The sequence below is a fragment of the Haemaphysalis longicornis genome, unplaced genomic scaffold (assembly GCF_048455015.1).
Source record: "Haemaphysalis longicornis isolate Haplotype H1 unplaced genomic scaffold, Haemaphysalis longicornis Haplotype H1 scaffold_4, whole genome shotgun sequence".
Classification (NCBI taxonomy): Eukaryota; Metazoa; Arthropoda; class Arachnida; order Ixodida; family Ixodidae; genus Haemaphysalis; species Haemaphysalis longicornis.
This window is the reverse complement of record NW_027526361.1, coordinates 160,979,400-161,051,082: the sequence shown is the minus strand read 5'-3', so window position 1 is coordinate 161,051,082 and position 71,683 is coordinate 160,979,400. Positions and strand designations below refer to the sequence as shown.

General features: G+C 49.7%; 3 protein-coding genes across 3 annotated transcripts; all 3 read left to right on the top strand.

Annotated features, from left to right (window-relative positions):
- Positions 1-34,335: 34,335 nt before the first annotated feature.
- Positions 34,336-35,742, top strand: LOC144180077 (uncharacterized). Its single transcript, XM_077708485.1, has 3 exons — positions 34,336-34,776; positions 34,841-34,985; positions 35,096-35,742. The coding sequence occupies exons 1-3, from the start codon at positions 34,336-34,338 to the stop codon at positions 35,740-35,742; spliced, it is 1,233 nt and encodes a 410-aa protein (XP_077564611.1).
- Positions 35,743-35,778: 36 nt separating this feature from the next.
- LOC144180076 (uncharacterized) lies at positions 35,779-36,336 on the top strand. The gene has a single exon (XM_077708484.1). It carries the CDS (start codon positions 35,779-35,781, stop codon positions 36,334-36,336), a length of 558 nt encoding a protein of 185 aa, XP_077564610.1.
- A 21,238-nt stretch (positions 36,337-57,574) lies between these two features.
- Positions 57,575-60,597, top strand: LOC144180647 (uncharacterized). The gene is given in 3 exon segments (XM_077708954.1): positions 57,575-57,732; positions 57,905-58,742; positions 58,745-60,597. Coding segments are annotated over 3 exon segments (2,844 nt in total). The 5' UTR covers positions 57,575-57,579.
- The last annotated feature ends 11,086 nt before the right edge of the window (positions 60,598-71,683 follow it).

Here is a 71,683-nt window from a genome sequence, read left to right as displayed (position 1 = left end):
GTTATTGAGCAATCACCTCTATTTCACCTTTAGGCCTCGGGAAAAATACACATGGAATATAGAACAAGTCAAATTGCCATTTGAAAAACATTATGCGATGACACACGAGAAAATTTCCTCGGGCCCCTTTTCTCACTGCGTTTAATTAACAATATCCCTCCTGCTCAGTACTTCTACTCCTCTTGACCTCCAATGAGACCTTACCTACCAACAGATTGCAGCCTGCAGGTCTGCTCGTGGAGAGGGACCTTGCAACCGATTTCACTCCAAATGACGCAGTCGCTCGACGTACCTTTAGAATATTCATTACCAGGAAGACGTGCGCAACGTGTCTCCCTTCGCAGGATGATTTCACTCTCACGGAACTTCAAAAGGATGCCAGAGGTTTGAACCCTAATGCTGCGGCAGGCACTGACTGTACCATGACCTACATGGTGCAACTGCATTTTTCTTTTCCCATTTCCGTTTTTGCATGTTGTATTTATTGGTGCCTTACACCTCGGCCACTTCCCACGGCACTGGAAATAATCCAGGGCTATCTTTCTCCTCAATCCTGGCCGTCCTCTGCAAGAACCGAAATCGTACAGAACAACTAACACCAGCTCTATCTTTCGAAAGGTCTTGGAGAGTATCCAAAATTCACGTCTTTATTTGATTATCCACTGCTCAGGACTGTTACACCTTTATTAATAAGGATTTACTAAATGCCAAAGCATTAACTTCCGCTTTATATGCTCGATGATTGCGATTGCAGCATAGTAAAGATGAGGGTAGTCGCTAGACTTGCGTCGTCTACTCTCTCTCTCGACTTTGAAGGGTGTTTGATTCCATCTGGAATCCTGCTTTGGTTTAGTTATTACAAACTTGTAAGTGCCTTTCGAACCTTTACTATCTCATGCCATCGTTTGTTGAGGCCGTAAAATGCATTACATGGCATTATCTGGAGAGCTACAGGACACTAAAGCAAATCGAAACCCTCCGAGACCTCAACTAAGTCCTTTCGTGTAAAATGTCTCTTGGTATGATTTATTCTACTTATAAATGCCTGGTGACATGTATATACAGGCGTACGCTGATACAGGCCCGTGCGAGCAGACAATTGCAAAATATTTCAGAGGAGGCGCTGAAGAGAGCGCATGAATGGTGTCAGGGCACCAACCTGGTACTGCGACCCCAAAATGTGCCTCTCTATCCGTACCGCGGGAGGCCCACAGAAGTCATTTGCAAACCTGCTGATAGACTACACAGGGTAAGTATTAAACACGTAGCCGAAGTAAAATAATTGGATTTCAGTTTTGACCGTCACCTGACGTTTATTTGAAAGAACACAAGGGGAAAATGATGGTGGCCCTAACAAAATTTGCCTTAATGCACACATAGGTTACAACCAGAAACTGTATCATCACGTTGTACTTCTTGTGGAAATATATGCCACTCCTGCGTACTGATATACAGACCAAGACGACGGCCTGAACGCACGTGTGCTTTCGCTATTGAAATCTTTCTTTGCGGTCAGAGCAGCATACACAAGCACCCGCACTGCTGCCCTCGAGGTGATTGTGGTCCTGCGGCTCAGCATTGAGCTGTACATCCAAACTCATTCATTCGTTCTCCTTCACCGTAAGCAAACAATTACGTTTCACTCATTCTCATTAAACCCGTAGAAAATTGACCATCTCATAGACCCGTCTAAAACTAACCCGTCTAAGAGTAACCCGTCTAAAATTGACCATCTCAATTGACCATCTCGTCCATTCATTTGGCGCGAAGGACTAGCATCCCCTTCCAACGTTTCAATATCCAAGAAGCTTCCCACATGATGTTATGACCGGAACTGCATGTTTACACGGACGGCTCCCGCATTTACCCGTCTGGCGGTGCGGCTTTTGTTGGTTTCAGTGCGACGCAGTATACGCTATTCATCCAAGCAAATTTTCTTGGTGATTTCAGCAGCAAAATAACAGCATTAAGAGGGCAGGCACATTCCTATCCAGGGGGACTGGTCATTGCGGCAAAGATAATGGTTCTGTAAGGCACTTCGAGCGCAAAAGTACCCAACAGCATAGAAATCACGTAGTGACGTGACCACGCTTTCATAAAAAAAGGAGACCGGCATAGCGCCTCCTTCAGTTCACTCTAGGCTACTTTGGGTAGACCCTGGACAGTAAAGACGCAAGAAGAACAGCCAGAAGGGGAACATAAACCAGTTGTCAATGTGGTTGTGCAGCAATAGAAGGTGTGGTTAAGTACATTTCACTTGTCTCTGGTTTCTCTTTGCAGAGCCACGTGTGAGAATTCAAGTGACGTCGCATGGCTACTCGTTGTGGGTGTCGTTTACACCTTCGCAGTCCAACCCTCTTCACAGCATTTATTGAAGCCACAGTTTTGGGGATCTTCATGACCTGTGCACTATATCAAAGTTGATCACGACATTCCCGGCAAACTTCAAAACTATAGGTGTGAACGCGCAGGGGCTTGTACGCTGAAAAGGATATGTTAAGAATAATGGGACTAAGCGAGTGGTTGATACTTTCTAGCTCTGGCCCTTAATTGGTGCTGTCTGCTGGCAATGACTCAGTGTTACCCGCTTTAAGTGCTGTTATGTGCCACGTTGCGGTTGTGCTTGAATTTGTTTGGATGCTTCCGGGTAGACAAGCGCCTATTTGGATGCGTCGGTTGCAGGAGCCTGTTTGATGGAATGATGCGAATTTTCGCTCCTTGCGTGGTTCATAATCTTGTTTGCGATCAGTTAGGAACAGGGTGGCCTCTGGCGTTGATGTGTAGGGTATCTCTGGAAGGTGTGGGAGGTTGTGGCCAATGGCAGCAAAGATTTGTCCCCGCATTTGATGTAGAAACTTGTCGGACATGAATGTCCGAGTGTGTTTGTGTGTAGAGATGATGAAATTTTGTGTATGCGGGTAGACCGGTAATGAGACCTAGACTTTTGTTGTGGATTTCGGGTAACATTTAGGTTTATAAAAATAAGCATGTACATTAGTCGTGGAATCAGGGTATCTAAGGCCGGACTGGCGGGTCGTGAAGTGTTTGATAATACGAATAATCTTTTTTATTTTTTGATAAGTTAGTAGCCGATGTAGCAGCCCGGCTGTTTTGATCGATGTCGGATTCTAGTGCGCGAATGAGCTGATTATTAGGCTTCAATGAGAAGAGTTCATACATTGCTAGTGTTCTGGAGTTAAGAATAATAAGTACCACAACATACTCCGATTTTCTTAGCGAGGCTGTGAAGATTTCACGTAACGGCGTCAAGCGCGTCCTTACCGTGATAAAAAGAAAGTTAGAAATTCTCTGGGCCTCCAAGTTTTGTATGTTCACTTGCAAAACAAGTGTAAACATTCTTCTGAACAGGATGACATCTGGCAAAGAAGAAAATTATGATTGTACTACTTCAGGTAGCTTGGATACGTGCATGTATACCTACTGAAAGTATGCTTTCAGTATATGCGTTGAAACAGCTATGTGCTCACGGCCAGACCCTTGTTTTCAAATAACGTAATCAAATTCTGAGGTTTCCAAAAAAACCGCCAAAACTTTTGTGGTGAGTACATCATGCCGTTTATTAGTGTGGTAGAAAATAATTTTATGGTTCTCGGTGCACTCTCCGCGAAGCACTCTGGCGTTTCTTGTTCATGTGGGTTTCTCTGGTGTAGAGAATGTTCAGACTACTGTGGACTATCCGCGGTGAATGTGTGATGTGTAAAGCCCCAGTACGTTTGAGAAATCAAGTCAGTTTGATGCACCTTGATGGAAATAAATATTTATTTGTCATTTGCATAATCTTGCACATTGGTCACATTTGCACCATTGCAGCTCTTTCGGGACCGGAAGATTTCGTTAAATTAGTTGTCGACTCCCTGCGTCTGCCAGATTCTACTGAACTTTTGTTGGCTGGACAGCCTGCTGAAGATGCTGAATACTTTCACAGTACAGTGTCATGAAGTGAAATCGCATCGGCAAAAAGGACCAGCACGAGACGAAAAATTGGCCGCGTATCTGCTCCTTTCGTTGTAAATGCCGTCAAAAGACTTTATCGGCTTTTGCGAAGTAAATGCCTCCCTTCGCTTTCCCGCTCACCTCTCATGTTGTTCCTCTTGCGTCGCGCTCCTCCCAAGGTAAATACGCCAAAGGTTTGCTTAAATCATTTTAAATTCCCGCGTTCCTCTGCTCCAAACCGGGTGTCTCGATGCGAACGCTGCCGTAGCGAAGACGCGCGTTAATCGAGGCGCCCTACTTCAACGTTTATAGAACCGCGTTTCCCTACTCCACGTGCGTTGCAAGCAGAACGTAGAGCCTATCTAATGGAACCATGCGTAACTGTTGCTGGTTGATTTCTTAAAATGGCGCCAGAAGCTATAGTGGCGCGGGCGACAGCAGGCGATGGCGGAGTGAATTCTTTTTCTGCAGTTTATGAAGTATTTAATTTCGCAAAAGTCAAGCATGTTTGATTTATTATAAAGGAACACTGTATGTAAATATCACTTCTGTATTGGCCTATTGCATATTTGCGTAATGTCTTGTTCTTTTTCCACAATGTTGACAAGTATGAACATTACACCGGACATAGACGGGTAGATTTAGCTGTGACTATATAAGACTATTGCGCAGGCATTGTTTTGCTTTGGCCGGGAGGCTGAATCGAGTCGCAGACAGACAGACGGACAGAAATGCAGACAGAACAAAATTTCTGGGTTTAAGTAGCCCAAGAAAGACTATCGTCTTTAAAAACGTACACAAAACGACGACAACAAAGAAGACGCAAGGCACGCGGCGCGAAGGCCATCGACACCGGCTACGGCGCCGAAGACTCGCGACCACGGCTCGAGCTTGCGCCGGCGACCAGCCAATGGGAAGCGGCCAGCGACAGCTGCCAGAGGCAAAGAAGAGAGCCGGGAAGAGAACATCGAGAGAAGGGGATTGAGAAGCGTGGAGCGAGACCGGGATGCGCGGCGGTCGGGTGACCAGACGGAGGAAGACGAAGCATGTCGGCCGCCCACCGTTGTTCGGTGGTGCGGTCGGTATAATTTACGCTGTTCCTGCTAACTTGACCATCACCAAATTTTTCTCAGTTAGTCCTGCTACGTTCCCACTTCTTCTTGCGAAATTTCAAGCTAATTGGTCCAGACACTGACTCTCACCTCTTCACCTCTGGTCGGCACGGTCCCGCCGCGTTCTGCCATGGCTACCGCTACGGTGACGGACAACCTACCACCAACTGAACAGCACCTGAAGGATGTACGTAAGCGCAAGTTCAGTGATCAGATTTCCGATGGCTCCCGCAGCCCTTCTAAAACGCCGCATTTAGCGTCGATCGCATCGGAGGACAACGGTGATGGTGGCGCATGGACGACTGTTTTTCACCGCCGCAACAAGCCGCCGCGCCATACAGCAGAAGCTTGCACTCGTATGTCAAAAGAGAAATGTGTGGTGCTGCTTCGTCCTGCGGCATCAACATACTGCGGCGAGAGATCGCCTGCCAGCGACGCCATCTACAATCTCTTCAGAAGCAACTTCAGAAGCAACTTGACCTAGCCCTTGCTGACGAGAAGATGGAGAACGAAGACCAAACGAGCCAGTCGTTACAGGAATGCTCACCCTCTCGAACACAGACGCCACACTGTGCCGCATCCTCGGGATTTCCGTGCATTGACCTTCCCACGCTGGTGAGATCGATATTACGGGAACTTATACCGTATCTGAAGGCAAAAGAAGTTACTGCTATTGAAACAGAGCAAAGCTCCAAGTTACATAGCGGGGAGATCAACCATGTCCAACAGCAAGAAACCGTTGCTACTGCAATGGAACTGTCGTGGAATCCGCGCGGCCGCACCCGAAATAAATGAGCGCATCAAGAGCATGGATACCAAACCATTGGCGGTTTTGCTCCAAGAAACACAGGGAACCGGCCCTAGTTTTTACGGCTACAGAGCGTACACGGCACCCAGTATTACACGTTCATCCCGGTCAGACCCATCACAAACTGTCGTCGAAGGCCAAACAATCATTTACGTTTTAAAGACAAGAGCCCACTGCCAGATACCAACTTCCGCTTTTGGTACAGACACCCAAGAGGTGGTGGCTGTTCGGTTCCGTGTTGGGCGCCGAAACTTCACGGTTGCCTTCACATACGTGCGCCCCCGCACTGCTCAACATGGTTCCACTAGGGTCAACTTCTCCTGGATACGGCGCCTTCGCGCGTTTTACCCTCATGACGCAGCGGTATTCGCTGGAGATTTCAATGCAGAACACAAGGCTTCGGGGTATCAAATTTCGCGCAGTCGAGGATTGCAACTTCTGGAAGAGGCTGACGAGGCAGAGCTACACCTTGTAAACGACCTTAGTCAGGCAACTCGACGAAGACAGAACCCTGCACAGCGTGATACTGTTCCAGACTTGACATGGGCAACAGCCAATGCTGTGGCCACCTGGTCTCGCGAGCCGACACCGTGGAGCAGCGACCATTACCCCATCTGCATCCAGCTCTCCGGTATAGACAAGAAGTGTCGGAAACAGGTGCTCTACACGAACTGGCAGCGTTTCAGAGACCTACTTATCCAGCCGACGGAACACGACGGACCAGACAAACCCTGCCCAGAATTAATAGATCGCATTCTGGGGGCGGCGAAAGCCGCTACCAGCATTCCAGAGGTTGAAGGAGACTCCCCACCACCGGATCGTCACCTGGTTAACCTTTGGAAGCACAGGGATGAACTGGAGGAGATGTACATTGCCGGTGGCCGCACGTACTACGACTTGGTGAAAATACGGCAACAAACTGCGAAGATTCACCGTCATGCAAAACTACTCGCTCGCCAGCGCTGGGAAGAGTATTGTGAAACGTTTTCACGCCATACAGGAGCAGGAAAGCTTTGGTCAACGTTCCGGTCTCTTTGTGGACGCGGTAAGCTCCAAGGAACGGTGCAGGCGGTGATGCTCCGCACCGGGATGGATCAGGAGCACTTCGAAAGGGAATCGGCTTCTATCTTTTTCCCGCAACCAGTAACCCTGCCTCCTCCGGATATATATGCCCCTCTCGAGGTGGACGAATCACAGCCTATCGTGTCTTTGTTCACTATTGCCGAACTTACGGCGGCTTTGGAGCAAATCAATGTTCGTAGTGCATCTGGAAAGGATGGCGTCACGTGGACAATGCTTCGGAACCTTCCCGCGCCTTTACGGGGAGAGCTTCTTGAGAAGATAAACGAAATCTGGATCAGCGGACAGGTGCCGGCAGCTCTAAAACATGCTGTAATAGCTCCCATTCCAAAACCAGGGAAAGACCCGTCAGATATGGCCAATCTTCGACCTATCTCACTTACGTCTACCCTCTGTAAGCTAATAGAACGGATGGCAGTGACCAGACTGAATCACCACCTCGAGGAGGAAGCTGAGTATTTCCACCCCTGCCAAACTGGGTTCCGGCAGAATCTGGGGACGCATGATTCCCTGTTTCTCCTGCGGCGTATTCTACGGAAAAGAAATCACAAGCGCCCGCACGTCATGGTTGCGTTGGATCTCCGCAAAGCTTATGACACAGTCACTCACGTAGCTGTTCGTGAAGCACTGGCGGACGCCTACCCGGGCAAGAGACTGAACAATTTTGTTCGGAGTTTCCTGGCTAACCGGACTTTTGAAATCCGCTCTGGACGCCACGACACTCTACACTTTGACAACCGTTCAGGAGTTCCACAGGGGGCCATCCTATCTCCAACTCTGTTCAATTTGGTCATGACTAAGCTTGTGCGAGGGGTTGCAGCTATCCCCGGCGTCCACGTCACGGCATATGCCGATGATGTCACTATATGGACCGAAGCTGCGGATCATTCCTCAACAGAAAGCGCTGTGCACAGTCTGCAACAAGCTCTTGATACGTTCACCAGTCTCCTTCCCGCTACAGGAATGGAGGTTTCCTTGGCAAAAAGCAACTTTATTATAATTAGAGGTAGACCAGAAGAGCGAGCCCTAGTTGCTCTCACCATGGGAGGTCAGACACTTCAGCGGGCCCCAGAACGGTGGATCAGAGTGCTGGGCGTTCCAATCCACGAGTCCGGAGGAGCTTCAGAATGGCTTCGACAGTTGAAGGCGCAATGGACTCCTCTACTAAGCTTAATCCGAAGAATTTCTAATACCTTCGGTGGAGCGTCCCAAAACATCGCCCGCCGACTAGTTCAAGCCATTCTGGTGAGCAAAGCCTGCTACGGGGCTCTGTGCTTCCGTCTCACGAAACGTGAGACGGAACAGCTCGAGACGCTTTACAGGGCAGCCCTTCGTGTCATCACGGGGCTTCCCCGACACACGAAGGTCACTGAACTGTACCGCTAAGCTGGCCTTCCTACTCTCGAAGAAACGGTCCTTGCCCGGTCCCGAGGAGTCTCGGATCGCCACGAGCTCACACCGCAAGGGCGCCGATTACTGACCGCTGATGGCCATATTGCACCGGCGGACACGCCGTTTATCAAGAAGCATATCCCGCCATGGGAGGACACGCTTGTTACAGCGCAACAACCTGCACCCTCTAAAACTCAGCGTCGGAGGCACACATCGCAGCGGACCTCGCTGGTTGTAGCCGGTGCAACTTCTCGGAGCAGTTTAACACTCGAGATAGCTGTGGACGCGTCTTTGCGGGCCGAGTCCTGTATGGCGGCAGTAGCCGCTGTGTCCAACTCCGATGAACTCCAAAGCATTCGACTAAATTCGCTGGACGACGACCCCGATATAACGGAACTTGAGCTTTTTGGCATAGAGGAAGGTATTCACCTTGCACGCCAGGTTGTCACCGACCATCCAGAACGGCGTCACGACCGGGTGGAAATATTGACTGACTGCACTGAGGCACTGAAATGCCTCATTGGTCCACCCAGGCAAAACAGCACCGCCCACGCTATCAAGCAGAAATGCGAGGAACTTAGGGCTGACTCTGGAGTACTGGTAACGGTACGCTGGATTCCTGCCCATCAAAGGCACCCAGGAAACGAGAAGGCTCATGAACTTGCGAGCGAGGCTTCTTTACACCGTTCCCAGTTCATGCTGCCTGTAAGACCATATACGCTGCTTACTGATCCAGATGTGGAGCGCCGCCGTCGCCGTAATCGAAGGAGGCAGGAATTGGCCACTACTATTCCCCCATGTGACGACCCCACACCCCCTGGTCTACCCCGAGGTGCTCAGGTGTTCCTCAACCGGGTGCGGTCGGGGTACGCATATACAGATGACGTGGTTTCTCGATGGCGGAATTACGCTCCACAACCTGCATCCCACGATGGAAACCTCTCTAACAGTGGTTCCGCTGCAACGTTTCCTAGACCAGTCCGTTGCTTTGCCTGCAACACAGAAGTGACCCCCACAATCCGCCATCTCGTCTGGGAGTGTGGGGCATTCGATCGGCTTTGCGCCAAATATCGTTCCGCCTGGGTCCTCTCCTATGAGGACTGGATCAGGCCATGTGATCGACACCAAGCTACGTTGGCTGCGTTGTGGCACTTCGTTTGCGAGGCAGCCATGGCCGGACATTATTAACCCCCTCCCTTAAGCCTGCGGCCTCGAGCCATCCAAATAAAAACATTTGTCTGTCTGTCGGTGACCAGACCCGTGCCGTGCCCCAAGAGGTCATCCACGACTGCAACCTCCAAGGCTTCTCCTCCGCAAGGAAGTCGTCTCGCCGTGCGTCGGTGAGAGACAGCGACCCTCCAAGACAGCTGCGTTGGCCTCTCTGCAACGAGAGCTGCCAGCGCGCTCGACCACCACGGCCACGACATCAGCCAGACCTTATAACAACTCATCACCACGACTGCGCCTCTGGGACGTGAGGTAGGACAACCCCGTTCTCGCAGCGAACGCCTACCTTCTCACCTTGTCGTTCACCTTGAACTCTTTCCCGCATATTCGAACACTGCCTTTTCCCTTCGTTACCGGACTTTTGACTGTTTGAACTAATTGCCGTTTTCTATACCGCGTCCTCGCAGCCCCGTATTGCACTTTCGTTTGTATCTGTTCATTGTGTGCATTTTGTTGTGCTTTAGGGTTATACAAATATAGTCGCGTCTAAAGAGTTTCTTCTCTAATTTATTATTGTCCATCGAACCGGACAATAATTGGCGTCCACGGCAGGACGAGGCTAGTTCATTTGTTTATACTTCCAAACACCCGAGATGGACCTTGCAGAGCTAATTGATTTGGGGATGCGATTGGGATGAAGCGGGGACGAGCTGACAGAGTGGGCTCTGGCGTGAAGAAATGGCTCTAGATATCGAGGTGGCCAAAAGGCTAGCCGAGATAGAAAAGGAGCGCGCAAAAATTGAAAAGGAAACTTTGCAGCTGCGGCAACGACTGGCGGAGCTTGAGGCTACGCGAAATCAGGCCTGTAAATCTAAGGATGGCGGGAAAAGCTTTCATAGAGTACAGGCTTTCTCGCCACCGCGCTATCGTGCAGGCCAACCTCTGACCCCTTTTGAAGAGTTGGGGGATGTCGATGAACCGTGTAAACATAACGTGAGCACGGAACAGCAGGCGCATCTTCAATCAGAGGACGCTCAAAAAACTTCACTTAAAACTCTTGTAGCAGCATCGCACTTGACTGTTTGCGGGTCTGCTGAGCCCAAGATTAACGACAACTGTAAATCGGGCCTGGTTGATATACTGTCCGATAAGCACCGTTCTGTCTTGAAAAAGACCCCGCCTTCAGACAGAGATGCTGAACCGCCCCAGACTTCAGTCCAAAGGGGACCAGACAGTGTCGAGAATAAAGCTAAGCTTAGAAGGCGCTACTCTAGTGTGACGAAGCCGCGAATTTCAAACGCCAGGCAAAAGGGGCACAGTACCTCAAAAAGAACAATGTCAGACATCACCAGTAGCTCCCGCAATCCGGAATCTACCAAACGATTTGTTGCACTGCGTGTTCCGCGATCACAGTGGGGCAGAGAGTTAGTATGGGCGTGGGTAGCTTGCGTGTTAAGGGGAAAACCTTCTCACTACGCTACTCTACACGTGTACGAAAGAGGCGGGGGGTGGCACCGTAGCCACTGCCGGAAAAGGAGATATCTGCCTGATTGCCTGTTTGGACGAGTTTGGACTGTCTTCTCCACTTGAACGGGGAGTATATAGTAGTCATGAAGTTTGTGTCTTGATTTCTTATGTACTGGGTTCAGTTTTTTGTGCACTTGTGTTTTTCCGTGGGGACGTTTGAAGTGAAATTATGAGGACTACGTATTGTGTGACTTTATCTCAAATTGTGTGCTTTGCGGGTTGGACTAGAAGGAGACATTTTTCGTGGAAAAAAAACTCCCACCTCCCCTCGCGGGAACCCCTGTGTAGATGCGACGCATAGGCGGAGCGGCGAAGGGACCGCGTTTTATAGCGCGCATAACGTTGAGGGGACTGCGTAAGCTGGTCCCAGTCGATGACGACGTTGGCGCACTTGTAAAGCGGCGTGGACTCTAGGTGTTTGAGCCAAGCGTGGATGTTGCTTCGCCGGAGAACGGCACACCGGTTATATGCGCAGCGCGCCCGAAGGAGAGGAAACCGCGGAAGAGAGAGTTTTGCACATGTGCCGGCCCCAGCGCGTCTGCCGCGGCTATGACGCAACACAATCCAACACAATCCACTTTAATCCAATGCAATCCAAATCCAAGCCAATCCAATTCAATCCAATCCAAGCCAATCCAATCCCAGCCAAGCCAAGCCAATCGAATCCAATCCAATGCCCCTCGCGAGAGAGCGTTCGCTATCGGAGAGGAGAGGGGGTGAGCGGCGGAGAGCGCAGCTGGTGCGGCGAGGAGAATGGGGGAGGGGTTGACAACGCCGACGACAACGACGACGACGACGCCGGAGAGACAAGGCGAGTGAATCAGATGCTCTACATCTAAAATGCTTAAGTGGGGGGATATTGTCATGAAGTGAAATCGCATCGGAAAAAAGGACCAGCACGAGACGAAAAAACGTACACAAAATGACGACAACAAAGAGAGAGAGAGAGAGAGAGAACAAAACTTTATTAAAAAAGAAAAGAAAACCGGGTTAGCGAGGGGGCGTGGCGGAGGACCAGAGGGCCGCCGCGACCGCCAGAGCTCGGCAGGTGACCAGCACTTGGCTGGACTCCTCGGAGCTGCCCAGGGCCTGCTCCCAGTGGAATCAGGAGGGGAGTGGGGAATATGGGTCAGCAGGACATTCGCAAAGTGAGTGATAAAGAGTATCCAGCTGACCGCACTTGGGGCAGTGGGGCGTGTGGAATTGATGTGGATGTGTATGTATTAGTTGAGTACGATGAGGGAACGTGTGCGTTTGGAGTATCCGCCACATGTGGGCAGCCTCGGGAGATAGGTGTGGATGGGGGGGGGGGTGGGAGAGTACGGCGGAGGAGGCGGTAATGAAGGGTAATTTCCCTGAAACTGAGGAGAGACTCGGAGGTCTCGGTCTCAGAAGACGCAAGGCACGCGGCGCGAAGGCCATCGACACCGGCTACGGCGCCGAAGGCTCGCGACCACGGCACGAGCTTGCGCCGACGACCAGCCAATGGGAAGCGGCCAGCGACAGCAGCTGGCGGCAGAAGCGGCCGAAGAAGAAGACCGAGAGTGAAGAGAGACCGGAACGCTGGCGGCCGGCTGCCCTGACCCGGGCCACGTCCAAGAGGTACTTCAAAATAAAACCCCTGACGCCATCTCCCGCAAGCAAGTTGTCTCGTCGGACATCGGCAGAAAGCAGCGACGTTCCAAGAGAGCTGCGTCGGCTCTTCAGCGACGGGAGCTCGAAGCGCGTTGCCCTACCTTCAGCCACGAGATGTCGCGCCCTGACTGTGCTACCGGGAATTGAGGTGTGGTGGACCATTCACGGTGACAAACCACGTAATTTCACTACTTTTGTTTGAACTGTAACGTTGTGCCAACAGTTAGCCACGCTCATTTTTTGTTATTCCCTCATCACTGTATCTGTTTCTGTTTTGTTTATTTCGGGTGGTTTGGAGCAATAGAACTTAGTCTCATCGAAAGTTTGTCGTTCTCTTATTATTATTGTCCCGAACCTGACAACAGTAAAAGCTCGTTAATTCGAACTCGGTTGATTCGAAGTTCCGGTTTATTCGAACTTACGCCCTTGTCCCGGCGCAGCTCTGTGTATTTCAATGGAGGAAAATTTCTGATAATTCGAACGCGTCGGTAGGCGGAACGGTTATTTCGAACTATGATCCCCTAATTTCCATCGCTCCTGGCAGAAGTCCAGCCAGAGTGATTACAATGGGTTGCAAATCCAAACAAAAAAAAAACCTTTGCAGATGCAGAACAACGAAACCGAAAAGCAACCGAGCGGCGCGCGCGCTACGCTTCTGCAACAGCTTATTTCGCGTCTACAGAGGGCGACGCGCCACCGGCGCCAGTGCTCCGGCGCTTGCGATTATTATTTACGAAGCATTATTTACGAAATCACCTTCCACAAACGTGTAGTAGCGCCTGATTCGCGATAACGAGTTCAGGGGTGGCTTCTTTGTGTTCTGCCCGCGCAGTGTTGCGCGATTTCCATTCATTCTAGCGCCCGCCCGCTAATTCGAACTCCACTTAATTCGAAAAATTTTACGGTCCACTTCGAGTTCGAATTAACGAGCTTGTACTGTATCAACTGTCCCTTAGTTGTAGTGCAGCGGGCGCAGCTTGTCATGCGAGCAGAATTCAGCATGTTCGTAATTTATAGAGATGTGGCTACATGACCAGTCTAGTATATGATCCACTAAGTAAGTGCCCGCAAACCTTCATATAAAAACTATGCCATCAGGTACAGCTGAGGCGAAAATTTGCCTTCCCGACTGAAAATTTATGGAGGCAAAAGTGAAAAGTATAATACACAAAATATTGAAGACTATTTGATGTTGTTTGGGCAGAACTATTTATTGCACCTAAATTTTCTGAAAACGAAATGATAGCATCGAGTGAAAAAGAATCTAAGAACACTGTAGTCCACCTCCACTGTTTGTTTCGGTGATGTGTTACTAAGGTTGGTCTAATTTGGCGAGCTGGAATCACAACAACAGTGAGTTAGGTGAGAGCCCCGCCTCAATACCAAAATTGTATTATCTGGGGTGTTTAGCTGCGGTGATGATTCTTGTATATCAAGCACGACGACAAAATAAGGACTGTACTCCGCCCTTCCCATTTCCTTTTTCGCCCCTGGCGTTTGTCCTTCTTTTCTAATAAAATTAACTACAACAGTGTGTGGACGCGCAAAGCACCGGCCAAAACGTCAATGCCTAAACCCCCCCAATTGGATATCTGGATGGCAGTGACACCGTCCAAAAACGTCGCTCCGGACGCCTGTCAAGATGCTCGTGTCTGTACCGGAAAAACACCGGCCAAACGGTCATTTCACGAGCCCTTAGTGAAGGCAACACAAAACACTACGCCCGGAAACAAAAGAATCGCGATTATACGCAATTTTTGTTGCGGAAATGGTCAGTGAACATCGATAAATTACAGCGTCGCTGTAAAACCACATTTGTGTTTGTGCGACATTTGAACCTGGGCCGTACACGCAGGAGCAAGGTGCATTAACCAAAGCGCGACACCAGGCACACGTCTAGAACAGAACAAAAATAAAAGCCGTTCCACTCAACGTGAGAGCTGTCGGAAGTGCTGAGAAGTCTATCGTCATAATGGGCTCTAGCGCCGTTATCCGCTCACTGCTACCATCCAATACAATTCAAATTTCCCGCCTTTGCAGTGCTCGTGCACCGCGTGCCTGAAACAGCCCCTGCGGGAGTTCTGCTCTTTTTGTGCTTGCTTTTCCTTCCGCACGTGCCGGCGTTGCACCGCCACTTTTTTTCTACTTGCTACCGTAAAAACGAGCCCAACGAGCGTTCCGAACTAAATGAACCCGGGCGCTCCGCGTTAATTACGTATATTTTGCCCTCAAATGTACCCGCAGTTGTTTTTTTTTTTTGCGCTAAACAACGGGGAGATGTATGATAAGCGCCAGCTGTTCACGAGTTTTGAACGGTTATGACTGTATAAACCGTTTGGCTTTTGAAGCCTCTACGGGACGCCCTGCGACGGGTACGCCAGGCTTTACTTGGGTCCGTTATAGCGCTGCGTCGCCTGATTCCGGCAGTCTCTTGACATCCAGCGCTAAGCAAGCTACGACGACAAGGCGAGCCCCTAAAGTGCTCTACACTTATAAGCGTGCTTTGGTGACGCATTCAAAGTTTTGCTGAAATAGCGCTTCCTGATCGACTCACCAAGTTACAACTGAGATTCACGAATCGTTCGCACTTAGAGCATGGCTGCAACAGTTTTCAGTAGTTTGTTTCGGTACCTTGGCTTTCAGCTCGCTCTTTGCAGGCGCTCAAGCGGAAGCAGGCTAACCAAAAGCTGTTTTTGCTACCTTCAGTGAGAACAGCTTCCTAAATATGAACCTAGATTACGTAATAAAGTAGTCAAAGCAGCGATAAACACCCTCGTTGCCAAAGCGTAGCCCATATGAATCAAATGAAGCTCCTCAGGCCTTTATGTCTACTGACACGGTTTTCAATCGTAAGCCTACCAATAATGAAAGATTTCTATGCTGCTGCAGCCCGTTTCTGGGTTCGAGGTATTGTCCAAATCCTGAGTAGAATTTTTAAGGCTTTTCACATCATCATCCCGATAAACATAACCGCGTATCTTGATTCTGGCGGGGTTTGGGAAGTGACTATTTTTTCGATGGCTTGGAGTAGGATCATGATTCTAAAACATACAAGGCCTAGCGGGCTTTAGTAAAGATATCTGGTAGAAACAAAATAGCTGCAGCGTATTCGAGTGAACAGAAGACTGTGATTTAGAACTTTGAATAAAGGCATCGCAAGGGGGATGAAATCTCGGTAATACCACTTATATATTGAAGGGCGTGAAAAAATTAACTTTTTTTCTTTTTACGCCGTTGAAATGCAGCCAAGGGGATGAATGGTTTTCTTGTGACATGCACTCTATGTCCTGCGTGTCGATAACCAGCTTGCGTTGGTCGAGTGTACAAAACATGATTTGAAATATTTCACAGCTCTATTTTTAGGCGGCGGGGCAGCCGCCATTTGGAGAGCGGAAAATCGGTCTTGTTAAATTTTTCTCTTTTACCTCATTGCACATGGTAGCAGCCAAGGCAGGCGTTTTTTCGCACGCGTGTTTTCCCTCCCGTAAATGCGTACAGTCACCGTTTATACTGCGGAATGAGACAGTTCCCCCACGGATTCAATCGGGCATTCATGGGTGCTCGTAAACCCTTAGGGAGTGTTCGTAAACAGCTGTAAGCAGGCAGTCCTCGCGCGCAATCAATCTGGGAGCGTGGGGCCTCTGTACTGCAACGCCGCCACCGCTAAGTGAGGGAAGCCATCAGCGCGCACTCCAATTCCCTCGGCGGTGGCTGAGAATGACGCCGAAAGGGGAAGCTCTGGCGTCAGTAAGCCGCAGAAGGGGTGTCAGAGCGCAGCATCTCGAATTCAGCAAAGCTAAGAGGGGGTTGGAGCAGAGACCCTCGATAGGAGAAAAGTGGTGATCAAGCTTTGCTGGCGGGGAAGTTTCGCACCACGATGAGAGGACACACTCGGCACGGAAACGCGGTCATTTATCAAGACATACGCTCCTAAGCCGCTTATGCGGGCCTCACGGACAGCCGGAAAAAAGTGACATGAAGTGGGTATACCATTGTCTCCCGTCTTCGCGGGGCCATTTTATACGCGCTTTATTTTTATCGCAGCTGGACGGAGCCTGGCAATTAATATTATTTGAACCGTACAGTTTTCCATTCCGCACTTTGTGGATTTCTAACTTGAAACAAAGCGATGTTAAATGCATGAGGAAATTGAGTTTACATGCCATATTTTTGACATACAATGTGCGAGTCGCAACCCATACAATGGAAGTATGTAAATATGTCATGGTGTCAACAAGGTGAACTCAGCTGCACATTTCAAGAGATAAGGTTGGCGGCCTAGCTCAAACGATACCTATGACGTCACTGAAAGAAATTGTACGCCGACCAATCTGTTATACTGGTGGCCTGGTGATTTGCAATTTGTTGCTGTTGGGGTAAATCAAATGATGAAGTTTTGTAATCAACTGCTAGATGCGAATCTTAGCTTGCTTCACGTCTGTTTTGCTCGACTAACTATTTTGAAAAAGCAGTGATGCTTTATATTTATGCACAGTTTCTATGTAATAGTGTTAATTGCACTATACAGCATCAAACGCTGTTGTATGTTGAAAGACATGACACAATGGTGAACCGCAAGAATATCACTACTTAATATCCTAAGTAGACGACTGCAAAATTCAGGGGAGTGCCTTTTTTGGACGAAACAATGGACTAGGCCCCGAGTTAAGAAGTGCTTGTGGGATCACGTACCCGTAGTGGTGGCTCAGTGGCTAAGCCATTGCTGCTGACGCGGGTCCGATCCTGGTGGAGGCGATGAACGGGAACGCCCGTGTGCTGACGTTTTGGCACACGTCGGGAAGAACACCAGGGGGTTGAAATTAGTACAGAGTCCTCCAGTACACCCCATTGCCCATAATTAATCAAAGTGAGGCGATGATGTTAAGCTGAACCTAAGTAGCTAAAAGGGGCAATGTCACCAGTGGTATGTAAATTGGTATGGAAATACCTCCTTGGGGTTGGTTAGGCTCTGTTTTGAAGCAAAAATGCTAGCGGAAACTTAAGCAGGGTGAAACTTAAGCAGGGAAGCGAGAGCGCAATTAAAAAAAACAAAAAATGCGGCTCAACAAACAGTCGCGGGCAACGACTAGAGTTGCAGCTGATAACTGAAGTTGTGAAAATGCTTCGAACGAACGGTGAGTTGCGAGTTAGAGTTGAAATGCGGAAATAATTGGTTTATGGAATTTTGTAGTAAACTGGGGCCCAACGACTGTAAGTGCTGTTCGGCTTTTCCTTACTGCTCTTTCCACTGGGCGTCTGTGCGGTGTATAAACGTTTCGTCTTATATCCTACCGGATTTCTCACTCTGATAGTTTTGTGCAGCTCCTGGTGCCTCGGGGAACATGGGAACGGAGCGTGTAGTAGCACAATTACACACGTTTTTAGTCGAAAATATCTATAGGCCGCCAGCACAGTAAAGCTAGTTCTATACGGCCTCTGCACGCCGCCGCCGCAGATGCTACATTGCGGCTTTTGGAAGTGGTTCTCACGCCCACCGCCTTTGTTGCGGGTGCCGCACTCGATGACCTCCGCTGTGTGCCGTGGGGCACTGGTGAGAGAAGCCAGCGATCAAAACCAACACAATGGGAGCGGCGATGTTCTAATCGGCGCCTGGACGCGTTCCAGACGGATGGGCACGCAGGTGGCTTCGACCTGCTTCGACCCATAATTGATTGAAAATAGAGTGCATGGCGGACGGATTAGGGAACGTAGAGGAATACGTGGCACGTGATGAGTAAAGGGTACCCAAATAAGACAGAATGAACAAGAAGTAAAAAAGTGCAATTAAATATCAGCTTACCACCGTGCTTACACCATGAACCCCGAAATTCTAAATCGTAATTAGGGCTCCGTGTTTTCGGAGGAGATTTTTCGAGAAACTAGAGAAACGTTTTTCACTCTTTGTTTTTTTGAAAAGTCGGTCTTTGTTCAAGTTTATTTCTCGTAAATCACCACTTTTGAGAAATTCCGAGTTTATTATTGCAAAGCACCTTGGTCGAGTACTCCCACAGACAGGACGGTGTAACGCCTGCATTTCCGCTAAAATGAAGATTCGGTGGAAGTGACACCTGCAATCGTTCTGTTACCTTGAATGGAGATACAGTTTAATCTCGATATAACGAATCACGCTCGACCGTCAAAAATAGTTCGTTATTTCTAAATATCACAGTAATAAAAAACTGGCGGTTATTAGCCAGTGCTCAAGCCTAGAAATAAAAATGACGTACGTTTGCAGTAGACACGTGTGGAGACAGGCAAACTCAAATTAACATGTAGAGCTCACTTAAAAGCTAATTTATTTGAAAAAAAAAACAGTTATTTTCTTCTCGGACGTGCAGCACTCACGACCGATTAAAAATACGTCTACATATTCCATCTTGCAAAATACCTCATTGGATACGACGTCGAGCAAGGAAAGTGCAGAATTTCTTCAAGTGCACTAAAACATCAATGTTGCACACGATCTGATTTTCTTTTGTGCTCGGTGAACTCCAGTCGTCATCCGTCGCGTCGTCATAGCCCCTAAAGACAGTGAATGCTTTCGCTTCTTCTTTGCTTTGTCGCTAGCTGTATTCATCTTTACATATTGCAATAACTGCACAGCAAGATCACCTACAACAATGAAATACCGGCCCGCACACGGGATTAGCGTGAGGGACGACTGACCGGCAACCGTCACCCAACAAAAACAGACACAAGAGGCAAAGAGGCAAACGCGGCTAGGCCTGCTAGGCTACTGCACAATAAACCCATGGCACTCGACATGGTGATGATGATAGCTACTGCACTCAGGGAATACACAGAGAAACGGCGGTGGATGTTCCATGCGAGAGTGGCGATGCTCTTACCTTTAGGCGAATTCGTTAAACAGATGTGTTATGCTATGCATTTTTAACTATATGCTATGCTTTTTATGCCTGTGTTATTTTGTTTGTTCTCATGCAAGTGTGTTTTGTGATTTTAGTTTATCCTTCTCAACGACCGAAATATCACGTAGATGTTACAGTTGTGCTTTGGCCAATGTACACCGCTGTATAAACTGAACTGTATGAAGAATGTATGCAATGAACTGTATATTAACCAAGATTTCGGGTTGGGCGTATGGGGTCTTCAAGCTGCGTTGTTTGCAGCTTATTCGCATGCGTCCTCTCTCTACTGTACCGCAGCAAAAGAGAAATAAAGTTTCATTTCATGTTCCTCAATTGTAATGCTGTGCTTTGTTCTGAGATACGCGCTAGATTTAAATACGTATTTTTGAAATATTTTGACGTTGAAATTATAAGCAATCTGGCGGGGATTCTTAAAATATTCGTGAATAGAGAAATTCGTTAATCTGGGGTTCATAGTAACGAGATTTGACTGTAAATGGCCCAACAGACTTTGCAAAAAAAAAGCAGCCAGAAAGAAGTAAAATAACAAAAAAATACCTTTTGGCAAAATTGATCTGACAAGTTGAAAAACATCCATCTGATCCATGTTCCCCAAAAACCAAAGAACAAAAAAAGTGCACAAAAACATTCAAAATACCAGAAAAAAATGGCGAAAATGACGGAGAACCGTGTAACACACGGATATTATTTATGCTCTCTATCACATCTAAGTAAAATGCTTATTTAAACTCTGTTTGCTAGCCCCCTAAACTACTGTACCCTCGTGTGGTGCACTACTGCAGTCAATACTATCAACCGAATCTATATCTTGCAGGGAAAGTCATTCGCGCTTGTTTTATGCTACCGTTCACTGCTGATACTGAACCATTTTTCCCAATGACTCAGCTTTTGAACATATATAACGAGCTAAATTACCGACTGGCAACTAGTTATCGAAAAAAAAAAAACCGGACTGGGAGTAGTAGTAGTAGCACCTTTATTGGTAAGGAGGGCCAGAGGCCGGTTTAGGGAAGAGGAAGGGGGAGTAGGGGAGGGGAATGCAGCGTCTTTTACAGGGACGTGGCAGCTTGCAGGGACCAGAGTCGACCCCAGCTACACTGCCCGTGCTAGGCCACTTTTGATAGCAAACAGCCCTATTTTGTGCAGTAGAGGTTTCTCCATAGTATGATAGTCTTCTGGGGTGCTTGTGGGCGCTTGGAAAGATGTAATGATGTCTGAGCGATGTTGCGAGAAGAAGGAGCAATCCCGAAGGAGATGGTTGAGGTCTGCATATGTGAGGGTATTCCAGAATGTACATTTTAGAGGGAGATTGGGTGAGAGCCATTTTCGGATTATGTGCGGCGTGTAGGCGGCATTTGCTAGGAGCTTGTTGAGAAATACCTCACCGGCTCGTGGCAGGGGAGGAATGCCGGTTAAGTACCCTTGTGGGGTGGCAGCGATGTAGCGGTTCCTCTTGTCGCGTTTATGTCGAAGTAACTGCAGGGAAGGAGGTAGCGGTGACGGAGTCGGCGTGCAGCTGGGAACCAGCGGAGGTGTGATACTGCTCTCCTGTGCCGCAGAATGGGCGGCCTGGTTACCCGTGCAAGCTGCTTCATGGCCGGGAACCCAATCAATCCGTACAGATACCCCGTTGCGACGGAGTAGGGCAACATGGGTCAGGATTTGTTGTGTGAGGGGGTTGAGAGAGGATTGGCGTCTGAGTTCTTGAACTACGCCGAAGGAGTCCGTGAGGATTCGAATGTGGGATGGGGGCATCTGCGAGACGTCGAAGCTTATGTGGTTGAGGGTACCGATGACAGCGTGGAGCTCAGCCTCCAACGGCGTGATGTGGACAAGGTTGAGGCTTGCTGTGCCGCTGAGATCTGGGTTCTCCGAGCAGTGCCAAGCCAGACCGACGATGTGGTCCCTGACGCTGGCATCCGTATAGATGTCAATCTCTCCGGGCAAACGGGACCGCTTGAGCTTTTCTAGGCGCTGTTTGCGCAGCATGGAGTGACCGCGCGGGACTGGTTTCGAAGGTGCATTAGGGGCGACATCCGGGAGAGTCCATGGAGCCATTGGGCTTAGAAGGTTGTGCACCTGCATGGGCCGTTGGTTGTCCCAATCTGAGAGTGCCAGTCCTTGCAGGGTAATAGTCCGCTTGAAGTCCGCTTGCATTCGAGTTTCCTTCATTATCAGATCAATGGGGGGAAGTGGAGCTGCTTGCTCCAGTGCCGTAATTCGTGTATGCCGAGGTAAGCCGGTCATGGTTCGGAGTGTGGCTCTGTGAAGGGTGTGGAGGAATTTGAGATTAGTCTTGCTGAAGTCATATACAGGGGCACCATATGTGAGGGCACCGATGGCCACAGCACGAGCCAAAGCAACGCATGAACTTTGTTGTGCACCGCCGTACTTGTTAGAGAGGCGCTTAATAAGGTGAAGCATCGGTTTCCATTGCTTTTTTAATCTGGTTAGCCAGATCTTTGGACTGTTGTGACTGCCCAGCGGGATGCCAAGCAGCCTTATGTGGCCGTAAGTGGCACGGATAGTGTTATTTGCGATGTGGAGGGTGGTTGGTTCCGTATCAGGCGAGGACTTGGTTCCGTGAACAAGGAGGAGTTCAGTTTTTTCAGGCGCCATCTCAAGCCCGAGTTGAGGCAGATGGTTCTCAAGGCTTGCGACAGCCGCCTGAAGTTCAGTAATCATACTGTCCGTGTTTTCGAAGTCATTACCTTCTGTCCATATCGTAATATCATCCGCGTAGATGGCGAAACGGGCGGATGTGTCTCGCTCGAGTTGACGAGCCATACGGGTCATCGCCAGATTAAAGAGGACTGGTCCGAGTATAGACCCTTGAGGAACTCCTCAGTCCAGAAAGTAAGTACGGGGCGACCAGCCCGGATGAAAACCGTTAAGTTTTATGGGTCTACTCTGGAGAAAGTGGCGCACCCAGTCTTGAGTTTTTTGGCTGGGATACGCTTGGGCTAATTCCTCTAGAATTGCGGTTTGACTGACTCTGTCGAAGGCCTTGCGGATGTCGACGGCTAAAACGTAGTCTGGTAGGCCACAACTCCTTGCCGAGCGGTTGATAACACGACGTAGAAGCCACAGACAGTCGTGTGTACCGAGATGAGGGCGAAAGCCGGTTTGGGAGGGGTGAAACCAGGGTTGAGCGTATTCGAGGTAGTATTGGAGCCGGGCATGGATGAGGCGTTCTATTAGTTTACACAGAGTAGGAGTAAGTGAAATTGGCCGCAAGTTTGTGATAACATTTGGGTCTTTGTTTGGTTTGGGAATGGGGTGGACAAGGGTGAGTTTCAGGTAATCAGGGACCTCACTCATCTCCCATAGCTTGTTCACGTGGGCTAGTAGTCGTGTCAGGGTAAAATCGTCCATGTTCCTAATTTGTTGCCAGGTGATGCCGTCATGGCCAGGTGCAGAACGTACTTTTCCCTGCATTATGGCCACCCGGAGTTCTGCCAGAGTGAACGGAGAGTCTAGGTCCTCGCTTGAATGGGGGACCTGGATGACCGGTAGTGAGGGGGGCTGGGTGAGTGATGCCGTGGGGAAGAAGGTAGTAATAAGTTGGTGCTCTACTGTGGCTGGATCGTCCGTCAGTGCAAGGGTGGAGAACAGTGGTTGGGGTTTTTTCGATTTCCCGGCGAGGCCCCTGTACATTCGCCACAGCTTGGAGAGGCCACGTTCCTTGCTAAGTGAGGAGCACAAGTCATTCCAATGATCATTCATTAATTCCTTCTGATACGAATTAATCAGTTTGTATTGATGCCTGATGCGCATCAGGTCCCGATGGCGATGGCCATTGTAACGGTAGCGGTGGGTGAGCTGCTCGACTCGCTTCCACAAATTCGATAAATGCCCGTCAATGGCAGGGGTGTCTTCATAACAGGTGACTTGTTCGGAAGCCGCGTGCGAGGCCTGTTGGACGCCAGCGATGAATGCCGAAAGATCGTTGTCCTCATGTGCATTGAGAGCTTGCCGAAAGGCACACCAGTCTGTTCGAGTGATAGTTTTCGTCATGCGGAGTCGCTTGCCGCGTAATGTAATGGATATAGGATAGTGGTCACTACCCCACGTTGTGCTGTACGTAGACCAATTACGGATGAGGCCTGCAGTGGTCCATGTCAGGTCAGGGATGGTGTCCCGTTGAGATGGATGAAGCCCCACCCTTGTTGCGCAGGCGAGGTCGTTAACAAGGAGTAGATTGCATAGTTCAGCAGTTTCCTCAAGAGCCGCTCCTCTCTTGTCTGTATTGGTATAGCCCCAGGTGTGGCTCTTTGCATTGAAGTCGCCTCCAATAACCATATTTGTGCAGGGAAATTGAGACTTAAGTTGGTTTATCCAATTAAAACTGACATTACGGAGGGATCCTGTAATGGGCCTGTAGTAGGCCGAGGCAACCACTATGGTTTTTCCACTAGGTAGTCGAGCATGAGCGACTACGACTTCATGCTGAGTAGACGTGAGGCCCGGCACAATGACTTGTCGGCTAGCGAGGTCTGCACGGACCAGTACGGCCGCATAGCCGGGTGTGAGGGTGGATCCATTTGAGTTACGATGCGGTTTGCAGGTAATGCAGGGGCTGGTGTAGGTCGTATAGCCGCGAACGTTAGGAGTTGTGCGAGTTTCTTGGAGCAATATAAATAGCGGTTGGATTTGCCTAATGCGTTGTAACAATGTGAGATGATTCTGCTGGTAGCTGCGGCAATTCCACTGTAGAATAGTAGGAGTAGCCATTATTGCTGAATAAGGACTTTACGCGGGGGTTCCTCTGGAGCCTCTGTTGGGGTTAGCCCTTCTGAAAAACGTTGCAGTAAGGCCGTTGTTTGTTGCACGTGACTTTCGAGAAGACTTCGAATTTTACCGATGTCATCTTGCCGTGTTGTACGTTCACGCTGAATGTCGGTTCGGATAGCGTGGAGAGCCTGCGTGAGCTCCGGGTCAATCCTACTTTGTGATGTGGGAGTACGTTTGATTCCGGGGCTCCGGCTAGGGCGCGTATTGTTGCGCGAAGAGGGTTTATTGGGGTTCGTTTTGGCCAAATTCTGATTCTTTGCTGCTAGGGCTTTTTTGAGTTCCTGGTTTTCCGTCTTGAGCTGCTGGATTTCTTCTCGCAAGGCAGCCAGCTGGGCCAAGACGGCGGCGTAAGGGGGGACCGGTTGAGTGTCACAAGAACCTTGGCTCTTGTTTGGTTGGCGCTGAGTTTCCTTCTCACGTATTCTGTCCGCCCAAGAAATGCCCTTGGCAGAATCCTTAGCGGGTGTGCTATTGGAGGGGAGCCTGCTGGGGCAAGTTGGACTGACAGCAATGTGGCCTAATTCATCACATGCAGCACAATATACTGTCGGACCGCAATCCTCACCTACATCATGTGGTCTACCGCAGGTCCTGCACACCGTCTGGCTGGGACAGTACTTGGACATATGACCGATGCGGTGGCAGTTGTAACATACCATTCTCTTGGGGATATAGGGGCTCACTTTAACGATGGCCATGTAATACTTCACCGCTTTTGGCAAAGTTGGGGAGTCGAACGTGACTACCGCACGGTTGGTTTTGCCGATGCGATGTACCGAGAGAATTTCTGCATGTTCGCAGCGAAGCCATTCGAAAATATCTTCGTTGGAGTCTTCAGGCTCAACTGTAATTACTCCTCTTGTGGTATTTGGACGGTGCGGGGACTTTTTGACCTCAACTGGGATAGAGGTACATTTGCCATTTTGTTTAATCGTGAGTTGGGTAGTAGTCAGGATGCGTGAGGCATGTTCGTCATCGTAAACTGTGATGTAAAGGCAATTGCCGGCGGCGTCGTACTTGTGAGAGGCTATCTCGGAATGAAAGGCTTGTGGGGCCGTAGTGCCTATAAGGTTAGCGAAAGCACTCTTAGGTATTTCGCGAATGTTGATTTTGGATAGTGGCCTTAGCACTAACAGTGAGCGGGGTCGACTTACCCGGTCAGTCTTGGTGACGAGTGTTGTTCCGGTGCTCTTGTTGCGGTGCCAAAAAGTCCAGGGCGCTGGCTGGCTCGGTAAGCCGGGCCCTTGGTCGTGTTCCATTTCAACAGGTTCTGGTTGTTGTCCGGCATCAGCAGAAGTGGTTGCTACTTGCAGCGAGGAAGTCGGAGGACCATCTTGAATAACGGGATCCCCACCGAACGCTGAGGCAGACGCTGCGTTCAGCGGCGCTCCCAGCCTCGCGGGCCGGAGCAGTGAAGGGGGGACCGACGGCGTGGCGGCGGGTTAGGCTTAGCTTCACCCAAAAAAGAACAGGGCAATAACTGGCCCCAGAGGGGTCGTTGAGAGTCACAATTGGCACGTACGTGTAGCGCTGCACTTCACGAGTACGTTGGTACCATTTTCAACAAGGAGGAAACACAATGTCCGCAGCAGAGGCCACTTAGAAGCGAAGCAGACTTGAGTGCCATTCACACAGATGGCGATCGCAGCGCCTCCGCCCACTTCGAACAGCACTTAGAAAAACAACAAATAGAAAATTAAAAAAAGCAAAGTTTTCAGAAAATGACGCGCGAAATAAAAAAGGTGCATCTTATAGGAGAACTTGAAGCCTAACATTCTGCTCATACACCTGAGTACTGGAATGTACCGCAGCGTAGAACCAACTATGGCATGCAAATTTTACGATCCTGCTTACCGCGGCTACTGAACGGTGTTGTTTCTGAAAACACCGATATGAGCTCATGTTCCTCAACAGTACTGTATCGCAAGTTTTCTTCTTTGTGAGAAATAACATTGTGCAATGTTTCCGTCTGTTTTGCGTTTATATTATGCCGTGTGACCCACAGTATTTATACTCATGACGTATTGGGCTGGTAAGATGTAGTTGTTTCTTGTGTGCAAGTTGTACTTTGCTGTCTTTTTCTTTTTAATTCTCTCTCCCCTCTTTGTCTATTTTTTTTTTTCATTTGCTAATCAGTGCTCTTGCACCGCTGCTGCCTGTAAACATAGATTTTAGGCATAAATATCCTCCATAAAATTGTTCTTTTTTTATGGAAATAAAGTCATTTCCAGTCATTTCCACAAAATTGCTGATTTGGCGAAAAAATAACTGTAATCGTTACATTAGCGTTAATAGGAATAAATGTTCCAACAAACATTCAAACAAAAATTTAGAAAATTAGGAAAAAAATAATTTTCTCAAAAATGGTTTGACATATTCAAAGTAATGCACCTGATCCATCTCCGTGCGACAACAAAGAATAAAAGATAAGTCCAGAAAAAAGGTTCAATGTAAGAATAAAAAAAAATCGCGAAAGTTGCGGAAAAACGGGTAAAGCCCTGCACTTCCACAAAAGTGCTAATTTGGCGAAAAGCCACCTGTAATCGCTATAATAGGGCAAATGGAAATAATTGGTCGAACAAAATTATAAAAACGAAAAAATAACAATTACAACAAAAAATTAGGTTTTCACAAGCATGTTATGACATAATCACGAATATGCATGCTAAAGATCTCTTCCCAAAACCCAACAATAAACAGCAAATTCTGCACAAATCCGTTCAAAATACGTATGAAAGAAATGGCGAAAATGAGATAAAACCCTGCATTTCCCCGAAACCACAGCATTAGCGATAGAATACCCCTAATCATTATATTAGTGTAAATGGAGATCATTGGTTGACCAGAATTTTTAAAAATAAAAAGAATATTAATACTGGGAAGAATAAAATTTTCACAAAAATAATCTGAAAAAATGAAGAATATATGCATCTTATACATCCCCCTAAAATGCAAAAATAAACAAAATGTCTGCAAATAACGTTTAAAATACGAATAACAATTAGCAAAAATGACAAAAAAGCATGTAACGCCCTGCATTTCCCCAAAACTGCAGATTTCGGTAAATCACCTGTAATCGTTTTATTAGCGATAATATATATTGTCGAACAGCACTTAGAAAAACAACAAATAGAAAATTAAAAAAAGCAAAGTTTTCAGAAAATGACGCGCGAAATAAAAAAGGTGCATCTTATATATTTCCCCCCAAAACCTAAGAACATCACAAAAGAACATCACAAAAAAAGAACATCATTAAAAGGCGTCCAAAAAAGAAATAAAAGAATGGCGAAAATGGGGAAAGACCATGTAATGACTTCCATTTTTACAAAAATTCAGATTTGGCCAAAAAACACCAGTAATCGTTATATTAGCGTTAATGCAGACAGAATTTTAACCTATAAAAATTGAAAAATTAACAAAATACTGTAGCATGCCCTGTCATGTTATTACAATTTATACCACAGTAAACACAATAAATGACAAATTATAACGCCTGAATCCAGACCCCATGTATGTTCACTTGCCGCCTTTCCTGCTATTTCGCCGCTTCTCGGTCCTCCGGTACCGCCGAACAGCGCGACAGCCTCAATCGGCTCGCGGCGGGTTCCCGTCGCGGCAAGGCGCAATAAGCTACAACCACATGCAGCGTATTTTCCGCGTTTTGGTGGGTCGACGTCGCCCCGCGTAGACGGGTGTCAGCGCACGCCGCCAAAATGCAAAGAGACGCTAGCTGACGCGTGAGCAACGCCGATACTATTCTCGCCAGATATCCGCGTTGACGCAGCGCCAGCAAGCATCGAAAGCTGGCGTCAGCGTACGGATTTCCTGTCCACCTTGTGATTTGGGGTCATTCCTTTCAGCAGAAAACAATCAATTTCTTTTTAACCTGCGGGAATAGGCTGCCTTGAGACAAATTACCAGCTTTTAATGCTCGAAATCACGCATTGCATTCGTGGCTTGCTTGGTTTTCATGGGGAGATTTGGGATTTGCGATAGCTTTTTGTGATTTAAATAAGGGAGCTCTGGATGCATAGCTTTTAGTATTAGGATAATTAGGCTTGTATGCAAGGTCAATGCGTGACGAAGAAGCGTTATCAATGCCAGAGGTCTAGCAGCGAATTCCATTCCGTTCGCGGTTACCGTGGCTTGCTTAGGGGAGACCGGGGATGTGCGATAACTTTTCTTGGCCCAATTAAGGGAGATTCGGTTACATCGCTTGCAGTACAAGCATAATTCGCCTCGCCTCCGAGATCGGTGCGTAAGAGACAAGTCTTATCACGGCCCGAATTTCTTAAATACGGCCAGAAAGAAAGACAGGCGTTGGCAACTCGTTGGCAGCCCAAGTTACTATACCAAATTCTTGCCCTCCTCTATAGTTGTCTCCTCAAGTAGCCAAGGTTAGGTGTTGAACTTCCGTTTTGAAGGTCAAGGGTTCGAATCCTCTGAAAACATTGCTGTTTTCCTGCGATGGTGGTTTTATCCGCTTTATTTTACCAGGGTAGACAAAGGGTACCAGGGTACCTCACCTCTTAATCTACTACTGCCGTTCGATTCTAACATCAGTGAAATTTCTTATGCTCACGCTTTGAATTCATGAAGCGGTCCGTCGATAACATCAAGGAAGAACATCAAGTTGCAAGAAAAGAAGTTTCTCGACCTGCGTTTTTGTTGATCAAGCTGTTTTATTTCTTTCAGATTTGATGAAATACATGTTGCTACATTTCAAAATTGTTCTGCAAACATACTGGCCAAACATGATCCGACTCAATATGATGTCGCATGCCCATGGTGCGATCAAGAATCCACCCTATACCAACCCACATGAGAAAGCTCAAACACAGCGTGTGTAACCAGTATCAAAAATGTAAGGCGGATCAATGGTAGGGACTGCTCGCCAGCGACCGTTGCGAATAATCGATAGTTTTTCTTCAGCGAGAACGCAAGGCAGCAGAGGCCGTTGGAGCCCTGGACCGATGGTACCACCCCAGCTGAGCCTTGTCGGCAGCTGCAGCACGGAGCATAAGACCCCTTGGGCGTTCCACCTGATTGCCATGCAAATAAATGTCTGCAATAAACGTTTTTCTACTTTTACGCGAGCTACTACGCGAGCTACTACGCGAGCTACTACGCGAGCTACTACGAGAGGATGCTCTCGTAGTAGCTCGCGCCACGTGGTGCCGTGCATAGAGTTTCTTAGTAAGTATACTAGAGAGGAAACTGCGCTTCGTAAGCCATGTCGCCGTGGGGGGTTGGCATGACAATTAGATTCTTATGGAATTTTCAGGATTTGCTTTCTTCACTATGCATTAACATGTTTACGAGCTACAGAGAAGCCGAAATCATCCCTCTTCTGTGGTAGCCATGTTCGGTGAAACAGCCGACAGTCCGTGATCGCACGTGACGTTGCTCATGCCGCAGTAGAAGGACGCATGACTGAGTGGGTAATATTCCGCACGAAATTTGTAGCCGACGAAGAGAAGAAACAAAACTTACTTCGACGAAGACAAGATACGACCACGGTGATACGGCAGATGCGGGCGCTTGCTTGTATACGTCCTATCTTGTCCTCGTGCACGACTGTTTAACGCCACGTTTTCTTTTTTCTTGTTAAACTAGTTGGCGGTCGGTGCACTAGTTCACCACGAAGGCAATGTTTTAATGGGCACGCTAAAAAAGTTTTCCAAACTTTTAAGCAACTTATAATTTGCAATGATGGTAAAATTAATAAAATCAGGCTCTAATGAGCTTCCCCCCCCCCCCAAATATTAACCTTGTTCGTAATTACAACCTTGGCCTGCGGAATAGCCGGCACAACTGTTCCGGCAAAAATACGCTTTACTTCCTTTTTCCTTAGTTTTAAAAGTGTCTGTTTTTACTTTCCACTTACATAATTGCGCACTATTCTACGCGTTTTTGTAGCACTTTGTTTAATTTTGCGGTCACTAAAAGGTTTCAATCCAAGCCAATGATGAAACTAGTTGATTGTAAGGTTTAACGCGCCGACGCAACGCGGGCGATGAGGCGCGCCGTAGTGGAGGGCTCCGGATTAATTTTGACCACCTGGGGATCTTTACCGTGCGCCGAAATCTCGTACACACGGGCGTTTTTGCTTTTCGCCTCCATCAGAAAAGCGGCCGCCGCGGCCCCAATGATGAAACTAAGGCGAGCGCGATGTATAATGGCGGTCTATGACGACACAGAGGGCCTTGATGTGAGCCGCATAGACGCTAGCGCCTGATTCCTCTCTAGTGTATGTTGTCAGAAACTCTATCGTCCCGTGTTCCCACTAAGTGCGACCGCCATAGTTCTTTGGTAATGTTTGCTTGCTTTAGAGCGGCCATCAAGCTTCTGCCAGAGTGGGCTGAAAGCAGCTCACTTAAAATCGGGGCGAGACAAGAGCCTATGCAGATACCCTCCCTTTGAATGAACTTGTTACCTTTGTGACTGATGGGAGTGAAGCAGTCTCCCCTCTTTTGCCAAGTTCGTAGTCTTTGCACTGTGTTTACATCATGAACAAGTGCCAACTAGCCTAATTGACATATCTTCTATAGAATCGTTAAGGCGCAAACGCCACCTTAGCAGGGACCGACTTCATGTATGTCGATCTGTTCCGGTAGCATGCATGCCGACTCCGCAGTTGCTTGGCTTCGATAACCCGTCTTTCAAACGCGGGCTACATGGCTCCCATAACTGACGAAGGTTCGTGTTTTCCGTCCAGGCCACCCCGCGCAAGGGTGACTGGTCATTCTACCATCTTCGTTCTTCCCGTGCCCGGGAGCGTAAACCATGGGTACAAATATTGCTCACACCCCGTTTTCCGCATCGGAACAAGCGAAAGCGGGGGACACCCCCTTCTCATCTCGGGCTGGGCCAGCTTTCCTATCTGACGCCGAACCATGCCCCGCCCCATCCCCTCCCCTCTCATACAAGCGCACACACGCCACCCCAAGGAGCCCACACTTTTGTTTCCCGCCCGGCACTGGCCTCGCGGATGCTTCTCAATACGGGTTTATTGAGGCTTTCGTAGCCCTTGCACAATGAGGCAGCAGCATTCTATGCTAATTGCCTCGAAGTGACGTAACGGGAATGTGATTTGTACTAAGCTTAACGATCTCCCTGCGAGCACGCGGGGAAGGGACGCATAACGATGTTATGCATGTTGCCAAGCAGTTTATCCTTGTCGGTCCCGTTTTAGTGCCATAAATATCATTTTGCTTCGCGCGTTCCAGTATTTGCGTAGAACACTCATTCATGTATTCTCTCACACAATTCAACCAGTACCTGCAGTTCCTGTTTGTGCAATATTTTTCATCCTGAACGGACTACTGAAGCTCTCATCAAATATATTATTTGGTTCCACCGCCTAACACGCACTTTTTGCATTTTATCACCATCAATGTAATTTACATTCCAAGGTAGTTACAGGGGCCGAATCTCATGCGCATTCTTTAAATCCTTCTGCGGCAATGAAGAAAACAATTCACGCATCTCCACGAAGTGAATCATGACGAGTGGGCGAAGCACTCGGGATTTTTAACTAAACTTGTTGGGGTTTAGCTGGTTCATTATTCTTTAATATATTTAGCGCAAAAAACAAGCGCTAAAAAAACAAGCGCAAACAAAAAAAACAACCGCTAACTTTCAACTGAACCGAACTTTCAACTTACCGCCGGAGCCGGTAAATATAGAAGCAACTGGAGCATGCGCAGCATGCGCCACTGTAAAAGTATCACAAGTACGCATATGGGTCAAACACCGAAACGCTCAAAAAAATATTTCTCAGAATTAAACAGGACCACCGACGTATCACTGATACAGTTATCGCCTTTTTACTTGATATAAAAAGCTTCCAAGAGCTCCCGTGCTGTCGCATCTCTGCTAATTAGCACTTCCCAGAGTGCTAATCTCCCCTACAAGTGGATAACACTCGCAGGTATCGCAATGCGGGGCAAATGCGGATTTCCTTTATTCTTTTGTATCGCTAGCGCGATCGAACGAGGCATGACGCAGGGGTGCGATGGGGAGAAGATCGCATCTTTATTGTAGCAGTGTTTATATACCGAGCGAGACAAGAAAGGGTGCGTACCCTCGCCGCACTATCGTATCAAAGGGTGCGGGTTTGACACGAGGCGCATGCTGCGCAAGTATGACACACTTTACCGACAATTCATGCTCCCGTGCTCGGTCGTTGATACATCGGCCGGTCTGGCTGATATAGACTTTCCAACATTTCAGTGGAATCTGATTTACAACGCCTATAGCGCAGTCAAGAAATGGCCTAGCATGGTTCTTGTCGATTCCTTGCTTTTTTCGCCCATTGGAAGAAGTGCGCGCGCAAAGTCTGGCCAGCTTACGCGGTGCCGAGAACAGGATCGGAATCCCGTGCCGCTTGGCCACCTTCTTGAGGTGATTGATGGGCGACTTTGTGGATATACGGCACCACTTCGGGTTTTGCCGTTCTTTGCGCTGGCTCAGGCGTTCTTACCGTAAATCACCCGTGTCAGTGCTTACTGCTGCCAAAACGATTTCCAATCCAATCAAATCCAGCCTATTTCAGCCCAATCCAATCCAATCCAATGCAATCCAATGCTCCTCACGCATGCTCAGCACGGCTCTTCAGGAGCTCTCCCTCTCTCTTTCTCTCTCTCTCTCTCTCTCTCTCTCTCTCTCTCTCTCTCTCTCTCTCTCTTTCTCTCTCTCTAACCTTTTGTGAACCTTTTGTGAGCCTTTTGTTCACCGATGTTTCGATTTACACGGTGCTGTGCCGTGAGCCCGGACGCCGTACAAACCTCGGCCTCTTGTTTCGCCCCTAGTATTTCAGTTGTTGAGACCTTGCAGGGCCTAGTTCAATTCGCCGGATTTGTCATCTTTGCGCCCTTGTGTCTTTGCAGGGAGGTATTTTTTATCATTTTCGCCATCGAAAAGAAGCAAGTAAAATACAGACAAACGCTTCTGTCTCATTGGCCCCCCGAGGACTGAAACGGGGAGATGGGGGAGGAACAGACGTTCTTTACTTGCAAGCGACTTTCTTGGCTCATGAGCGTAAACGCGAGAACTCTTCGTAAAGTCGATGTTGGCCACTCTTTGTTAACCGAAGTCCGTATGCTAGGGTGTGCACAGCGCTCGGTAGTCTGGCAAGCAAACCTAAATGAAAATTACGGCATCAAAAAAGCGCTCTACGGTGTGTTTGTAGCACCTATGAAAGTTACTTTTCGCTCGCTTCAACGCGGTTTTCTTTGAATTCGATGTAAAAAATAAAGGTGGAATGGGTGGTTGAGACAAGCGATGGCAGGGGGCGTGGCACGATCAGAAGATGAAGATCGGCCGCGCTTGCGTGCTCGAGCTGGAGTGTTCCGTGACCACCACGAGAACCGGACGTCTGGGTCCTGCTTTCCTTGCTTGATCCGCCACACGCTGGTGCCGAAAACCGCCCAGGCTCCCGGTTCCTTCCTTCATGGAGCACGAACGCCGCGTTCGGGGGTCCCTGCGCGCCGCCATCACGAAGGCGATCGCCGCGCTTGACGCTCTCCTCGAGGATCCCGCTGCCCCCGAGACCCGAATTCAGGGCTACGTCACCCTACGTACTGAGAAGCAGACAGAGCTGCGAGCCCTCGACGCCATGATCCAGGCTCAACTCTCGGACGAGGCCTTTCAGGTGGACTACGCCACAGCATGAGACTACGAGCACAGCATTTGCGAAATTCGGGCCCGCGTGCACACCGCCAGATCATCGCCTTCTGCCGTCTCCGGTCCCTCGAGCTCCGCTGCTGGTGGACATACGCAAGATCGAAGGGTGAGCGAATCCACGGCTCCTCCCGCCGTGCCAGTTCCCCGCGTCGCCCTCCCCAAGCTGCAGATTGCACCATTCTCTGGGGACCGTCGCGATTGGCAGGGATTCTGGGAATAATTCGACGCCACCATCCATGCAAACCAACACTTGACTAAAATCGACAAATTCAAGTACCTCCGCTCGTACATGACCGGCTTCGCTAAGACCGCGATTGAGGGCATCAGGCTTGCGGAGGATGGATACGACGCTGCGATCAAGATCCTTAAAGACCGTTTTGGTCGCAGAGACCTATTGATGGCGGATCATGTCGATGCCCTCCTCGCCATAACTCCGGTGAAGACCTCTGCGGACGTCGCGGGGCTGCGGCGCTTGCATGACGACATCAGCTTTCGCCTAAACGCTTTGGAGGCACTAGGCATCGCGCCCGACCGCTACGCCGTCATAATCCACCGGGTCCTGCTGAAGGCGTTGCCGCATGACATCGCTCTTCGTTACCGGCAACGGATGAAGGAATCAGCCGCGAATGAGGTGAACGGGGATGCCAAACAAGTTCAGGAGATCTTGGATTTTCTCCGTATTCAGGTGGAAATTCGGGAAGAAGGGCACATGGACAGCACCGGTCCTCAGGTTCGACGCCCTCCAGCACCCCGGCCGACACCGCATGAGGAGTTTTCTCCTCCGTCAGCCGCAGTGCTATATGCGGAGTCATCGCCGCCTCCTCGTGGTGACTGTTGCCCCCTTTGTGACGGGCGAGGCCATGGGATCGCGCGATGCACCGCGAATGTGCCACCAGAGGAGAAGCGACGGCGACTGCAAGCAGGAAGACATTGCTTCCGGTGCGGCAAGCAGAATCACCTTGCACGTGCTTGCCAGACTGCTAGAACGTTGTCCTGCAGCCGCTGTTCACGCCGGCATCTAACGTCACTCTGCGACGTGGCTCAGCCAGGTTCCGCGCACGCTACCAGGTCTGCCCACTCGGCTGGTCAAGGGGGCCCGCCCACAGTGCCCAAATCGTCCCACGCGGCATCGTCGGTGGTTACAGCGTCAACTAGAACCACACGGCGCACTCCAGTCTACCTGCAGACTTGCCGCACATGGGCGACGGGTCCCAACGGTCAGCTTCTGTTGAGGGTTCTGCTAGACACGGGCAGCCAGCGGACGTTCGTTCGGCGTGACGTTTCGCGCGCTCTGGGCTACTCCGTTGAAGGCGTTGAGGACCTCAAGCTGGTCACATTCGGCAAGAGCCACCATGCAGCAGCTGAGAAGTATCCTCGCGTGTCAGTCACGGTGGCCAGCCAGAACAACGGCAAGCAGGTGGTCATCGACGCCCTTGAGGTCCCAAGTATCTGCGTCGTTACGAGTCCCCCAATCACCGATGACACGCTTAGACTGATGCACGGCCATGGTCTTTTCGCCGCTGACACTTCGCCCGCGTCGGCTTACATGGATGACCACATCAGCACCCTAATTGGGTCAGATTTCTACTGGCAAGTTACCTCGGGGAACATTTCAAGGCTGACTCCGCACCTGACCGCCGTCGAAACAATGTTCGGCTGGACTCTCCAGGGTGCACACTCTGACGAAACTGGCTGAACTTCGGGATCATCTAGTGCTTTATTCCTGGCCCTCATGGAGCCCTCGCTGGATGACGGAGCGGCAGATAACGAGTTATCGTCACTGTGGCGACTGGATGCTATCAGGATCAAAGAAAGATCTCATGCGTCAGTGCTGGACCGCGTGGCCGTAGAGCAATTCGAGAGTGACGTGAGGAAGAATGGCACGCGGTACGAGGTTCCACTCATGATCCAGGAGCCAGGGCTGGACGCCAGCGCTGACAACTATAGGCTCGCAGAACAGCGGTTGCGTGTGCAGATGGGGCGCTTTCCTGGTCAGCCTGAGCTGCTGTCCCAGTACGACAACGCAATCCGGACGTATTTCAACGACGGCCATGCCGAACGAGTTCCCGAGCATGACGGCGAGCAATGCTCGACAACCAGGTACTACATGCCGCATCACGGTGTGGTTCGTCGGGACGCCGTCACAACCAAGCTGAGGGTGGTTTTCGATGCCTCCTCACATGTTTCGGGGCAACCTTCGCTGAACAGCATCCTCTGTAAGGGGCCCAAGTTGGATGCAGACCTGTTAAGGCTCATTCTTAAATTCAGGTGCTATTCCGTGGTCATATAAAGAAGGCCTACCTCCAGATGATTGTTCGGGAACAGGACAGGGACGCGCTACGTTTTTTGTGGATCGAGCGCCTTCCTACACCGAAGGAGCCCTTTCCTCCAGTAGTGAAGTGGCGAATGACACGGGTTCCTTTTGTTGCGAGATCGAGTCCCTTTTTGCTCGCCGCCACTTTGCACCATGATCTGCGAGTCTCACAAACGTTTCCGGACACCGCCGCCATCTTGCGAGAGTCTTTCTATGTCGACGACCTCATCATTGGCATGGACAACGTCGACCGAGCTCATCAGATATATTCGGAAGCAAGGGCTGTAATGGCCGAAGCCGGAATGGAGCTCCGAAAATGGGCTTCCAACATCTCTTCCCTGCGGGACTTGTTCATAAGAGATAAGCTCGCATTGGAGGATGAAGGTGGCGACGCCACCACAATGAAAGTTCTCGGGGTGAGCTGGAACCGCATTGACGACACGCTGCTCATCAGCACAGGAAACGTGGCCGCGTTTATCAACACCAAGCCCACAACCAAGCGAACCCTGCTACAAACATTTGCAAGAATCTACGATCCGCTAGGCTTCTTGGCACCATTCACGGTCCGGGCAAAGGTTATATTTCAAGATTTATGGAAGCTGCGGCACCCATGGGACAGTCCTTTACGACGTGAGCAACTCACCGGCTGGAACGCATGGTGCTCCGAACTAACCGAGCTGCAACACCTTTGTTTGCCACGAAACGTATCAGACGACCAAGGTTACCCGGAGCAGTCCATCGAAATCCACTTCTTCGCGGACGGTAGCCCGCGAGCATATGGCACAGCTGTCTACGTCCGCCGACGCTCCGCGCATTGTGACCCGTTTGAGGCAAATCTGCTGATCAGCAAAGGGCGTGTGGCCGTTGCCTCGCCTCCAGCTCCTTGCCTGCCTCATCGCAGCGCGCCTTTACAACCACCTAATGCGTGCGTTCTTCTCGTCGGACGCGCAGATTGCCCTGCACTGGATATGCGGGGATCCTAGCCGGTGGCCCCCCTTCGTCCGGAATCGCGTGGAAGAGATCCAGCGCCTGACCAAGGGATGCAGATGGGGGCATTGCAGCAGCAAGGACAATCCTGCCGACCTCATCACACGCGGAATAAGTGCAACAGTCCTCAGAACCTCAGAGCTTTGGTGGCATGGACCATCATGGATCGCCCACACAGAAAACCTGTGGCCATTGAAGCAGCCCCAGGAAGTCGCCGACTTCGTTGACCTGTCACCAGCCTTGGCGTCATCTTGCCCGGTGGGGTCTTCGCTACCGGAATCACTATGCCAAATTGCAGATTACAGCCGCTACTCACGGCTACTTCGAGTGACGGCCTGGGTTCGACGCTTCGTAAATAACGCTTTACCGCAACGTCCGTCGATGACAGGGCCACTGGTTGCTAACGAAGTCCAAGAAGCTGAACTGTACTGGATTCTCCAGGTACAGCAGGAAGCATTCCCCCAAGACCGGGAAGCTCTATCGAACAGCCAGCTTGGTGTGGGGACTTCCCGACTGCTTCGTCTACAGCCCTTTTTGGACTCCGCTGGCGTTATCCGCGTGGGGGGATGACTACACTGCTTACAATCTCCTTTCGAAGTGCGACATCTGATCATTCTGCCCGGAAAGAACGATTTAACCCGGTTGCTTATTCTGGCAACCCACGAGCGCCTGTTGCATGCTGGAACAGAAGCCACGCTCACAGAGATCCGCCAGCGCTATTGGATCATTCGAGGACGCCAGACAGTGAAGAAAGCCCTCCACCAGTGCTTGCCGTGCCGAAGGCGCAGGCTTACACCGGCGACAGCACCGACGGCACCATTACCACGTGACCGCATAACGGAAACAAGCCCGTTCTCTATTGTGGGCGTCGACTTCTGCGGTCCTCTGTACTGCCGTACCAACGACCCTTCCAAAGTCAAAGCATACGTCGACGTATTCTCGTGGGGCGTCACGCGGGCTCTACACCTGGAATTGACGACGGGTATGACAGCGTCAAGTTTCTTGCTCGCCTTCAGGCGCTTCATTGCTCGCCGCGGAATACCCGCCACGGTATGCTCCGATAACGCCCTCGCTTTTAAACACTGTCCGAAGTAATCCCACTCCCTCACCGATGCCACACTCCAAGATTTCTGCAGCGGACAGCGCATTGTTTGGAAATTCAACGTAGAGAAGGCACCGTGGTGGGGCGGTTGGTGGGAGCGAGTGATTCGGATAACGAAAGAGACGCTGAGACGTACCCTTGGGCGCAGCTCTCTGACAGCTGAGGAACTGGCAACCACGTTGTGTGAAGTGGAGGCGGTTATCAACAGCCGGCCCTTGACGTACCTGACCACGGATGCCGACGGACCTCATCCCATAACACCGGCTCACTTCTGGCTCGGCAAGCCGAACACGTGCCTCCCCCAGAACCTCGGGCCATTCGAGCCATCGTCGACAAGCTCCGAGTTGACACGCCGCTGGAGGCACCAACAGAACGTCACAAATCGCCTATGGCAAAGATGGCGGAATGAATACCTGCTGCTTCTGCGGTCCGCTCACGAAGCGCCCTCACATCCGTTACACCAACTCGCAGTCGGAGGCGTGGTTGTAGCGCACGATGAAGGATACGCCCCAACGTTTTGGAGACTCGGCCGTGTGGGCAAGTTGCTACCCGGACGCGACGGAATCGTCCGCTTCTGTGTACTCCGCCTGTCAACTGGTCAAGAAATCAGGCGGCCCATTCAACGGCTCTACTTCCTTGAAGCCAACCCTTAGACTTCTTGGCGGGCCGGGGAGTGTGTAGAAAATAAAGGTGGAATGGGTGGTTGAGACAAGCGAAGGCAGGGGGCGTGGCACGATCAGAAGATGAAGATCGGCCGCGCTCGCGTGCTCGAGCTGGAGTGTTCCGTGACCACCACGAGAACCGGACGTCTGGGTCCTGCTTTCCTTGCTTGATCCGCCACATTCGATGCGACTTTCAGAGCACCAGCGTCTTGAGACTCTGACATGTATACATTGCGCCAAAAATGGCTCCAGTCGCCTTCTTCAGAGTGCGCTTATAACCTTCGTCGACCACGTGGAATTAACAGCCCATCCAAGTTAACTCTGACCGTTTACTTCGCCCGCACCGGCACTTCGAAATACAGCTTTTATTCATGTGCTATCGAGAAAGAAAGAAACCCACTTCCCAATTCCACTGGCTCTCTTGCTCTGGCTGCATTCTCATGCGCTCTTTCCCGGCTCTAATACCTGTGAAGGTGTTTATGCCGAAAATTCTGTTTAAATGCAATTTCAACTTGGAGTGTTTGCTCACTTTCTTTTCTTGTGTTTTTGTTTAATGATTTCGGTGTACTTTCTTTAGAGATCTTGTTTCGTTTTTGTTCCTTTCAAGTTTCTGTTTTGCTTTGCTCGCTATTATAGCCAAGAGATGTTCATTGACCATGCTTCGCTACCTTCACTACCTCTATAACGCATGGCGGCTGCGGTATGTATGTGGTATGTACAGTCATGGACAATTCAAATAAGAACCGCTGAGCGCACGGCCATAGATGCCGGTGCCGTCACCTGGCAGCGGCCGTGGAAAATGCACAGACATGCGCAGTTGAGATTTCGGGTGCGAGGGTGCGTGCACCACTGCGATATGTCGGCCTCTCCTCGCTCGAATTCTTGCCTTGTCGCCATGCCGCAAGAGCGCACCAAGCACTGAAAGTTCTACCGATGCTGCAGCTGAAGGTTTTTTTTTCATAAAACAACTTTATGGAACACATCTCTTAAACAATACAAAAATATTTGGACCAAAAGCCCAACGCTATCGGTCCAAACAGGGTACGTTTTCGTCGCGTTGAGAGCGATTTGGCGCGTAATTGCTTGCAGCTGAAACCAGTGCTTGCGTCGGAAGGCATACTGGTGAGCTCATCATGCTTCCTTGAAAAAATGCAGCGCACAGAAGCGGGGACAAAAATAAATGCATGCCGCCTAAGTTGTGATCGCACTGCAATGTTTTGCTTTCGTGGTGCCGTGGCTCGGTGATTGAACAATGAGCTGACCGCCGAGAAGGCGGGCTCGTTTAACGTAGTCATGGCTGAGTCATTTTGCGGAATCGGTGCTTGTAGGAAACAATACCTATACCACCAGAATTCGTCTCTAATGGTATACATTAACTGCAAGCATTGTGTGGGCTGGGAAAATTACTGGAAGAATTCTAATATCAACAAAAATTAAGAAGATGGTCAGGTTCAAACAATACCCGCCGCGGGGGCTCAGTGGCTAAGGCGTTGCGCTGCTGAGCACGAGGTCGCGGGTTCGATTCGCGGCCGCGGCGGCCGCTTTTCTGATGGAGGTGAAAAGCAAAAACGCCCGTGTATACGAGATTTCGGCGCACGTTAAATATCACCAGGTGGTCAAAATTAATCCGTAGCCTTCCACTATGGAGCGCCTCATCGTCTGTGTGGCGTCGGCGCGTTAAAGCCTAAAATCAATCAATCAGGTCCAAACATTCTATGGGCCAGTTGCCCCTACACAATGATTTTAGTGGCCAGATTTCGCCGCCCGACGGAGGAGGAAAGTACGGTGAAACTGGTTGTGTGTTGGGGGGAGGGGGGGAATGCGGTATAGGCTCCGGACAGCGCCCCGAGGGCGCCACGGAGCCCGCGACACCCAGCGCCCCCTTCGGCAGTATGCGCAACACTGGGTCGGACCCCGCAAGCCGGTACGCTGCTGGCTCGTGGGCGCTCTTCTTTTTGCAGCGCGGATTAAGCATATTTGTCGCCCCTTTTTAGCTTAAAACGAAATAAGAGATTGTAAAGTAATCCTGCCACATAGTGCATGTGAATGGAGAAGGCTTTATTCGGTTGAACTCGCGTATGAAAAGGCATATAAAGCCGCATAGGCGTGATTCTCAGAAGAGAAACGCTCGTACAGCCTGCCTGCGTGGCAAACCTTTCTCAATCTCAGCATGTTTCGCTTCAAAAGAAAACGTAATTTATATTGTTGGCTCCACAAAAGAGGAGGCTTTGTCTGCAAATATATCAGACGTTGCGCAATGTTTCCGCGCGGGGTATTCCATCCATGTGAGTGCACTTGCATGCGACTGCATAACTACTAACTGGACCACACGGGAGTTACATATAGGTCTTTGATCCGAATGTGATGCTCTATACATGTAACAGTATGAAATTCATGTTTGTTGGGGTATAGCGAAAGTGCGGACGTTAATAAGTGCCCGCTTCGCCGAGAAACTTTTGGGCTTCCAGTTGTAGCCCAGTACGTTAGTTGCATATAAGTAAACACACCCCCCAAAAAGAAACTCATCACGAGAAGGCTATCACAAGAAATTCCTTTGGGCAGGGATGGGATAGGGAGGGGTAAGCAGAACATCTAATAGGCGTATCGGAATAAATTACGGAATATTCATATTCGCGTATTTTTGTTTTCTCTCCACGACAACGGGTTCGGCCGGAGACCTCCGTTAGGAAGGAATAGTAGCGCTTTTATTACCGTAAACACTTTTGCAACAAAAGTCACGGGAGAAAAAATTTAGTTCCCTGAGTATACCCCTCACTGGTCCGGAGTGACCGCAATCGCAACGGATGGGATAAATAAAGTTTGTCCTCCTACTCCTCCTCCCCGAACGCGAAAATTTTTTTCCCGTGTACAAATTGTTCCAACTTTGCTTGCGAATTTGATTGAATTTTTTTTTGCTTTTCAGTGGCTTAGACAACAATCTCATTGTTTCTTTTGCAAGAAGAGGCGGTGCTTTTATGCTATCCAAATGTTCGCGAAACATTTGGGAACATTAACGCCTATAAGTGTCCGCGCCCCATATGTGGTTATATGTTTTTATTTCGGTGGTATAAGCACGTGGAATATTAGATGAAGCAGAGTAGAACCGCTGGGTGATCAAGCTACACTGCTATAACTGTGCTTGGGGCCCTCTTTGTTACCAAATTCAGAGCGCAATTATGTGTATTGACCGCCTATAACCAGCCTACTAACAAGCTGATCGTACACCACGGCAGCATGTAATCCTCTCGCTTAATGTGGGCCTTTCAAGCTTCAGTAACCATGGTCGGTATCTGCGAAAAAAAAAACAGAGAAGAAAAATCCGCGGGAGAATGCAAAGCCTTCAACACATGCTTCCCAGTTTTGCTAGCCCACGGCTCGGCAGCGAGGCGACAACATTTTATCAGTGCCCCGTTTTATTTGGAGGCTTCCCCCAACTGTATAACACTTTGCATGACTTTGTTGCACTATGTAGTACATATACGCGCAAATAACGTTATAACAAACGTTTTTTGCTAAGTTGCGTGCACTGGCGCTGAAGGCGGTCGGCGCGGCGGGACCGACTCAGAGTTGTGCGTGTATGTCGCGGCTGGCGCTGCGCTCGCGCGGCAAACTTCGCTGTCCGGAGCCTATGCCGAGCCGTCGCGAGAGCGTGTTTCCGTCTCCAAAACGCTCTAACGCCAAAACTTCCGGTGACGTCCTACAAAAATAAAAAAACAAAAAACAAATACGCTGAAGCCGTCTATGCATTAAGTAGTAATAAGGATAATCATAAAAAGTAAAAATATTGCTGCGCGTGTAAGCATTTGCATCGAAACGTTTCACGCATTAACGAAAGTGGGGCGGATGCGCCACGAGCGCCTACTAGTGGTAGAAAGCACTAAAAAAAAAGAAACAATGGCATTTTCTGATGTGTGCGATTTGTCCACGAAGTTTGTGTACGAACTGTTACGAATGTAGTGCATCATACGGCTCTAAAGTCGTCTGCGCCGTGTGTGTCTTGCCAAGTCGTCATTTGTACGTGAGGAAGTCGTGGTGGGCTGTTTTTACTCGTAGCGTCGTCACCTATCTCCTGCCGAGAACGTCCTGGCTTCATTTGTTGCTGGTGTGTTGTGTGTCTGTGTAAAATCTCCCTGATGGAATTTGAGTGGCTTTGTTCTACGACAGCAGTGGTGACAAGCTACAAGGGTTCTTTTTCTGGCTGTGAACATGGCCTCACCCGACGTTAAACGTGAGGCCTACGTAGCTGGTGTTACAACTCACATTCTAGTTCACTCTACTGACAACGGAAGGTATCCTTTACGGAGTGGTTTCGCAGGTTGCTCTGGGTGGTAGTACAATCGGAGCAACGATGCGTTTTTATCCTGTACACAATCGTCTGAGACTGCGTATGTTACAAACAAAGCAGTATGAATGAGCGCGAATATTGTTCAGGTAATCAAATGCGCTGGCGTTATATAGAGTGTTTCATGACTGCTATGGACTATGGTTGTTCGTAAGCATAAGTAGTTATGTCGGCTGTACAGATACACTGCACTGCACATCGTGTGTGTGTGTGTGTGTGTGTGTGCGCGCGCGCGTACGCATATTACAGAGGTGGTACCACATGTTGGCATCGACGGATAATATGGCGGCACCTGGTGCTTCTGTGGGCCACTACATCTTTCCCTCCCGGGGAACAAACAATCATTAGACTAGACAGTCCTGTCTGCACAAATCACCAATACGGTCACCGTTTGTGTGCAGAAATCACCAATACAGCCACTGTCTGTATGAGCCCTGACAGCTGTCGAATCACTGCACGTAATCTTGGAAGTGCACTGGAGGTCTGCGATTTCTCCTGGGCCGGTCAGGTGGTGGCCCTGGCATTGAGTCCGTTTCCCTCTACCGGTACACTGCACTCCTCAGTGCCAGAGCCTGGAGCCAGACTCTGTGGCTGCGAACCTTGCGGCTGTGGTGGGCTCGGTGGAACATGTGGTGGTACAGCGCGTGAAGACTCAAGTTGATCTGCGGATGAACTCGCAGATTGTGTTTTTGGCGGACCCCCAGGTGCAGTAATCCAAGTCTTCGATGGTGCAGCTCTACTTTGGTAGTCCGTCAACGGGGGCATGTTGTACGTGCAAGAGTTGTCCTTAGTTTCTTACCCTGGTGATGCCTCTTTTGGTACCGCTGATAGCTGTGAAGCGTTCCAAGTTCGACCGTCTTCCAGAGAGAAGGACCAGCGGCCAATTTTTTTGAGGATCTTTAATAGTGGTCCATAACTTGGAGCCAGGAACTGGTCCAGGAACTTGGTTTCTTCACTCGTATGTAGGTGCCAACTTGGAACTTGGGGACTCTTGCAGCTCGCTGTTGTTCAGCGTATGCCTTACTTTTTCGTTCACACTCTGCGACTCTTTTTCCCAGCGGACTCATCTCCCGTGAAGGATTTGTGCTGAAGTCAGCTGTCAGCTGACCAATGACGTCCAAAGAAGTTCTCGTGTCGGCCATGTAGAAGAACGGCCGGGGAGAGACCGGTGGTGCTGCGAGGGGTGGCTCTGTATACTCCCAAGTACTCAGTCACAGTTTCCTTCACTGGACGCTGCTCCAGCAGAGCCAGTTGAATGTATGACTTCAGTACATGATCAAATCTCAACGAGACCACTTGCCTGTGGGTTGTACACGGCAGAAAAGATGTGGTTGATTCCACGGTCTTCAAGGAAGGACTCAAATTCCCTTGATGTGAAGTCGACCGTGAACAGACACTATTTCAGTAGGGTAACCCTCACGTACGAAGAGTGCTAAAAGCAACTTCGTCACCGTGTGAGTGGTAACGTCAGTGCAAAAAGCCACTTCTGGCCATTTTTAAAAATAATCAACTACTGAAATGGCAAATCGGTAGTCTCCAGGCATAGAGTTTCTTACAATATAACTAGAGGGGAAACTGGCACTGCGATCGTACGCCTTAATGGGCGTGATGGGTAGTTGTGGATTCGGATTGGCGCTTGATGGCTCGTGGAACTTATTATGGATTGCAGGCAGTTTCGTTTTCGTTTTGGATTTGCATGAACGCATTTGCCTAGGCGGGGTGTTGGGAGGAGTGATCAAAAATACGTTTCTCCTTGAACTGCATGCCCCGCGTGCACTGACGCCACCCTGAGTGGAATGTTTTACAACCAGAGTTGCGAATTGGGTGGGTTATCAATGCATTGCCGCACAGCGAGCATGAAAACACAAATGACGGCGCTCTGTGCGGCGAAGTTGTCTGGTAATTAGGAGTTGCGGCGCTGCTCATTCGGCAGAGCAATGTATTGTCAAAGCTGACGACGGTTGCGAATCGCTTGAAACAGCCACACCTTTCGTGCGAACGCCGGCTCCTACGGCGTAGAACAGCAGCACCGGCGGCTGATAGGAACGCAGCTTGATGGATGTCGCTAATTCACGCAAGAATAACTTCTCCAAAGGTAATCGGTTTCTTTTTTCTTATGAGCACAAAACCTCTCTTACTATTACAAACCACCAGTGCCGAAACTTTTACAAGTAGTTTTTAAAGAAGTCCGCGTCATGCTGTACTTGGCGGAAAATGGCAAACCTGCTCCACAAACCTTCTCGACTCCGCGTCTGCTTTTTATTTAAACGCGCCGTTTTATTTCGTACAAAACCGGTTTTTCGTCACTAACTTTTTTGTTCGCCATGTAATTTGTAAACGGAGAACCGGGCAATAAGAGCTTTTTTGTCAAAAAACACAATTTGCGCAGCCATAAGCCCGTTTTGATCCTACGCAATCCGGTTCCAAAACTACCCATCATTCCCATTGAAGCGTAAGCGCCGCTCCCATGTTCGCGTTGACACTAGCGCCAGTTTCCCCTCTAGTTATATTGTAAGAAACTCTATGGTCTCCAGGTGCACGCTGAAAAGGAGCAACAACGTCAATAGCTATCTTGTCTCAAGGTTTGTCAGGAAGAGGAATTGGCTGAAGTGGTGTGGGTGAGATCTTGGCACTTTTTTCCGCGTGCTGACAAATGGAACTGCGGATAGCTGTTTCATCATGTTTGCCTAACCCTGGCCATCATACTTCTGTCGTAGGCATTGTTTGGTTTTCACGATACGAGGGTGGGATTTGTGAGCCAGCTGAACAAAAGTCGCTGTGAGTTTGACAGGAACTACGATGCGCTTAGTACGGAAGAGCATGCCATCAACTGCTGTCAACTCCTTTCGGACTTCATAGTATGGAGTCAGCTTAGGTGCCCGATTCTTGCAGGGCGGCCACAATGTCTGCACATAACGGGAAACTTCTCGGAGAGAGAGAGAGATGGAACTTTATACAGGCATCCGGCGTGCAAAGGACACGATTCCCGGCCACGCAGGGCTCGGTCGCGTCCCCTCTATCTAATCACCCTAAGCCGCAAAAGTCCTAGGGCGTCGGGCTTAGACCCGAGGCGGTTGGTCTCGGCGTCCGCTCGAGCTACTCGGAGCGTTCCCGGCCGCCACCGTCGGCCCCCGACCCCCACCTCCCGCATGGGAGGGCGGAGTGCCGGGAGGGACGGGCGGGCGCGGGGCCCCCTTTCGCCTTTGCAGAGCCAGAGCCGCCTCGAGCCGCTGGATGGCCCTCCTCTGTTGTTGGGGCTCCGCAGAGCCCACGCATTCGCGCACGTCCGGTGGGTACGGGTCCTGTGGGTCCTGTCTATCCCCCCCACCGTCGCGCACTGCACAGTCACAGCCCCACATGATATGGGTCAGGGTCGCAGTTTCGCGTTCACACACACTGCACCGAGCACTCTCGTAGAGGTCCGGACACACGTGCCGCGCGAGCGCCGGCGTCAGAACAGTCTCTGTCTGTAATTGCCTGAGCTTCACCGCCTCCGCCCGAGACAGGTCCCGGTGCGGGAGCGGAAAAGCACGCCTCTGGTCCCGATGCCAACGAAGCACCCCGCCGTAGTCGGTGAGGGGCTCCGCTTCTTCGTCGTCGTCGATGTCAGTTGTTTCACCGCAGTCCTCGAGGGATGACGACAGCGGACGGGATGTCGCGACCCGGCACGTGGCGAGACCACGGGCCGCAGCGTCCGCCTCCTCGTTGCGGTTGCATAGTCCGGGTGCCAGCTCCCGGCCCGCGTGGGCCGGGAACCACTTGATGATCGTAGTCTTCGTGACCCCCTGCGCTGCAGCCCCCGTCGTCCGCCAGGACTCCAGGAGCCGCGCAGTGCCACCACACACCACTCCGCGAGCAAAGTTGCGGATGGCTGTTTTTGAGTCACTGAGCACCGTGCGCACACCGGGCAGGCCCAGGGCCAAGGCGATCGCCGCCTCCTCTGCCTGGCTCGCCGACCGGGCGCACACGCTGCCCGCCGTCAGTAGTTCACCGGTGGAGGCCCGCGCGGCCACCGCCACGAACGTGCACGGTCGCCCACGGCACTTGCCCGCGTCCACAAACACCGCACCGTCGTCCTCGCTGTACTGGTGAGCTAGCGCGCGCGCGCGCGCGGCCCGTCTGCAGGCGTCCCTCTCCGGGTCCACGTTCCTCGGGAGCGGGTACACGATCAAACTTCTGGCGATCTCGTCCCGAAGGGGGACCAGATCGTCCGCCTCCGAAACGCCGCCGGCAGCCGATGATGCCGTGGGCCCTCCGCAGCCACCCGTGTCAGGAGGCTGTAGGCCCGCTCATGCCAGGATACGGCGTCCCACGGCAGTGCTGCCCAGGCGCGCCAGTTGCGATGCTCGTTGCGCCTCGCTAATCTCCGACAGGGTGTTGTGCACCCCCAGAGACAGCAAGGCCGACGTCTTCGTGCCGTTCAGGAGCCCCAAGGCCCCCGTGTAGGCCTTGCGGATGGCAACTTCTCGGAGAGTGTTATCCTCCACTGTCGCTTGTCTCAGTTCATCTTGATGTACAGACGTCACCAGAGACTATTTCTTCAGACTCGCGTGGTTTCGTGGTGGGCGGTGACAATTTGTTTGAGTGCTGTGGATGCATTTTGGGGCCTTGTGCCAACGTTTTACTTGGTTTGTGTCAATGTTTGGCCATAGTAAAGCAGTGTAATTCTGTGCCCACAATCTGGAGACCAAAAGCTTGTACGGCATCAATACCCAGAAGTGATGTTCCACCTTGGGTAATGTGGAAGGTCACTACAGCTGTTTCCGATTTGTGCACAGTGAGGGCAGGGAACTGTCCACGCACAGGAATTTTTCGACGTGGAAAATTCAGTAATGTTGGTTGCGATTTCTTCAGCTGAACTTGGTCTCTGAATAGGTTTTGAAAGCTTTGTTCTCCCATTATCGATACAGCTGAGCCAGTGTCCACTGAAAATTTTATGATGCGCCGGGGTGATGCCAGAGAAACAGCTTGAACCCCGACATAAAAGTAGACACCCGTATGCTTAATTATCAGTGTGAACAGTAAGAATGTTCATGACACTCTCAGCCTCTTCCTCGGGAACAATTTCGGCGACTCAGGCCGGGCGTCTTCCACGCCCGCGACGCAAACTTCGACAGTACTGTTGAAAGTGACCTCGAGTTGGCCACGCGTGAAGCAGGTTCAACCGCGGGCTACGGAGGTAGACAGTTGTCAGTTTTGTGCGCCGCAATTTCCACACGCGGCTGTGTTTCCGGAGTACGGGATGACAGCGCCACTACATAGGACACTACAGTAGTATTCTTTACAAGTTATGCAAAAGGGACCAAAGACATTGCTGGATTTGGACCCCGTCATGGCAGAAATCTGAAAGTATGTGGCCCCGCGGCATTACTTCACGTGTTTTTGATAAATTGATTTTAAAAATCCACATACACGCAGTGTTTTATTATGCCTGCTACGCTGCTGGTTCGTTGTTCCCGTTGCTAATGAAGGTGGCGTCAAAGGGGCCGACTAAGGGTGTACTGACCTCAAATTGCCGTTATTTTGTTGGCAGTGTTGGATTCTGTCTGAAGTGTCATCAGCTATTACAGTTATTTTCGAATTGTGCAGTGCATTTCTGAGGAATGAACCCAGCAATTTATCTTTCCTTTATTTTCTTCAGAGTTTGTAGAATGACCTTCGTGAGCAATAAAAATGTGCTTTTGAAATTGTGCTTCATAGTGATGGCTGGAGTTTCATGATTACATTTTGGTGCTTGTGCAGTTTAACAGTAGATGATGAACAAACGTTTATTATAGAGCAAAGGGTTGGGGGAAAGGGGTGTGGTCAGCCTCCTATGTGCAGGAGGCCGCGAGAGGACGCCGCCGTCACCGCCCGGTCGACCAGCATAGCTTGATCTTCACGGTCGGAGCTGGTCAGCAACCTCTGCCACTGCTCACGGGAAGGGGTGGGGGTCAGGCGGGGAGGGAGGGGTGGAGAGTGCGGGCATTCAATGACAAGATGGAAAGTGTCTAGTGGGGTATTACATGGTTGACAGGTTTTCGGGTAGAATGTAGGAGCAATGTGGTGAAGTCGTGTACAGTTGTAATAGGTATCTGTTTGTAGGCGTCGCCAGAGAGAGAGAAACAACGTCTTTATGTGGCCTGCGGAAACCTCGGGGGGTGCCTACTATCGCCGGCCTCCCTGGTGGAGAGGTGACAAGTTCGGCCGCTGGCGATAGATGGCCGCTAGCGCGAGCTGCGCAGCCATCTTCTGTAGTTCATATTCCGCACTGGTCACCGCACTCTCCAAGCGCGGCGGCAGCGGATCCGCAGTGGTTGAGTCCGTTTGCTGGCATTCCCAGAGCATGTGCTGCATGGTAGCGCGACCGTCACCACACATCACACACTTATCTGTCTGGAATAATTCGGGGCACACGTGTTTGGCGAACATAGGCGTCCATATCGCGCGCACCTGTAGTTGGCGCACTAGCACCGCCTCTCTTCGGGTAAGATTCCGGTGCGGCGGCGGGTAGGCTCTTCTGCCCTCCTGATACCGGGCCAGCACCTCCTTGTATGTGTCGATTGGAGTTGCTTCGACGTAGTCTTCTTCATCTTCTTCCTCGCCTTCCGCAGGACGAGGGGGGGAGCTCGGGGCAGCGCTGTGTCTGGTAAGCACGCGCGCCGCTCGGTCTGCCCCCTCGTTGCGGTTGGCACACGTTCCCACCGGGCCCATGTGCGCCGGGCACCACTTGATGGTCACCGGCATTGTTCGTTGTGGTAGGGCCCCGCACACCCTAGACGCGCACGAGGACACTCTGTTTGTGGCGTAGTTCATGACAGCACTGCGCGAATCACACAACACCGTCGCACACTTGGGGTTGGTTAGGGCCAGCGCTATGGCCAGCTCCTCCGCTTGCCTCGGGTCCTGGGCCCGCACGCTGCCCGCCGTGTACAGCTCCCCTGAGGTCGCCGCTATCACGGCCACAGCGTACGTGCCTTGGCGGTTCGGATATGCCACCGCATCGACGTAGTAGGCGTTAGTGTCTGCCGCATGCGCGGCCATGAGGGCCTTTGCCCTGGCCAGGCGGCGTTCCCGGTTCGTTTCCGGATCCATGTGCTTGGGGACCGGCGGGACCTGCATGAGGCCGAGCAGCCCGCGCGGCAACGACCGCGGAGGCGGCGGTGGTACCGGTCCCCTGTCTCCCTCCCCCTGCAGCCTCGTCTGGCAACCTACTCTGTGCAGGATCGACCTGCCGGTTCTGGTTAGAGTTAGTCTAGTAAGCTGTGCTGTGCGCTGTGCTTCTGCTATCTCGCTTAAGGTGTTATGGACTCCTAGTTCTAAGAGTCGCGTCGTGGTGGTGTGTGTATAGAGGCCTAGTGCCATCTTGTATGCTTTGCGTATCAGAGCGTCAACCTCGCCGCTCTCGGCCGCCGACCAGTCGTGGAAGGCCGCCACATATGCCACATGGCTGATTGCAAATGATTGAACCAGCTTCAGGAGGTTGTTCTCTCGCATCCCTCCGTGCCGTGTTGCCACCTTCTTGTTTAGCCGTATTGCCGTCATGATCTTCATCTCGAGCTTGGTGACGGTAAGGCCGTTGTGCCCGAGGGCGTCGACGTGCAGTCCGAAGACGCGCAGCGTCTTCACCCGCGGTATGGTCGTCCCGTCTCGAGTTCGGAGGTTGATGTCGGGTTCTGTTTTGCTTCCCTGACCTCTTCGTTTCGGTGGAATAATCAGCAGCTCCGACTTGTTCGGGGAGCACGTGAGGCCCGTGTCCTGCAGGTGGTCTTCGACTTCGTCGATGGCGCTCTGCAGGGACGCCTCGATCTCGTCGTCACTGCCGCCGGACATCCACAGCGTGATGTCATCTGCGTAAATGGTGTGCCCGACGTTCGGGATGCCCTGTAGTCGTTGGGCAACCCCGATCATGACTATGTTGAACAGCGTTGGCGGGATCACGGCGCCCTGCGCCGTTCCCGTGCTCCCCAGACTCTTCTTGGGTAGTTCCATATCTCCCGCCACTATCGTTGCGGTGCGGCCAGTGAGGAAATCGCGGATGTAGGCGAAGGAGCGCTCCCCCATGTTGAGGCGCGAGACCTGTTGAAGTATGGCTGAATGGCGAACGTTGTCAAACGCGTTCTTCAAATCCAGGCCGAGTACCGCTCTGTTGTCCAGGGAGCCGGCCGGTCGGTCTAGGACTTCGTGTTTGATGAGCAGCATCGCGTCCTGCGTGCTGAGCTTGGTTCGGAAACCCAGCATCGTGTCGGGATAGAGACCTTCTTCTTCCAGGTACGCTTGCCATCTGTTTAGGAGGACGTGCTCCAACACCTTCCCGATGCAGGACGTCAGGGAGATGGGCCGCAAGTTGTCGATACTCGGCGTCTTGCCCGGCTTTGGGATCAGTACTGTTCTGGCCTCTTTCCAGCTGGCGGGGAGCTTGCCCGCCCGCCAGCACTTGTTAAATTAGCCCGTCAGCGCCGTTATGGCCGCGTCGCTGAGGTTGCGCAGCGCTTTGTTCGACACCCCGTCCGGCCCCGGGGCCGACTTGCAGTTGATGGTTTGAATGACTGCCCGGACCTCCCTCTCCTCGATGTCGGCGTCGAGCTTGGCGTTAGCCTCGCCCGCGTAACTCGGGAGGGGGGTCGGCGGTGTGGATGGAAGGTATTTGTTGTCGATGCGCCGTAGGTTTCGCCAGGTGTATGCTTGGGCGTGCGTGAGAGAGGGGTGCGACGGAGGATATTTGTAGAGTATAAATTTTTCAAAAGGAGTTTACAAAGTGTATTGGCAAACAGTCAGGTGTCCAGCGTCCCCTTGCAACGATAGAGCCGCTATTCTACCAAGTGGGACAATTTTTTCAGAGACTTCCCATAAATCTTTAGTTTGTTTAGATTCAACACCTCTTCCATACACTTGGAAGTTATTATTGTTCTAGCAACTATGACGAGTTGGAGGGGCTTCAGAGTGCTGTGACACTGATTTTCAAGCATGCACAGTTGCATCTGATTATGCAGCTGCAGTAAGAATAGAAAATGATGCGGCATATCAGAATAGTTCAGGACCTTAGCGCTTCATGTTGCTGCTTTTCAAGAATATTCTGGCTGTACAGCTGCAGTAAGAATAGGAACCAGTTGCCCAGCAGGTTGCAATGGTTTGATGTCAGTCATTCGAGGTGCTAATGTTGCTCCTTTGCAGAGGTGGGCTGTTGCTTCTGACTAGAAGGCTACGGCAAGAATTGCAGACTTATGTAGTACGCTGGAATGGATTCATGTGAGGCCCTCGGGCTTTAAAGCCGCTGCTTCTCAAGCACACCTCTTGTTTACAGCCATGAAGCCGCGGTGAGAGAACATGCCAGAGACTGTGAAGTTGGTGCTTCTCATGAACACAAGTGTAATTTTTGTATAGGACCCACACCTCCATCATGACCTTTGCCAGCTCTCCCAGTATTGGCATTTTCAATGTGCGTGCACAGCCTGGACAGCTTTCATGGTGCGGAAAACACTACTCGAACACTGCGCCATGAAATAATTTTCTTTATGTTGTGCGACGGCTTATTAAGATATGGCATCACTTTCACCTTGTTTTCATAGGGCCTCTGCACTTTCGTTTTGCCTTTTAAACGTGATACGGAGGCAGTCTGCAACCGCCTTAAGCACTGGTGTCAGAAAACCCTCTGCAGAAAACCCTATGAATCTGGCGGTCAATGCGTTCCTGGATTACGTGGACACAACTTTTCTGCAGTGCACTGCAGAAACGTAATGTGGCTATGCCTCATCAGCGATGGCTCAGAGGTACTGCACTCGCCTCATATGGGGGAAGTACTGGGTTCGAATCTGCGCACCGCCGGGCACCCACTGGTTTCTTTAATGGGTACAGGTGTCCCTGGTCGAGTGCGGACCTTTGAAAGGATAACTCACGCCTGAATAGCTGCCTTTACCCTTGCGAGGGGCTTCCGACCTTTGTCAATCTGGTGGGGCCCCGGCCTTCTACAACACCGCATTGCCGAAGGGAGGAAGAGTCTGGCGGCATGTCCTACCACAGGCGGTTACTGAGTAGAGTGTGCAGCGTAGCTGTGGAAATCGCCATGTGCATTCGTGTGCCTTGGTGGTGCTGGGCACCTATAGAGAAAATAGGTACAAGCCTGGTGCTCGGCCCTTGTTACCACTAGAAGATGCTCCTGGCGTGTGACTACACTTGAAAAGTTGACCCAACTTGTATAGGAAATCACCTCTATGCAATGATGTGGCTGGAAAGTGCAATTTTTTTTTGGTTTGTGTCCCCACACGATTGATCAAATCAATATAAGAAAAAGGGACTGCTAGCACACATCTTCACCTCAAAAATTGCAATTAATGGGACAAAAAGCCTACGCAAACTGTAGCGAAAACTTGAAAGCGGCAATAAAGTACATAAGTAGTTTACTGAAACACTGGCACTGTCGCCAGTTGCTGAAATTTTAGAAATTGGAGCTGAGCTGGTGGTAGATAGTGGCATTGGAGCTGTAGAGAATGAGTGAAAAACGTTTTGTCAATGGCACCTGCATGATTTCCGTGACACAGGTTTTGGGAATTACATTCTCAGATGTAGGCTAAAATTTATATTTTAAGCACCTGCAATGCAGCCTACTAGGGAATGGTGCTATGAGATGCCCCATACCTTACACTGTACCAACAAAGTGACGTGACTCTGGTCTCTGAACCATACGGACAATAAACAAAACCGTTCGCAAATGACAGTCAACAGGTGCAGTTTAATTTTAACGCTCTCTTTATCTACTTTTGCTGCTAACCTTCCAATTTTGACACATACGCGTTCTGGGGAAATAGAAATTTCGAGAAATGGGAGCACGGCCCCTGCAAAAATGGTCCCAACTCAGATGCTGCAGTATTATTCCAATATTATTCCTGCGATTATATCACCGTTTGTTAGCTGGCTGAAAAAGAAATCGTGCAATGTACTTTCCGCCCTTGCATTTCAGAAATACAATACCCAGAACTAGAACTTTTTCGGAGGCTGTGTTTTTGTTCGTGAACTTGACTAAAAATAGTTACCACAGGTGCAGGATGCGCTCTTTATCAAGCGTAGATAAGGTGACGGGGATTTTGAGAAAGCCCTTGCTTATATCGTTCCGTCCAGGCGGAACGCCCAACAGCGTTCCCGGCTCACAACTCGCAGGGAAGGCAGTCTGTGTGCATTTTTACCATACCGCTACCGCTCACTGTTAATAAGTAAATACCCTTAATAATTACATCGCTAATTACAGCTTCGGCGACGGGCCTCGGGGCAAGCAACCGCACTGAAATGGTCCATGTGAAAAGCTTGGCATACTGCTGAAAAACAATGCGATCACAACCATCACAACCATTGTCACTCGAGAATGTAAACACAAGCATCGCGCCATCGCCTCCTGTACGATATTGCGCTCGCCCGCTGTTTATTATTATTATTTTTTTGATAACTGCTACAGACACACAACACACCAGCAACAAATTAAGCCAGGACGTTCTCGGCAGGAGATAGGTGACGACGCTCCGAGTAAAAACAGCCCACCACGACTTCCTCAGGTACAAATGACGACTTGGCAAGACACACACGGCGCAGACGACTTTAGAGCCTTATGGCCTTATGATGCACTACATTCGTAACAGTTCCTACACAAACTTCGTGGACAAATCGCACACATCAGAAGACGCCATGGTTTCTTTTTTTTTTTTACGGGTGCTTTCTACCACTAGTAGGCGCTCGTGGCGCATCCGCCCCACTTTCGTTATTGCGTGAAACGTTTCGATGCAAATGCTTACACGCGCAGCAATATTTTTACTTTTTATAATTATCCTTATCACTACTTAATGAATAGACGGCTTCGGCGTATTTGTTTTTTGTTTTTATTTTTGTGTGACGTCACCGGAAGTTTTGGCGTTACAGCGTTTTGGAGACGGAAACACGCGTCGCGAGACGCTTCTCGCAACGCCACCTAGAGGAAATTCTTTCCAGGCCGGGGCGCTCCCGCGGGCCCGTGAATATACGCCTCGAGCGCGGCCTGTAGGGGCGCCACTGAAATCCCCCTAGCGGCCCGTTTCGAAAGCAGCCGCGGGAGTCCGCGCCCCGCTACCCAGTAGCACCGCGGTTTTTGCGGCACGTTCACGACTGAGATTTACCGTTTGCGGGCGTTTGAAATCCATGTTTATGTGGAGCAGTCACTCTGTTCGCCAATGGGGTGTGTTTACGAGAGTATAAATGTTTCTGGCGTGATCTTAGTGTGGTATATTCGGTCTGTATAAGCGCCAGGTGTGTGTCACAGGCCAGCGTCGCGGAACCGGCGTATGATGGAGCCGATTGTAGTTACACTGACCCGAATTTACTAGCCGGGTCTCTGTAACCACCGGTTCCTCAGATATTCATGCTACGGCTATACACTACGATTTAAATCGGTTTTGTGCTTACATAATCAGCGGAGCACTCATACCTGACAGCACGCCAGTTACGTTTGCCAATATTATACCTACGATATTGATCACCACCATTTACAAGCCAGTCTGTGTTAATTTCGGGAATATTCAACAAACGTACGATGGACAATGCATAATTATACTCGGGGATCAGCACATGACAGAGTCGTCTTGTCGTGAGGTGAGCGCCCGCAAACATTCATCCTCTACATATATCCTCTGCGAGCAGCGCGGAGGCGGGCTTAGAATATAATCTGCGTCCGCGACCAAATGCTTCTTCGAAATATCGTCATATGGCACAGGGAGCCTGCAGAATAAAGCAGAAAATGAAATCAGAGGGCCTTATCACATACCACACTCTTCCAACGACACAAGTTTTCATCGCGTGTTGAACTGCCTACCCTGTATACTTCCAAAAATTCGTCCGGCGTACGATCAGCTCTTCGTCGAAGCAGAAAAGCAAAAGGAAAGTGAACGCAATATTTGTCTGTGGGATTACTAAAACGTTCATTGCTTCATTCCGTTCCGCATTTGTACACAGCGTCCCCCTCCCCTTCCTCCCACCGATGTCTCGCGAAATAGCAGTGCATTTCGCGTATAGTTTGTCTAGTGAGCCTTACCTGGCTTAAGCTTCGACGAACGTCTTTAGCATGTCAGGAACTGCACTGTTTTTTTTCATTCCCGTTGGAGCTATTATGTTTATTAATTCCGCACTTGCACAACATTTATTTTTCTTTGGTTTCATTAACTTGCCTTGGTTCATGCTGTGTTCATGGCGTGTGTGGTTCATGGCGTGTGTGGGCACAATTATTATTTAACGACGCACATGCTTGGAATACACTTAACATTTTCGCATGGTTTATATTCTAATAAAAGGCATAAGTTATTGTCCGGGATTGGGTAATCCCATCCCCGAAAGATATTTTTCTGCTACGTATATATTCGAAACGAGGCCTCATTCGTTGTCCGCGCTGCAAAACGAAACCAAACTCTCACTGTGGAGATATCAGGTCTAAACGAGGCGACAGTAGAATTCATTTGTGTCTGATGTTTCGGAGGTGACATGGGTGATATGTTGCTGCCGTCGCCGCCGCCCGAAAGAGCGGCGACGAAGCGCGCAGAACCGCGTCCCCAGGTAGCTCTTGCAGGCGTTCGCGTACTCTACGAAGACGCAGCTGCTTTTTAAGTGACCTAAACATACTCTTTGCCTATAGACGTCCCATAACGAGATTTTTTTAAAGGCGCGTAAAGGCGAAAAGGAGTGAAACAGAACCAAAACACTGCAAGAGCCCCTGTCATCCACGCAGCGCAAATCCCGTCAACGCTGCGGAGAAGCGGCGGCAGGCGGCGCAGCGATCGCGAATCTCGAGGCGTATACGTCATAAGTAAGGGGCCCACGTCCCCGCTAGGTGGCGTTAGTCCCCGGCGCAGCGTAAGGGGCCTCAGCGCGGCGGACCTGTCTGTTCATGTTTCGACGCGCTGTCAGCGTTCGTTGCACGGACGCGCGCATGTTTCGACGCGCTGTGAGCGTTCATTGCACGGACGCGCGCATGTTTCGACGCGCTGTGAGCGTCCGTTGCACGGATGCACGCAGTAAAACTGTTGTTTCTGCTTGAATATTCGTCTCTGTGCGTGATTCGGCGACGGCGAGTGACATCGGTGTTGATCGCGTGTTATGTGTGCCGAACAGGCTTATGCAGAGTTAGAATCAACGGCAAAATGCCTGGAAAGTGTTGTGTGCCACGGTGCAATGGCAATTACAAGACAGGCCCCAAGGTGCACGTTTTCTCGTTCCCTCAAGCCGACGAAGCAAGACAAGCGTGGATACGTGCCATTCCACGTGAAAACTTAGTCGTGTCAGTGAACTCCAGGGTAAGAAATTTTGAATGCTTTATGATTTTCTTAGCACCTTGCTTCTACCGTTGCGTGGCAAGCCTTGTAGTTTGTAGCACGTTACGCCTAAACGCGTCACGCAAAGCCCTCGATGTACTGTTGCTGTTATGATGTAGCCGTACTGATGCTAGGATATGTTTCTTTTGTTTAGGTGTGCGAGCGTCACTTCAAAGCCGAAGACATCGTTCGGGAAACAAGCTATATTGACCAAGCCACCGGCCGCACAGTGACCTCACCGCTCTCACGTTTGCGACTTCGAGCTGATGCAGTACCGACGGTATTCCCGGGTTGCCCAAGCTACCTGTCCATAGAACGCACTAGAAGAGAGGATCCAGAGAGCAAGCGATTGCGCTTAGAGGCCGCTTCCCTTGAGAAAGTGCTCGCCGAGTCAATTCTCACTGCCAAGAAAGAGGACGAAGCAGATAAGCTTTGCGATTTGAAAGATGTCGCAAACTTCGTTCGAGGCAAAAAGCTGACATTTTGGCATGTCATCGAATGCAATGAACACGGCATTTCGGCTCACATTTGTAACCATGAGGCTCCTTGGATTAAGTACTCTGTTGTCGTAAAAACCGACCTAACTCTTAGAGTAAACGTCGCAAAAGCATCAGTGAAGCGGCCCGGGTCCAAAATGGTAGTTCCGTCCGCTGTCGACAGCAAACGACGGCTGCTCGAGTTGCTGGAAGGAGTCGAGGGGTTCGACAGTGCCCAGAGTTCAAGCTCTGAAAACTCAACGAGAGACATCTTCGAGACTGTCGCTTCTCTTCTGAGCGAAATATCCACAGCACAAGAAGATGATAACACTCCGACCATTCAACTGCTCACTGAGCAAGTGAAGTTAATGTCAACAAAAAAAGAACGACGGCGCTACTCGGTTGAATTCATGGTGTACTGCTGCATACTATTTACTATATTGCCTCACGCGCACAAGTACATGCGCAGTCACGGGAGCATCATCATGCCTCACCCAAGGAACATTCGGTCAATATGTTGTCTTTCGGAATGAACCCCCAACTAGAGCATCAAGACAATACATTCCTCCGCTACATGGCCAAGAAAATATCCGAGTTGGATGAGCAGCAACGCTACGTGACTTTGATGGTGGACGAAATTCACCTAAAGCCATTTTTCGACTATAAGGGAGGCAAGATCGCGGGTATCGCGCTGAACAACGCACAAGCAGCAAATAGCGCATTTGTATTTATGGTACACAGCCTCATGTGCAAGTTTAAGGAGGTAGCACACATTGTACCCGTTCATAAGGCTAATGGAGAATTTCTGCACAACTTTTTAGGAGGTGTCATTCGCGGCTTAGAAAAAATTGGGTACAAAGTGATGTGTGTTTTGACCGACAACAACGCCGTAAATCGAAGCGCAATGGTTCCTTTTAAGTACTCGGTGAGCAAGGCCGCTCAAGCCGTGTCAAAAAAATCACTGGCAAATGATTTCGTGTTTCCGCACCCATCAGATCCCCACAGGCCATTGTTCTTTGTCATCGACCCAGTGCATTTACTAAAGTGTGTGCGCAACAACTGGTTAAAACAAAATGACCAGTGTTTCTGGTTTCCTGAGTTCGAACCAAGCACAGCGGGGCAGCGGCGCATGCAGTATGCGTATTTCAAGACAGTGAAAGACGCATATAATTTAGAGAGTGAGCAGTTACTCCGGTACGGCTACACTTTGTCAAGGAAAGCTGTTTCCCCAACAGACATCGAGAAACAGAATGTTAAACTTACTTTGCAGGTATTCAGCGAGTCTGGACCGAATGCACTTCGAGTCATTGGATCTAAGCACAACCTGAAGCACCACGAAGAAACCGCCAGTTTAATTGATGTAATAGTAAGATGGTGGAAAGTTGTCAACGTAAAGACTCCTTTCAAAGGACTGAGACTAAGGGATGACTTGCAAAAGCCTGTCTGCCCTTCTCCAGTGAACGATTTTTTGGACTGGCTGGAGGAGTGGAAGGAAAGGAGAGCGGATGCCTGTAAGTTGTCCGATGAGACCCATGGCGCTCTGATTCAGACTACTCGGGCGTTCATTGAAATTTGTGCATATTGCTTTGGCGAGCTCAAGATGTCATTTGTGCTTCTTGGGAAGTTCCAAACAGACCTTCTGGAAGACCGTTTTGGTTGCTACCGACGACTAGCCGGCTCGCAGTATCATTTGCCCGTAAGACAAATCTATGAGTGTGAGAACAAGTTGCGCCTGCAGAGCACACTACCTCAAATCAGCGCGGCGTCCGCAGCTGACAACGACCAAAATCAAAATTGGGAAGAGCTCCAAACGCAGGCAACAGTGCCAAGTGGACAATTCAACGTTGTTGTGACCCAGCAGGCGCTGTCAAAGCTGAAGGATGTCATTCCAGTGATTGCCTATGTCGCTGGTTACTCGGTTCACACTGCTGTAAAAAGGCTAAAATGTGACGAATGCAAACAGCTGCTTACAATTGACAAGACTGTCTCAGTTTCGCCCGAAAATCACATGTACAGTCTTGCCAAAGAAATTGACAGGGGAGGGCTGGTTTACCCAGCAATGCCAGCTGTGAATGCAGTGGCTCATAATTACGTTGTTGTGGAAGAGCTTTCCAAATGTGCCGGATTTCTAAAAGTTCAAAACCAACGTCAAGTGTCCACGGAACTAACACTGCAACTGCTCAGCGACGAGGAGCCTTCAGACTTCGACATCTGCGAAAAGGGACACGCAAGTGAAGTGGTGCTGAAATATATATTGTGGTGCAGCACGAACGTTCTGCTGAAGAACTTTTGCCGGCGATTAAACAACGAAGTGTCGGACCCAGACAACAAGACAAAGAAGCGGAAGCTGCGAACTCTAACAAATAAATGAAAAAAAAACGCCGATGGGTATAGAGAGCAGTGGTCTCTTTTGTCTTTTCCTTCTTAATTTATTCACTATATTACACGTGTAGCCGCACAAAATTCAGCCAAGCTCACAACTAATACGAGGACTTCTGTTGAAGCGTTTCTACGCTTCCGCCGGCCCCATCCCGCCTACGTCACATAGGCAGCCCCACGGAGTTGAGTCTTTTGCTTCTCGGCGGCGACGCATGGTGAAAGTGGGAAAGGAGGAGTGAGACATAGTGGGCGACGTGCTGCGAGATCACGCCATAGCAGTGAGTGCCGTCGTGCGCTCGACGATGGGGAGTTCCCTTCCTGAGACGCAGTTCGTGGTCCCTTCCCGAGACGCAGATTACGATCACTTCGTGAGACTCGTTGCGCGTCGCCCGCGTCACCGACCGTCGGTGACATTTGCTAGGGATTTTCAAGCATGATTTACAACAACATGCTCGGCGGCGTTGCCGCGCTGCGAAATAACGGCTGAGTAGCGTGCGGCGCCGTGCGTTCGCTCATAACACGATCACTTCCTGACACGCATCAGCTATGCGCCATGAGAAGACTGCATCGCGCTTTGCGCATAAATGTAGCATTACCGTGTATTGTAATCGTCAGAATGTTTTGGATTCCACCTCCTCAGGAATGGGGGCAGAAATCTAGGTGACAGCAGCTGTAAAAAGGGAGGTATTGTCGTCTCTTGTCCTAATGCGGCTACTCCGAGACATGTTTATTACAACCTGTCGTAAGAAATACTCAGCCAGCCTAAACACTTTCGCTAGGCGTATTGTTTTGGTAGGCGTTATGTAAGAATAGTTGAGGATACAATGGGTCCACAGGTACCATCATCCCCCATAAGGCAAGCAGTCAAATACCTATAAGCAAGGGCGTCAGAAAAGGCCAATGTTATCCACAGTTATGCCAATGTTATGCCAATGTTATCCACAGCATGTTAACAAGAAGTATTAGGAACATTGGATTGGGAATAGGTTAGAGTGAGGGTTAGTGGAGTAACCTCAGTAACTTCAGATTTGCTGATGACGTTGCCTTGCTAAGTAACTTGGGGGACGAATTGCAAAGCATGCTTATCGCACTAGACAGAGTAGAACCGTGGGCCTGAAAATTATTATGCCGAAAACTAAAGTAATGGTCAATACCCTCGGGAAAGCACAGCGATTTGAGATAGGTGGCGAGGCAGTGGAAGTGGTAAGCGAATATATCTACTTAGTCCAAGTTGTGACCCCGGCTCCAATCATGAGACAAAGATAATTAGAAGGATAAGAATGAAAATACGACAGACATTCTCAGATAATGAATGGCAGCCTACCATTGTCCCTGAAGAAGAAAGTGTATGACAGCGGCATCTTACCTGTACTCACCTACGGGGCAGAAACTTGGAGGCTTACTGAGAGGGTTCAACTCAAATTGAGGACGACTCAGCGAGCAATGGAACGCAAGATGATAGGTGTAACATTAAGGGACAAGTAGAGAGCGGAGTGTGTCAGAGAACCAACACGTGTTAGGGACATATTAGTACAAATTAAGAAGAAGAAATTGGCGTGGGCAGGGCGTTTATTGCGAAGGCAAGATAGCCGTTGGTCATTAAGGGTAACAGAGTGTATCCCTAGAGAAGGCATGCTTGGCGGCAGAAAGTTAGATGGGCAGATGAAACCCAGAAGTTTTCGGGGATGAATTGGTCGCAGTTAGCACACGAACAGTATAATTGGAGATTATTGGGAGGGGCCTTTTCCCTGCAGTGGGCGTAGATAGGCTGGTGATGATGATAAGGCTGATTGTTTTGCAGATGCCTGCCGTGAAAGTTTAAAGACCAGGTTTCCTTCTGACGCGAACCCTGGTGCGCACTTGTAGCGAGGGGTACGTAAACGATGAAGTTGCGTATACAAAATTGTGAGCAGGCACATTAGTTCCCTCGAACCTGTTTCTGACATAAATTTTTGTTACATTTGGGCGCTCTTTGCCCATAAAACGTGCCCCATAACAATCCGATTATTACCAAGTACTGTTACACTTTAAGTTACCAGTAGGCAAGTACGCCCGGGGCAGTGATGTATCCTTCAAGAAGATGTGGAATGTTTGGGTTTGGGGTTCTTCCTGGCACTCTAAATCTGTTTTCAGACCCTATAGCTGCGGATCTCTCCCAAGCCCATATACTGCATTTATTTCCTTTCTCCTGTTTTTAGTTCGTGAAGGCTGCAGCGCTCCCGTAATCAACATCCATAAATATTACCTAGTTACATACATAAGTTCAACTGAGTAGGCTTTTGTTTTCACTTCTAAAGCCCGTGATAAGACCGGAACTCAGATGCTAAACTTCGCGAGTTACGGGGAAAATCATACGTTCCACGTATTTTTACTATGCTCAGGGAAACATAATTCAGGTCGAAACCAACCGCTGGGCTTTATTGGATCTCCGTGCACCTGCTACCCCCTTTCTGTGTGCCGCTGTACGCGAAGCAGTACAGAAATCCGTTTAAGTCGCAGCACTGTCGATTGTCAATAACGCTGCAGGTTTCTGGTGGTGCGCCAAATATACGTATTCATTTGCGTATACACAATAAACATTGAAAATACGCAACACAATATTGCCTTTGTTTTGATTCCACTCTAACGAAGTACAGCGCCGTGTGAGATTCGACAAAAATGATCTATGTTTTTAGAGAAATAAAAGAAAGAGAACGCGGAAATATATTATTGGCGCAAGAAAAGCGTCTGCTGGTGTTTTCAGATAACTTGAAGCAGATCTTTATTATATACATACGCACTTTCTTTGGTCCCCTCCTTGTGTAAAGGATAAAACCGTTTGAGGAATGTTTTGCTGATAGTTCTCCGGTGGCACTTCTTCGGTTGTGTGCATAGCTGCATTCGGTATTAAATTAAAAAGCAATAAAGGGAGGAGGAGAAGGTGGTGATTAGAAACACTTCGGCAATTTTCATTCACAAAAGGCTTAAGCACAGGCATTCAAGGAAGGTAAAACCAAGCCGTTTGCAACCATGATGGAGTGTTACATAATTCATTACATAAGGGAAACTATCTGCGGTTTTGCAGAGGCGTGAACTTCATTAGCGCTGTCCATAGAATCGAGGCGTGACGAAGGCTATCCCGGTTCATCATCGAGCAGTTGGGCTCGAAAGAGACCAAAGTACGCAGGCACGCACATGGGCGCTTACGCATCATGGTGCGTACGTGCAAAGTTGCCAATGCGGGCGCGACACAGTGAGCGGAATCAGTCACAATCGCCATGCCGCTGCGGTTGTTTAACGCTCTGCCTGCGCTTTGTCCTGCACAGCTTCAATAAAATGAAAGCACTATTACAAGTTCGCGTGAGCGGTTCCTCTTTCCCGAAGCCGCTGGCTGTTACGTAGCAGATGGTCCGCCGGAAAGTTTTCTCGGTATCGAGTCACGCAACGGAGAGGTTGCGATTAAGTATCGCATGCGGGCAACGTATGCGTGCCTTTTTCAGTACGCGCATCTAAAAAAACTAAGATTAATCTGCACCACGCAGTAGCGGGTACTGGCTGTCTCCACGTGCGTCACTACTTATGGGGCCGTGTGTAAAGACGTGGTTGCACATCGCGGTTGTATTTGTTGCGGCAACTGTTATTTCAGTTTACCTTTGCATATATTTTTAAAAAGGCCTCGCGGCAGAGTTTCCTATTTATTTTTGTACCTCACTACTATCTGCTTTCATTAGTAGCGATTCTTTTTAGTGTTTCTTAATCGTATTGCAATACTAACGCTTGTCACGTGTAATACAAAAAAATTCAGACCATTATTTTGTAGCTCTAGCCTTTTTTGCGAAAATGGCCACGAAACAAAAGGAGGAACAAAAGGTTACTGAAAAGAACTTCTGTTGTAGACAAGTAAATCAAGAAATATGACTGGAATTCCTTACTACAGTACACCCGTGCAGAAACGTATCACAAGCTAGTTACGCAAGTAAGCAATATTTACTCTCAGGATATTTCTCAAAGAGAGTTGAGGCGAAGAAACTAAAAAAACAAGTGCATAGATGGAGAAATTATTAATTTTTGTGATGAAAGAGAACATACATGTGAACATTGCAAGTAGAAACCCGGAAGTCAAAATTTGAAAGAAGAATACAGAAGACTTCGTTATAAAGTGACACCAAAATCTGGTACTTTATATATCTAAAGAAAACTTCATTAATAAAAAAGCACCACAAAATACCTGGGGATAATGAATTACGGCCTACCGGTAAACAAAACAAGAGGTCTATTGGCGACGGCACTAACTTTAATGGCGTCGCCAATAACTTTCAGAACAACGCCAGTAACTTTATAAAACGATTACGTCTGCTCGTTGGTAGGTACATTCAATGGCCTATTCATACAGGCTATTGAAGGCATTCGCGGAGCTGAGGAAGTACCAATAAGTAGTCAGTCTACATGCGCCTAAACATATGGCCTATAGACATATTGCCTTACATAGACATACAGTCGAACACGGATATATCGAACTACGAGGGGATCACGAAATAGTTCGATATATCAATAATTCGAAATATGAATATGCCCATCTGAAGCGTATCTGAAAACTCCGCACATCACTGAGAGCTTTTCAAAGTCGCTACAAGCGGTACCTTACCGATTTGTTCCTCAGAGCACGGTAAATTCAAAGCCACACCGCTGCGATAACGACAATTGAACACACACAAAAAATCTGTAAGCTTCGCTTGCTTCTTCTTTTGCGTCATAAGGCTGTTCTAAATCCAAAGTCTTCCGTTTTTCCGTGACCATGGCTCCGAAACGCGGGCCGTGGACAAAAACACGTAACACGCCACATGGGTCCCCCTGCGCGATGAACCACTGAAAACCGCTCCAGCATGCAGAAAAAATGCCAGAAACCGAGTGCGGCAGGAGAAGTCACCATCCTCATCACATCCACGCCATCAGGAGGAGCGCACTTGCAGGGGCACTTGGAGCGCAGCTTTCGATATCTCGAATGTGCCCGTGATCGAGAGTTCGATATACGCGTACAACAACGCTATACTTTTGCAAGGGGGTGTTCAGACAGTTCGATATAGACAATAATTCGATATATTCATGTTCGATATATCCGTGTCCGACTGTATTACGCATTACATATTACCTAGACATCTACATAGACATATTGCCTTAAATTACTGACGAAGGTTTTTGGAATGCTGTTAACCAAATGTCAATATTTAAGCCGGTTTGTGTGACTGAATGGCTCACTCATTGGCTCATTCAGCTCACTCTTGTTAAAAGAGACATTGGAAACCTCTGCTTCCGCAATGCCCTACATAAGTCGTGCCCCCACCTAATGGTCAATAGTTCCAGCGAGTAGTCTTTGAGGCTCTGGAACGCTGGTTATCCCACACACATACAGATATCGGTAGCGGAAGCTTTGGTGAAGAAGCATATGTCAAAACAATCTCATCCACAAGAAACATCATTACCCCTGACTAAATTCGCCGTGGTTGCGTATATTCATGGCGTATCGCGCAACCAAAAAAAGATCGGAGCACGTGCCAGTGTAAACGTAGTCCTTTCAGCCCCCCAAAAAATTGGCCACCTTATTCAAGGTGAAATCTTCAGACGCAAAAGTAAACCGAGGATGTTCCAAGAAGCACAAAAATGCCTTCGTTTCGTGTGCAGAAAATGCGGTGTACCAGACCCTTCTCTCTTGTGGCAAGCAATATGTGGACAGACCGGTCGCCGTTTAAATGATAGGCTCCGCGGACACGCACGCGATGTCATGAATGGTCCCGATGTTTTCCTCGCACTGGACTGAAGCACGTGTGTTGTAAAGTGTTGTAAGCCGGTTTTTCAAAAAAAACCTTTGTGATAGGGAAAAGCACAAGCAGGCTTACGCGCGAAATCATTGAAGCGGAAAAGATTTGTAGAGTGGGGCCGGAATGTGTCAGCACCCCCTCCCTCGCACTTTGTGATAAGGAGTTGCAATTCCTGAGGCTATAAAATGTTCGTGCATGGCAAGTGTGTTATCTCTAGATGCTTCTGTTTAATGTTTCACTGTTTTAAAGCCGTATATATATTCGTTTGCTTCTCGAAATAAACTTTTTTGGAAGTTAGCGCCCGTCCTCGTCCTATCTCCTGTCTTGTCCTGTGTGTGCCTCGTGCTTTGCCTACAAGAATGAATCACCAACAAGCCCAACTTTACACTCTCGTTGTAGAAATCGACGGGAGCGAGATGACTGCGTTGGCCGACACTGGTGCGGACTATTCCGTTATGCGCCAGACGTTGGCCACGGAGCAGAAGAAGGTGCTCACGCCCTAGACTGGCTTGCAGATTCATACTGCCGGAGACCATTTGATCCCCTATCTGGGTAGTTGCACGGCGCGAATCACGATCCATGGATTCACATACATCGGCCCCTTCATCGTGCTTCCCGATTGCTCAAAAAGTTTAATTCTTGGTATGGACTTCTTACAAGGAAACGGCGCGGTTATTGACTTGGAGAAAGTCACGATCAGCTTCTCCACAAAACAAGCCATCGGAGGTGGCATCGAAGACCGACGCGACACGGCTTTGCGTATCACTGACGACAGTGTCAGGCTTCCTGCTCGCGCCAGCGTGCTCGTCAAGGTAAAGAATGATGCATTCCATGACCGTGAAGGAATAGCCGAAGGAAACATGAGGTCACTCCTGAATACGGGTATCTGCATAGCGAGGTGACTTGTCGAACTGAAAAATGGGTGCACCTTGGTTTTACTCGCTAATTTCTGCAACGAGCGTCGACACCTCACGAAGAACACCACTATCCCGTTCATCGCAGAGGCCGCTGACGTCACGCATCTAGCTACACTGGGAACGGCGCCACCGGATTCAGTGACAGCGGACGTCATCCTACCGGTCGAAATTAATGGAAACTCTCAGCCACTCACAAACTTGCTTTGATAAATCTGGTGCGCGACTTTTCTGATTGCTTCGCCACGACATCTAAGGATGGCCAGACTTGCGTGGCGAAACCGCGCATCATAAAGGACGAATCCGCCCGTCCTATTCGTCAGCATCCATACAGGGGGTCCCCAACGGAGCGTGAAGCAATTCAAAAACTAGTGAAGGATATGCTGAATGATGACGTTATTCAGCCGTATAAAAGTGCCTGGGCCTCACCCATCGTGCTCGTCCGGAAAAAATACAACACGCTCCGCGTCTGTGTCGATTACCGCAGATTGAACAGCGTAACAAAAGGCGACGTTTTTCCACTCCCAAGAATTGACGACACATTGGACCGCCTGCCAGACGCCAAATTTTTCTCTTCCTTGGACCTGAAATCTGGATATTGGCAAATTGAAGTTGATGAACGGGACCGTGAGAAGACGGCATTCGTGACACCGGACGGCCTCTATGAATTCAATGTGCTTCCTTTCGGCCTATTGTCTACGCCGGCTACGTTCCAGCGCATCATGGATACCGCTCTCGCTGGGTTGAAATGGCAGACGTGTTTTGGTATACCTCGACGACGTGGTTATCTTCTCTAGCTCGTTTCAGGAACATCTGTCACGGCTGAGAAGTGTTCTAGGGGCCATCCGCCCTGCAGATTTAACCATCAAGCCTGAGAAGTGTCACCTGAGCTTCGAGGAGATTAAATTTCTCGGCCATGTTGTAAGTGTGGCCGGCATTCGGCCGGACCCCGAGAAGATGACTGCCGTCGCTTCTTTTCCTCGACGTACGGATAAGAAGGCCGTGCGATCCTTCTTACGACTTTGTGCCTACTACAGGCGCTTTGTGCAAGGCTTCTCAAGAATTGCAGAACCCCTCACGCGACTTACAATAGATGACGTTCCGTTTCTCTGGAGGAAAGACCACCAGGAGGCATTTGACACACTGCTTAGCCGCTTTCAAACTGCGCCAGTTTTAGCCCACTTGGATGATGCCGCCGATACAGAAATGCGTACAGATGCCAGAGCAACGTGCTATCTTTATGAAGTGGCTAGCTGGCGTAGAAAGAGTTATAGCTTATGCGAGTCACGCCCTTCCAAAAGCGGAAAGAAATTATTCGGCGACCGAGAAGGAATGCCTCGCTGTCATCTGGGAAATAAGCAAATCTCGTCCCTATTTGTCCGGCTTGCCATTCAAAGCAGTGAGCGACCAACATGCCCTCTGTTGGCTCGCGAGCCTGAAGGACCCATCGGGGCGACTAGCTCGTTGGAGTTTAAGGCTGCAAGAGTACGACGTCACGGTCGTGTACAAGTCCGGAAGCGACAACAGCGATGCTGACTGTTTGTCACAGGCACCAGCTTCCGCGGGTTCGTCCGAAGGGGACGAGGATTTTCCCTTCATTGGGATCATCCACAACGCGGATATGGCTGACTGCCAGCTGGCCGACATGGAGCTGCGACCGCTTATCAAATACCTGCGAGATGACGCCGTTGTGCCGCCCCGTGCCTTTCGTAGGGGAATAGCTTCGTACTGTCTACGTGGCAACGTGCTCTATAAGCGGAACAACGTGAGGGCTCGAGCTAGTTGGTACTCCTTAGTGAAACTTTAAAGAGCAACAAATTTAGACACAAGACGAACAGGGACAAGCGCTTGGAGAGTAGCGCTTGTCCCTGTGTCATTCGTCTTGTGTCTAAATTTGTTGCGCTTTATATTTTCACTGTAAGCGGAGTTACGACGGCAGTAACGAGAAATTCCTGCTCGACGTTTAATCAGCACTACATAAGAAAATTTTGCAAGCGTGCCATGACGAACTTACGGCAGGGCACTTAGGCGTCACCCGCACGTTTGCCCGAATTCGCAAGAAGTACTACTGGCCAAAATTGCTGGAATCCGTCAAACAGTACGTAAGAACGTGCGATTTTCAGCGCTGGACGTCACCTCCGCTAATACCAGCAGGCCTACTCTATCCGCTATACCCCTTCCGACGCGCCGTTTTTCGCAAATCGGAATGTATATACTTGGCCTATTCCCGCCGTCAACCTCGGGGAACAAGTGCATAATTGTGACCACGGATTACTTAACGCGCTACACCGAGTCAAGGGCCCTTTCCCGTGGAACCGCTGCAGAGGTCGCTAATTTTTTCCTGCGCAACATTATCCTTCGACATGGTTCGCCCGCCACCGTATTAACCGACAGAGGCACCTCTTTCACAGCCGACTTCATGCAAGAGGTCTTACGCCTAACGCACTCTACTCAGCGCAAAACGGCCGCCTATCACCTCTAAACAAATGGCCTTACAGAGCGTCGTAACCGAACCTTAGCTGGCATGTTGTCTATGTGTGTGGACGTAAATCACAAGACATAGGATGAGATTCTCCTGTATGTGACATTCGCTTATAATACAGCTGTGCAGGAAACGACGCGATTTACGCCATTTGAGCCTTTTCTTGGCCGCCCAGTCACGACAACCCTCGACGCAATGCTCCCTGTCGACAACGGCATGATAACCGGCACCGAAATTGGCGACATCAAGCAGAGTGTGGAAGAGGCTCGTCAGCTCGCTTGATTCCGCATTCGCAAGCAACAGGAAACGGACGCTCGGCAACACAACTTGCTACGACGACTTGCGGAATACCGACCCGGCGATCTCGTCTGGGTATGGGTGCCTATTCGCAGCCGCGGGCTTTCAGTGAAGCTACTTCGACGCTACTTCGGGCCATGTAAAGTTATCCGCTGTGTGTCAGACGTCAACTACGAGGTCCTACCAGAGAGCGAGGCACCTACTTCCCCTTGACGGCGGCCGCAAGCTGAGGTCGTTCACGTGGTGCGCCTTAAACCATACCATGTCCGGAAATTTGACACTACCAGTTGATCTGCTGTGCATGCACTTATGCTTTCTCCCTTGTTCCCGTCCCCGTCTTGTGAACCTGCGTTTCCTCCCCCGTCCGTTTGTTCCGTGAACTTCTTTTCTTCCCTCGTGCCCTTCGTACAACGGCATCGGGTCTATGCCTGCCTGGATGGGGGAGTAATGCAACATGTTTGACTATTACGCGTTGGTTGGACACTGACGTCAGGCATCAGCGAACAATTGAAAGGCAAGGAAGACGAAGGCAAGTCGACTAGAGGTGAAAGAGGAGGTAGTCGACGTTAAGCTCCGAGTCTACGAGCAGCGCATCATTTTCTGGGCACAAGTTCGTCTTGTAAATAAACCTTTACCAGTCCTCATTCGTAACCATCGTTACAATATTGACAAGCAAAGCCTGCCGAAAGTGGTACATCTTTTTACAGTCGACCAGTTATCAGATGATGTAATTTATGTGAACCATTATTACGATCATAGGTTTAAAGTGGTCAAAAGAAAGAGTCTGTTTGGGTTGAGAAAAAGCGAATATTACAGCGTACCACGGATTTTCACTGATTACTCGAAATGATCAGGAGTGTATTATGTGCCTTCTTTTTCAACAAGCTCCGAATCGGCGCATTGCATATTCAATCGTAGCAGCGAGGAAAGCGTTAGTTAATGAATGCATTCCTGGAAGCGATATCAAATGTGCTCACTCTACGTACGTGGTTTTTGTTTTAACCTATCTCGATGGAAGAATGTCAACAGTGAAAGGGAATGTTACCTCTGATTTTAGAGTTCCGTTTTTATGCTTTCCTAAAGGAGTACTGACACAAAATTTCAAAGCTGAGATAACTGTGTAAAACGCTTCCTTTTTATCAGGAGATACCTCCCAGCAAGTTTCAACAGCAACCATTCAGCGAAACATATTTAAAATCCATTTTAATCTTCGCCCGCACGAGAAAGCCCAGAGCGGGCCGACGTGACATCATCTGCTACGTGCCCCAAACTGCCGACGTCGGGGCTCCCGTGACGAAGCCGACGCGCTGGCTGTGGTTGGCGCGCGCTGCTCGGGCGTGTGTACACGTCATGGTTTTGGGACTGACGTCATGCTGCCCGGTTCCTGTGGGGACGGCGAAGACCTCGGCCGGTCTGGGTGCGCGCGTGCGCTCGCTCGCGCACGCTTCCAGAGAGGCAGCGATACGGCAAGAATGGTGACGCCATGTGATACATGCTGTCATGGCGGCCGCTCGGCGTTTTTTTGTCGAAACCGAAACTGGCACGAATAAACGACGCCGTAAATTAATGTTTACGCTGCGCTCGACCGTC

Bases quoted from the DNA above. Each gene is read 5' to 3' on its own strand.
- LOC144180077 (XM_077708485.1), top strand. From the start codon at position 34,336: ATGACCGGCTTCGCTAAGACCGCGATTGAGGGCATCAGGCTTGCGGAG. The intron at 34,777-34,840 runs GTTCGACGCCCT...CGTCAGCCGCAG, and splicing joins TGGACAGCACCGGTCCTCAG to TGCTATATGCGGAGTCATCG. The intron at 34,986-35,095 runs GTGCGGCAAGCA...TGGCTCAGCCAG, and splicing joins GCAGGAAGACATTGCTTCCG to GTTCCGCGCACGCTACCAGG.
- LOC144180076 (XM_077708484.1), top strand. From the start codon at position 35,779: ATGGAGCCCTCGCTGGATGACGGAGCGGCAGATAACGAGTTATCGTCA.